The 72089-nt window shown below is 33.8% G+C and overlaps 1 long non-coding RNA gene across 1 annotated transcript; it reads right to left on the bottom strand.

The window, feature by feature from the left end:
- Window positions 1-36072: 36072 nt before the first annotated feature.
- On the bottom strand, window positions 36073-37464 carry LOC139856031 (uncharacterized). The gene is made up of 4 exons (XR_011761641.1): window positions 37307-37464; window positions 37005-37204; window positions 36745-36880; window positions 36073-36581 (listed from the first exon to the last, which is right to left on the bottom strand). It is a non-coding gene; the product is annotated as an uncharacterized lncRNA (long non-coding RNA).
- Between the last annotated feature and the right edge of the window lie 34625 nt (window positions 37465-72089).

Here is a 72089-nt window from a genome sequence, read left to right as displayed (position 1 = left end):
ACCTGAGATTTGACAGACTTTGGATAGATTATCCAAAATACCAAAGGGGTTTGCATACTCTTCATTCTAAAGTTGTTGAGGTACCTAGGGTCATAGAATGGGGACCATTAGAAGCTGTAGAATTAGCCGGGCCAATTAGGGAATTACTTGCACAGAGGTATGGTAATTCTACTTTTAACGACTGGGTAAGTTTATTCACCATGCGTAGACCTGTATATAAAGTATGGTGTGAAGAATTGTTGTGTAATATAGAATTAAATGATCGGGTAGCTAGTTTAACCGATCGATCTTTTATTAGATTTTTGTTAGGAGGTTCGATGCGCCACATGTATTTACTAGACATGGCTCAGGCTTTACGTATATATACGCCTGAGGAGTTAGCATCTGCCGATTGTAGAGGGTTGATACTAAATGGTAGAAAGATAGATGAAAATTTTGATACACATGGTGTATGGAGTCAAATGACAAGCCATCACCGATTCAAAGGGGGAAATTACTCTTATTTGGATATAGATAGAGCTGAATTAAGAGTGATTCATAGGTTTTTAGCTAATTTGATTACACAAAGAGGTAAGAACAAGGAAAAGGTAAATGAACATGATTTGTTTTACCATATGTGTATTCGAGACCCACAAAGCGGTGTAAGTATACCTTATTGTGTGGGTTATTATTTATCAGCTATGGTTAGGGGGATGAGACCGCATAGCATAATAGGAGGTGGTATTTTTATTACTTTGATTGCTGAATATCTCGGTGTGGATATAAGTCGGGGGGATTATTAGTCGAAGAACCAGAACCCCGCGATACAATACGTTTAAATGTATACCATGGTGCGAAAGTTTTGAAGAGGCGAAATAACGCCGCAGTACAATACCATGGTAGACATCCACAGGTTGAGAGAAACCAACAGCAAGGTAATGTAGGAGGAGGAAATGAAATGCAAGAAATGCAAAGGTTTATAGCTTCACAGGAGTACGAAAATGCTAGACAGAGAGCATTTGAAGATTGGCAAGTTCATCAAAACCAAATCATAGCTCATTGCCAACATATAGGTAGAAACTATATTCCTAATCCAAAACCCATATTCCCTCCCTGGTCTATAGAGATGCAACCACCGTATCCTACATATAACCTAGCCGAAGCATTCTATAGCACCTATGGTTATGCATGGAACCCCTATTGGTATCAGTATCATCCCTAGTCTACTTAGTTTTATTTATTTTGTAATTTGTAATGTTGATACGTTTAATACTTATGTTAATATTGTAATAGTTTTTATAATTTTCTAACTTTTATTCTTAGATTTTAATAATTTTTGAATGTGGGGTAATATACCAAACTTCAAAAATATGTATATATGTTTGCAGTTTATCTTATGTACACAACAGGGTAAAACAACGCATTTTCAAAGACTGGCATTAAGTTCAGCAAAAGCAACTAATTTTGACGACAAGATGCAAAATATATGTGAAATAACAACAAGACGGAATGAACAAATGATGTGCACCATTTATCATTCAGCAAACAAACGCCAATATATTTGGAAACTTTGGTAAAATTTAATCATTTTCACACAAATCACCCACAATAATTTAAATTGTTACTGATTTCTTGCAAATGAGGGCATTGCAAGATCTTAAGTGTGGGAAGGGGTTAAATTCTTTCGGATTTTAAAATTTTTATCTTAAACACTGGGTTACCATTAAAAATACTAGTAAAGCAGTAGTTGTATTAGAATCTAGTGCTCTCTGATAATAAAGAACAGCCATAGTCTTATATACTGACTACCCAAATCTAGTAAAATTTTTCAAAATTTTCAATTAAATGAACTCAAAATCATGTTTATACATATTTATGAACGATAAAACTAGGTTTTAACACCGAAATTATTGTAACCTCGGAAAGGACATAAATTGAGAAACAAACCAAAATGTTAAAATTCATTTAAAATGGAATAGAGGACAATAAAAAGGAAAATAAAAGCCAAGTGTGGGAAAATTCTCCAAGTTATTCAAAACATATATCACATATTTTTGTACAAATAACTGAAAATACTTTTGCTTTGGACTAAACTAAAAAGTTTTACCTGATTTACCGTAAGAGAGATGGATCTACACGATGAATCAATTCCATCATTAAAAGGAAGTAAAGTCTTCCGAAAAAGAAACGCGCTTCTTGATTTAAGTCAGGAAGTTGTCGTCCAGACCAGCTGTAGGTTGACGAAAAATCTAGAAAAGTCATCACTAAAATCAGCAGGAAATCCACGGACCTCAGCATTAAACAGGGTCGCCAAGTGGTCAGATTTATCCTAACCATGAGAAGGATTTATCTCGTAAAATGGGGGGCACCATGCAAATTAGCTGGATAAGACTAATGAATCAGATCCCCAGAAAGGATAATCTCCTTAAAAGATCAAAAATCAGCTTTTAAGCCTGATATTACTCAATCCTTGAGATTGACCTTAAAGATTGAGAATTACAAACTCATGGAATTCAATGATATCTAAAATCGAGCTTGAACGAGAAAATATTTTGATCAAAATTACAAACCGATTTGTTTTCTGAAAACCCTATTTTCAATGCGTTCATTACCATTGAACGTAAAATCCTAGGAATTCACCTAGAATTCATTAGGTCACCTGAACTAAATCCGGTGTCAACCATAAGAACGGTGGTTGCATAGTGGTCAAAGACAGGACCTTGTGCCAGTCCGAAAAATCATAAGGGTGAGCTTTACTATTGCTCCTACCAAGGATAGTAATTGCATCCGACACGTTATAGACCATAATTAAAAGCATGTCAGGGGACATTGCCTTAACAGTTGCTTGTTCAATGCTTTCCTTTACAACCGGACGGTAGTTTACCGAAAGGTAATATACGGGACAAGTAAACTGGACGTGTTGCTTTCCAAATACAAGGTTAGCAAATGGGTGACACAAAACCATAAGTTTTGAGCTAAAATTTTCAAATCTGAAACCCACCAAACCCACAAAAATATTTTGCAAACACCGGTGAAGGGTTATTCCGGAAAACTTATCTAGGGTAAAAACTAGATTTAATTTTCAAAAGATCAAATGTTTTCATAAAGATCCAATTTCCTTAATGGATCTAAATTTTTATAGTCATGTGGGACTGTAAACCATATCGTTACTACCATTGTTTATACCGCAGTATAGAAATCACTGATGTACAAAGTGTGAAGAATAAAGAAGTGATTCTAGTATTTCAAGACGATATTGCTTGAGGACAAGCAACGCTTAAGTGTGGGAATATTTGATAATGCTAAAAACGAACATATATTTCATAGCATTATTCCTCAAGAAAGACAAGCTTTTAGTTGCAATTGTTCTATTTAAAAGTGATATTCGTTTAAATAATAAAAGGTGAAGACAAAAGACAGATTCGACGAATTGAAGACGCAAATGACCAAAAATCTCAAAAGTACAAAATACAATCAAAGAGGTTCCAATTATTGATAAGAAACGTCTCGAAATTACAAGAGTACAAGATTCAAAACGCAAAGTACAAGATATTAAATTGTACGCAAGGACGTTCGAAAATCCGGAACCGGGACCAGAGTCAACTCTCAACGCTCGACGCAACGGACTAAAAATTACAAGTCAACTATGCACATAAATATAATATAATATTTAAATAATTCTTATAATTATTTATATATTATATAAATAATAAAAATCCGTCGGCAAGAAAGACTCCAAAGTTGGTGAGCTGTATTTTCAAACTCCGCGACTCGCGGAGTTTGAAGGCAAAAATTGTCGCGAGTCGCGGAGTATTCCTGAACTCAATTCCCTATAAAGCCAACCGAATTCTGATCATTTTTCACAACATATATATCCATCCTCTCTATATCTATACGTAAATATTTATATTTATATTTTAATTTTAATTTTAATTTTAATTTTAATCCTAATAATAAGGGTATGTTAGCGAATGTTGTAAGGGTGTAAGTCGAAATTCTGTTCGTGTAACGCTACGCTATTTTTAATCATTGTAAGTTATGTTCAACCTTTTTAATTTAATGTCTCGTAGCTAAGTTATTATTATGCTTATTTAATCCGAAGTAATCATGATGTTGAGCTAATTACTAAAATTGGGTAATTGGCCTTTGTACGATAATTGGGGTTTGGACAAAGGAACGACACATGTGGAGATTAGACTATGGGCTATTAATGGACTTTATATTTGTTTAACTAAATGATAGTTTGTTAATGTTAATATAAAGATTTACAATTGGGCGTCCCTATAAATTACCATATACACTCGATCGGACACGATGGGCGGGGTATTTATATGTACGAATAATCGTTCATTTAACCGGACACCGGAATGGATTAATAGCCACTAGAATAATTAAAACAGGGGTGAAATTATGTACAAGGACACTTGGTATAATTGATAACAAAATATTAAAACCTTGGGTTACACTCAGTCGACATCCTGGTGTAATTATTAAACAAAGTATTAAAATCTTGTTACAGTTTAAGTCCCCAATTAGTTGGAATATTTAACTTCGGGTATAAGAATAATTTGACGAGGACACTCGCACTTTATATTTATGACTGATGGACTGTTATGGACAAAAACCAGACGGACATATTAAATAATTCAGGACAAAGGACAATTAACCCATGGGCATAAAACTAAAATCAACACGTCAAACATCATGATTACGGAAGTTTAAATAAGCATAATTCTTTTATTTCATATTTAATTTCCTTTATTTTATATTTAATTGCATTTCTAATTATCGCATTTTTATTGTCATTGTATTTAATTGCACTTTTAATTATCGTACTTTTTAATTATCGCAAGTTTATTTTATCGCATTTTTATTAATCGCAATTTCATTATCGTTATTTACTTTATGCTTTAAATTAAGTCTTGTATTTATTATTTTACATTTGGTTTTAACTGCGACTAAAGTTTTAAAATCGACAAACCGGTCATTAAACTGTAAAAACCCCCTTTATAATAAGAATATTACTTATATATATATTTGTATTTTTACAAAAGCAAACTAATATAGCGTTAAGCTTTGTTTAAAGATTTTCCCTGTGGAATGAACCGGACTTACTAAAAACTACACTACTGTACGATTAGGTACACTGCCTATAAGTGTTGTAGCAAGGTTTAAGTATATCCATTCTCTAAATAAATAAATATCTTATGTAAAATTGTATCGTATTTAATAGTATTTTCTACTAAAATTTAATAGTATTATATACACTCCGCTACCACATCAAAGAATCAGACCACAGACGTAAAAGATTAGAAGATGAAAGAAAAAATGGTGAAATCGAACCAAATATGACGTGGGTTTTCTAGGGTTTGGGTTTTCAATTCAAATTTAATTGAAAGGATTCAAGATCGTTTGGATTTAGGGTTTATTTGATTTGGAAGAAAGAGCGTACTGGAGATGAGCAAAAGAGGCGTAATTTTGTGAGGCTCAAAAAACTTGATAACATAAAAAAACAGCTTTTCTAAATCACGCTTGGAGCTGGTGTGTGGTGTTTTTTTTAATAAATGAATCCAGTGAATTATTCAGTTTCCTGTACGCATTTTTTACTCCATATTTATTTTCTTTTATTTTATTATTATACTCCGTATTTATTAATTAAATTAAATTAAATTAATTACATTAATGATGTCATTTGTAGTGTTTTAAAAGTGCCACATGTCCATGAATTCATGAATTTATGAATTTATTTTAATGTATAATTTTAATTTAATTTAATTTAATTTAATTTAATTAATTTTAATTAGAAAGTGATGTCATGCAGTTAGAGATTTAAAAGCATTGTAAAATGTCGGGAATGGTTTGCATCATGATGGTGCAACTTGTGATTAATAAAATATTTTAGCTCAAATGAGCTTGAAGTCAAAGGTAGGTAATCAACTTCTACCTCCTACATTCAAATCAAAGAATTTCCATTTCCATCACCATAATACATCGTTACATGTTTGCAAACCACCTTCAAAAGAAAACAACGATATGACCAAGTATACGTTTATTATTGGATATCCCGTCTTACCGTCTTACAGTCTAAGGCCACTCGCCAGTGACGGTTCTAAAGGTTAAGGTGTGGGGTCATGGAACCCTACTACTTTAAAAAAATTTTATACTATATATACTCTTCAAAATGTATAGGACACCACTAAATTTAGTTATAGGACCCCATATATTTTTAAAATTTATGGTTTTTTTAAAGGTAAACATCCACTAAAGTAACCTTAAAAAATAATTAGCTTTGAAAAAAAAAATTTAGAACCCCATTGGAATTTCATCCTAGAATCGCCACTGCCACTCGCTATGGTTAGCCAACCACCACCGCCACCTAGCTTTAACGATTAACCACCACCACCAGCAATTAGTGAAAGCACCCGTTAGCCAAGCCTGCAACGGCTCTAACGGGCTGACATGTGGGGCCCACTCAATTTTTGTTTTTTTCCCAACGGCTAAAATTGAGTTTTTTTTTTCTCAACGGCTAATATTGCAGCTCTCTTTTTTTTTCAACGGCTATAATGCAGGTTTATTTTTTTATTTTTTGTCTTCCTTTACTTTATTTTACTATATATACATACACATACTACACAAACTCAATCACTACACTCTCAATCTCAATCTTTATTCTATATCAAACACTCTCAACCTTTAATTCATATTTCCACAAACAAAAAAAATAAATTCAAATGGCTTTGGAAGATTTATTACTTTCTGAGAGCGAAAGCGAGACGGATAGTGATAGCGCAGAGTCCGATTCCGATGAAGATTTAATTCAAGAAGGTTATAACACGCATAACTTACTTTATTCGCTTGATGCAATGGACGAAGAAGATGAGGCTCGAAATTCTCGTACAATTATTAGAAGACGCGGGTTACAAAGAGATCGTATTGATATCGGTAATCGTTTGTTTCACGACTATTTCTCGGATAATCCAACATTTCCTGGTGATTATTTTTGAAATCGATTTTGAATGAGTAAGTCATTGTTTATGCGTATTGGTCATGCTATTCTATCGTATAATTCTCAACCAAGACCCGATTATTTTAAATTTTTTGATCAACGATACGATGCAACCGGTCAACTCGGTTTCAATATTTTTCAAAAGTGTACATCGGCCATATATCAATTGGCGTATGGCATTGCGCCTGATGCACCAAACGCTTTCTTTGGTCCAGCAGGTTCGAACAATGATATTAATGTTCTTAATAAATCGGATTTGTTCGAAGATTTATTGGATGGCTGAGCTCCGGAGGTCCGTTACACTATCAACGGGCACGAATTTACAAAAGGGTATTACTTGGTAGATGGCATGTACCCAGAATGGGCAACACTTGTGATGCCCCGTACAAAACCATCGTGTACGAATCATCAACAACAGGATCATTACAAGGTTAAGTACTATATGCTGTAATTAAAGAAGTTGCATTCACGATAAAAAGGTGATGTCATAACCGACATCAAATGTTTTACATTTCAAAAGCATGCTTCACTAAGTAGAAGCAAATAATAAGTGTATGTGACCACAACGGTTGTTACAAGTCATAGTTCAAAAGTATGAATGTTTGAATGCAAAATAAAGTAGTTCATGCGATAGCAACTCTAAGCAGCGGGTGTCTACAGCACGACTAGTACACAGCGGAAGCTAACCTCAAGCACCTGAGAAAAACATGCTTAAAAATGTCAACACAAAGGTTGGTGAGCTATAGTTTAAGTATAACAGTAAGTAAGGTAGGCCACGAGATTTCAGTGCTACAAAGAGCGTTTCAAAATAGTATGATAAAGTATATGTTAACCGTGGGCACTTGGTAACTAACTTAACGTTTATACCCCCTGAAAGTACACTTGGCAAGTGCGTATGTCTACGAAGTATTAAACACTCGTTAAATGCTAGCGCGACTAGCCTGAGTGGGGATGTCAAACCCTATGGATCCATATCTAAGATTCGCGTTCACGGTTTAAAAACCAATGATTAAACGTTACCGAGCTAAAGGGAATGTTTATGCCGTTGTATAACCCACACATATATAAGTTTAAGTACTCGTTCCTAGTATGTAAAAACTAAAATCTGCATGTATTCTCAGTTCCCAAAATAAGTTAAAGTAAAAAGGGAATACTATAACTCACAATGATAATGTAGTCGTAATGTCGAGTCGAGAAAAGTGTGCAAGTAATTGGTCCGAAGGTCCTCAACCTAAGGCAAATAGTACTAAGTTAGTAAATCGTCTTAATAGGTTTAAAAGTATGTATTTAAGGTCATAAAGGTCATCATCATTCATCATCAAACAAAAGGCGTAAAGTAGGTTTCGTTTATGGAAGTAGTTTAAAACAAAGGCTGAATTCGATCAGTCACCACGGCCTCTACCCTTACTGAATTAAGGTGAGACCAGTGGCCATGGCTCCGTATATGAGTCCCTTAAGTGTGGTAAAATTTCCAGAAGCAAACTCATCTTTGTTTGACCGTGGCGACGGTCTAAGTGCGAGTAGGTCAGAAATTTCTGCACAACGTTAAAAGGACATAGTGACGATCGGAGGGCCATAAATCCTAAACCGTAACTCGGATTAAGACGAGTCCTATATGAAAATTATCTAATCGAAAAGATCTATTTGAAAATCATGGTTAGAACAGCCCAGGTCTACTGGTCTGTTACAGAAACAGCAGGTCAGTAGGTTTTGGACAGAAACAGTAAGTTTAGGTGAGTTCCGGTGGTCTTGGTGCTTGATGTTCATCATGGTTCTCGTCCTTGATGCATATAGCTTCAAGTGTACAACTCATTGATGTGTCTACATCATCTTGACCAAGGTTTGACCATCATAACCCAAGTGCAAGTCTAAGACATGAAGCACAACTCACTTAAGAGTTGTATGAAGTTTGATGAACCAAAGTTACATCAAAGTCTTAGTTCTAACACATACCTGAACTTTAAAGCTAATAACAAGTTACAAACTTGAAAGTAAACTAACTAATCAAGATCTTAAGATGTAGAACATAGTTCTTAGTTAGATCTTGAAGATCCAAGACCCAAAAGTCTAGATCAAGCATAAGTATACAAAGTTATTTTTAAAGAAAACTTATTTGTGTGTTCTTGAACTTTTCAAAGTTAACCTTTAGTTCAAGATTAATGAGATCAAGACTAACTTGCAGTACTTAACCATTTAAACTAATTACATGAAATTAAAGTGCATAAAATGAAGTGATAAACTAAGTAAACAAGTAACTTATTCATGGTTGTTCATACTTTAATGATTCAAACCAAAGTTTGATCTTTAGAAAGTAAACTTTAAAGTTTACTTCATGAACTTCAAGTATGAATTTAACAACTATGAACTTACAAACTTTGAAACAATAAAAGTAGAATCATAAACTAGTAAGTTTATGTTCTTGTGTTCTTGATAAATACAAGATATTATGAAGAATCAAACTAGTAAGTTTGATCTTGTAACTAGTAAAGAATAACTAACAATTACATGTAACAAACTAACAACATGTAATCAAACTACAAATAACAAAAGATGATGATGATTGTGGGGTGTTTGAACTCGGTTTTCATCAAGAAAGAAAAGAAGAACAAGTTGTTCAAAACACTTACAAGATAGAGAGAAAAATGAGAGAGAAAAGAGAGAAAAATGTATGCAAGTAAGTGTGTGTAGTGAATGAGAGAATGTGAGTGAAGTAGTAAGTAAAAAAAAAGATTTGAATCCTCTCCACCCATGGTAAAATCACGGCTGCAGCAGAATAAAGAGGGGGGGAGGGAGTGTTCAATGGTTACTCATGTGTTAAAGCTTCTAAAGTTGGTTAAAAGGATGGTTTACATGGGGATTAAGTGCAACTAGATTCCAATTCTTTCAAACTAACAAGTTACACTTAAAATAATACTTACAAGTATTACTTACATATCTAGATGGGCTAACTAGTTCAACTAAGGAGTGTAGGGTGGGCTTTATAAGCCCATGTTCAATTAAAAGCCCAAGTTGTGTGTAATTAACAAATGAATCCAAATAAAGCCCATGTAACTAACTAATCACCATAGTTAATTAAAATGATTAATAAAACTTATCATGAATGTAAATAATATCTAAAAATATTATTCGTGAAAGTTCCGGGTGTCACAAAGACGTTTCGGGCAATTAAAGTCAAGTTCGGGCAATCATGGCAACATGTAAATGTAATAACATACATTCATTTTATCACACGTATTAATAATAACAATTATTAATAAATAAACGTTGGAAAATTCAGGGTCGTTACATTACCCACCTGTTAAAGAAAATTTCATCCCGAAATTTTAAGCTGAAGGTGATGGAGGAGTCGGGAAAAGGTGAGGATACTTCCGCATAATTTTTTGATCCTCTCGCTCCCAAGTAAACTCAGGTCCTCGTTTGGCATTCCATCGCACTCGGACGATCAGAATCTTGTTGCATTTCAAAGTTTTGATTTCACGATCCATAATTTCAACAGGTTCTTCCACAAAGTGGAGTTTGTCATCAATTGTAAGTTCTTCAAGTGGTATGATGAGTTCAGGTGCAGCAAGACACTTCTTCAAGTTTGACACGTGGAAGGTAGGATGAACTGAGCTCAATTGTGCTGGTAAATCCAAACGATATGCAACGGGTCCAACACGTTCCAAGATTTTAAAAGGACCAATGTATCGTGGGTTCAACTTTCCACGTTTTCCAAAACGGATCACACCTTTCCAAGGTGCAACCTTCAACATTACAGGATCACCAACATTGAATTCAAAGTCCTTACATTTGAGATCGGCATAACTCTTTTGACGATCGCGGGCAATCTTAAGTCTAACTTGAATCTGAGCAATCTTCTCCGTTGTTTCGTGGACTACCTCGGGTCCGGTGATTTGCTTTTCACCTACTTCGGCCCAATAAATAGGGGATCGGCACTTACGGCCATACAATGCTTCAAAAGGCGCGGCATTAATGCTCGAGTGATAACTGTTGTTGTACGAGAATTCGGCTAGTGGCAAATGCCTTTCCCAGGCCTTTCCAAAATCAATGACGCATGCACGCAAAATGTCTTCCAACGTCTGAATCGTTCGTTTACTTTGCCCGTAAGTCTGAGGATGATAAGCAGTACTCATGTCAAGACGAGTTCCCATGGCTTCTTGCAAAGAACGCCAAAATCTAGAAGCAAAACGGGGATCGTGATCGGAGATGATCGATAAAGGTACACCGTGTCGTGATACAACCTCCTTAATGTATAATTGAGCAAGTCTTTCCATTGTATCAGTTTCCTTCATCACTAGGAAGTGTGCAGATTTGGTAAGGCGGTCAACAATAACCCAAATATTATCGTATCCGCCCACCGTCTTGGGTAGCTTGGTGATGAAATCCATTGTGATCCTTTCCCACTTCCATTGTGGGATCTTCGGTTGCTGAAGTAATCCAGAAGGTCTCTGATGCTCGGCTTTAACCTTCGAGCAAGTCAAACACTTACCAACATAAGTCGCAACGTCCTTCTTGAGATTCGGCCACCAATACTGTTCTTTAAGATCGTGGTACATCTTGCCCGCTCCAGGATGAATCGAATATCTCGATTTGTAGGCTTCATCAAGTATAAGGTTCCGTAGATCTCCATAGAGAGGTACCCAAATCCTTCTGGCATAACATCGGAGTCCAGACTCCCTAACCTCGAATCGAGAGACAAGTATGTTCAAATGTTCATGAGATATGTTCTCCTCCTTGAGAGCCTTATCTTGGGCTACTCTGATCTGGCTGTTGAGGTTCGAATGGATGGTGATGTTCAGAGCCCTAACACGAAGAGGTGCCGTCCTCTCCTTTCGGCTTAAAGCGTCAGCTACAACATTGGCCTTGCCAGGGTGATAACGGAGTTCACAATCATAGTCGTTGAGCGTCTCGATCCATCGACGCTATCTCATATTCAGTTGCTTCTGATCGAAGATGTGCTAGAGACTCTTGTGATCGGTGAAGATAGTGCTCTTAGTTCCATACAAATAATGTCTCCACAATTTGAGTGCAAAGACAACGGGTCCAAGTTCAAGATCGTGAGTAGTGTAGTTCCGCTCGTGAATCTTCAATTGGCGGGAGGCATAGGCAATAACTTTTGATCGTTGCATCAGTACACAACTAAAACCACTCTTCGATGCATCACAATAAACAACAAAGTCGTCACTGCCTTCAGGAAGTGATAGGATAGGTGCGGTGGTCAACTTCTTCTTCAAAGTTTAGAATGCTGATTCGTGTGCGGGTTCCCAAATGAACTTCTTGCCCTTGTTAGTCAGTACGGTCAAAGGACGCGCAATCAGAGAGAATCCTTCGATAAACCTTCGGTAATACCCGGCGAGACCTAGGAATTGGCGAATATGCGTTGGAGTAGTGGGGGTTTCCCACTTGCTGATAGCTTCAATCTTGGTGGGATCAACTTTGATACCCTGGTCGCTCACCACGTGACCCAGAAACTGTACTTCCTTCAACCAAAATTCTCACTTGGAGAATTTGGCGTAAAGTTGCTCTTGTCTTAAGAGTTCAAGCACTAATCGAAGGTGTTGCTCATGCTCTTCTTCGCTCTTAGAGTAGATGAGAATATCATCTATGAAGACGATAACAAACTTATCCAAGTACGGCTTGCAGACACGATTCATAAGGTCCATGAACACGGCAGGTTCATTTGTTAAACCGAATGGCATCACAAGAAACTCATAATGACCATAACGAGTTATGAACGCAGTTTTCATCACGTCACTTTCCTTCACCCTCAACTGGTGATAACCGGATCGCAAATCAATCTTTGAGTAGACACTCGATCCTTGTAGTTGATCAAAAAGATCGTCAATTCGTGGAAGAGGATACCGATTCTTGGTTGTCAATTTGTTGAGCTCACGGTAGTCGATACACATACGGAAGGATCCATCCTTCTTCTTCACAAACAGAACAGGTGCGCCCCAAGGCGAGAAACTTGGTTGGATAAATCCTCGATCAAGTAGTTCTTGTAGTTGACTTTGTAATTCTTGCATCTCGGAAGGTGCGAGTCTATAAGGTGCGCGAGCTATAGGTGCAGCTCCTGGCACTAAATCAATCTGAAACTCTACTGCTCTCTGCGGCGGCAATCCAGGCAATTCCTCCGGGAAGACATCAGAAAATTCGTTCACAATTCGAATGTCGTTCACGCTCTTCACCTCAGTTTCTACCGCTTTCACATGTGCTAGGACAGCAAAACGTCCCTTCTTCATAATCTTTTGCGCTTTCACGCAACTAATGAGGTTCAACTTCGAGGTACATCTCTCTCCGTAGATAACCAGTGGTTCGCCATCTCCTTGTGGTATGTGAAGTGCTTTATCTCCGCAGATAATATCGGCCTTTATCTCGCTCAACCAATCCATACCGACGATCACGTCAAAACTTCCCAGTTTGATTGGTATCAAATCAATTTCGAAATCTGCACCAGCTATGTTGATAATAGCTCCTCGACTAATGTGGTCAACTTTTTCAAGTTTACCGTTGGCGACCTCGACAAGCATACTCTCTTTTAACGGGACTAATGACCAATTAATCTTATCGCAAAAATGTCTACATACATAACTTCTATCCGCACCAGTATCAAACAAGACAGAAGCTAAAAGATTGTTGATTGTGAATATACCTGTTACCAAGTCGGGGTTATCGCGTGCATCCCTTGCATTAACATTAAAAGCTCTACCACGGGGTGGCCCGCCATATTTTCGCTTGTTGGGGCATGCATTTCTGAAATGGCCCGTCTGTCCACATTCGTAGCACTTCTTCGGCCCATTGGTGTTTGGCTTCCCATTCAAAGTGGTGACCTTGCAGTCTTTCCCGATATGCCCAGCCCGTTGGCACTTCTCGCAGATAACATTGCAATACCCAGTGTGGTGTTTGTAACACCTCTTGCATTGTGGTAGGGTTTCCTTGTAGTTAGGGTTGGAGTTGGTGTTATTGTTGGGATTAGGGTTTCCACCGTTGTTGTGCCTCTTGGCGGGGGTTTGATCGTAGTTTCTCCCCCTGTTGTTGTTGTTGTGGTTGTTGTCCCATTTCCTCTTTTCACTACTACCAGCCTCAAACTTATCCTTCTCCGGCTCATCAATAAGAATCTGATTCATGAGGGTATGCGCCATGCGCATTGCTTCGGGAACATTCGGTGGTTTGGACGATGTGACGTTTCCTTTGATGGACTTAGGGAGTCCCCAGAAGTATCTCTCCATTCGTTTGAATTCTGGGGTGACCATTGTCGGACACATAAGAGCTAGTTCCAAAAATCTCCTGTTGTAACCATCAAGGTCGTTCCCAACGGCCTTTAACTGCATAAATTCGATTTCCATCTTCTGGATTTCGGTTCTCGGACAATACTTGTCATAACCCGACCTTAACCATAAGGACGAATACAATAACATATGATTTCATCGCGAGGTATTGACCTCTATATGCGACATTCTTCAAAAACTGCATTCGTTTTTACAATACAAACCATAGCTTTTATTACAAATACAAGGTTTAAACAACTTAATAATGATTATCGTTTAGCGATAATCTTAGACTTACAAACTTTACATGTGATAATAACAATACGACCTCCAACATATTTTACATTAAAAATCCTCCGATATGCAGTTTTATTTTTGACACAAATATGCATACTCAAGATCTTGCTTAAATTCAACATGTTGCAGCGGAAGCTTTTAGTTATCACCTGAGAATAAACATGCTTAAAACATCAACATAAAGTTGGTGAGATATAGGTTTAATGCCGGCAGCGTTATAAATATAGACCACAAGATTTCATATATAAACGTTTTAATAAAAATATTCTAAGTTGTTGAGCACTTGATAACCATACTTAACATTTAATCAACGTCGCATATTCCCTTTATTATGAAATCTTACTACACCGTACCAAGTGTAGTCACCGAAACGAAGTACTGTGCAACCGTTAAATACTGGTCGTCCAGTCCGGTTGGGGTTGTCAGGCCCGATAGATCTATCAACAGGATTCGCGTTTACAATACCTCATGTAAATAATAGTTACCAAGCTACAGGGAAGTATGCCAGTGGTACAACTCAACGTAGAATATATATTTTTAATCACTTGTGTCCATAACGTAAATCATAAAATGCATGTATTCTCATCCCGAAATATTTAGAGTTTAAAAGTGGGACTATATACTCACTTTTGCCTTGAAGGTAATAAACACGACTTGGTCTCCGATTGATATCACAAACCTAACCATATATATAATATATCAACATATTTTCTTTTCAAGTAATCGTTACATATATATATATATATATATATATATATATATATATATATATATATATATATATATATATATATATATATATATATATATATATATATATATATATATATATATACTTTTAGTACTTTTAATATTTTCTTAGTCCGTAGTTAGCAGTCCGATGTTAGTGGTCCACAATTAGTTGCTTAAATAAAATAAATAAAGACCCCATCGTATTCGTATTGATCAGAATTAATCTCGACCCATGGTACCATGTTGTCAAGTGACGTGTTGCATACATAAAGTACCGTGTTGTCAAATGACGTGTTGCGTACAATCATGAGGTCTTATGATTAATCTTCTCGTGTTGTTTACGGGTGGTCCTGAAGTATATAAAATCAAATCATAAGTAAATATATATTAAATATTATGTTAATTAGCCAAGATATGATTAATCCGATTTTGTCATAATATGATATATTACAGGTCTTGAAGTGTTTTTAGAAATCAAATTAGAAGGATCTATCTAGTTTACGAACAAGTTTGAAATCACTCAAACTATGTTCTTGTTGTTAAAATTTTACAACACAAAATAAGATAGCTATATAAATATGAATCGAATAAGGTTACTACCTCAAGTTACTTGGACAAAGCTACTAGAAAAGGTAAGAAAAATCTTGGAATCAAAAGAGTGGTGGAGTGGGATTGAAAGATTGGAAGTAATCTCCTTGAAATCGGATGACTATATTGATACGTTCTTGAGTAGGTAAATGAAGAGAGATTAGGGAGTGAATTAACTTGAAAGAAAATTGGAAATGAAATTGTATGTGTGTGTGCAAAATAGCATGATTATGGGATGGATATATAGGAGATTTAGTTTGTTTTCTTGCACAAAAGTCACACATGAGGTTAAATGGCTGGTTCCCATATGTAACATCATGTCTAGTGGCTGATCATTGAAGTTTATTGTTGGTATATACTAATAGTAAATACGTATAGAAGCTGGGTATGATACGGTTACATATACCCTAGATATACTTGTAGAAATTTTGAGGAATCGGAACAAGAATTCAAATATGGACGGGTTTATAACTGTAAAAGAGGCTCAAAAACTGGACTTTTATTTTTGGGTCAGCTCGACCCCAGCCAGGGGCTCTGCCCCTTGGACCCCGCCAGGGGTTGCCACCCCTTGGACCCCGCTTATCGGGGGCACTGCCCCCGAACCCCCGTCATAATCAAGATAAGTTCAAACAAGTGTGCACTCCACACTTCCCCAAACTTGTTCGATATTTATCAAGATTATTTTGGTTACAAATTAATCCCATTACACTTAAATCATATTGGTCACATAGATCACCAACACATTATAGATTGTAAGTATATATGTCAAAGAACGTTACATATTGTTATCGTTTTGAAAACTTAAGTTTGTGGTCTCAAAGTATACTTATAACTCATTGTTGTTAGTTCACAATGAAATGTTAAACCATCCTTAAATCATGTTAAATATGTATAGATATGTACATATACATAATCGTATAATTATCGTGTGTTATATAGTTCGTGATATCATCGGTCAAATTGGACGGTCAAACGTTGTGTGAAACTCTTTTCAAAAACATAAGTCTCAACAGTTTGGATTGCTTATCATGTTGGTAAGGTTTATTTTATGTAAATATTAATCTCATAAGTATAAAATGATCGAAAAATCCGGGTCGTTACAATACTCATCAATCATAGCAGCCTTGAATTCCTCCCATGGCGTAGCATACGCCTCATCAATGCCTTTCGCTTGAGCTAACGTGTTCCACCACGTTAGCGCGCCGTCAGATAGCGTGCAAGATGCAAACTTGGTCTTATTATCCTCCAAACAGTTGCTAACTCGGGATACTGATTCAAGTTTCTCGAACCATCTGGTGAGACCAACCGGTCCCTTGGTTCCACTGAAGTTATGTGGTTTGCAGCTCTGGAATTCCTTGTAAGTACACCCATTTTGAACGGGTGGAATAACTGGTGGTGGTGGTGGTGGAGCTTGAAGGTTTCTTTCGGCTAGGGCTGCAACGACCCGTTCGTTGATCATGTCCTCAATCTGGGCTGCGGTAGGTGTGGTTCTTCCGTTGGCCATGGTATTCTAAACAAAAGTTTTGACTTAAGTCAAAATCCAGCATTCAATATGTAATAATATAGTATATAGTAACCAACATGGAATCAAAACATCACATGTTATTAAGTAATGCATCTAGGTACAAATACCACAGAATCATCATACAGTAATGTAAATAGAACATCGTGCAAGAATTAAATAACGCAAAGTTCCATTAATAATAATAAGTTCCATACATCTGAATAAGTCTGTACAATACATAAATAATACAAGAATCTACAACTAGATTACATCATGAAATCTAATACAAAAGTCCTACGGTGAAGGTGGGTGTAGGATGTCTAAAACCTGAGCCAACTGCTCCTCGAGCTCAGTAACCCGAGCTCGGAGGATTCCCACCTCCCTTGTCAATTCCTCGACAGTGAGAGTTGGTGGGGCAGGCGGTGCTGGCGGTGCAGGTGGGGCCGGTGGAGCGGATGGTGCTGGTGCTGAAGTAGATCGTCCAGCTCCAGATGTAGACGGTACGTCCCTAGATGGGAATGGTCCGTATCTAAATCTAGGCGGTACGGTTCCAGGAATAGTCAATACGTAACGGGGAACCTTACGTATCTGTGGGTCGGCAGGGTACGGCACAAGCCGCTTACGGGCAGTAACCCTCCGACGCCGACCAAAAGCGTCAGTGAAAGCACGACCTCCATTCACCCCTGGAATAACGGTGCCATCAGGATGGTACCGCTTCTTCGGCGGGGTGGAGGGTGCCTGTATAGGTATATCAGCAGGGTCCTCGTCGTCACTGGAGTCTGATGAAGAATCATCTGATGAAGAATCGACGGATGATGAGTCATCCGAATCATGTGGTGGTGACACGGGTGGCTCAACTGGCAGTCCGAAGGTGGCCAACATCTGTCTGTGTCTGCCTGGCGGAATCGGCACTAAACGTCCGTCGGGAGCGCGTCGGCAAGGCGTGCGCATATGGTTACAAAATGGCCCTTCTCCGAACTCCGCAGGAATCTCAATCCCACCGATGCGGGGCTGTGACCCAGAGGGTCCGGGAGCAGACGGAGCCGGAATCTCCGTACGGCCTAAGTGTCCATCGGAAGTAGCCACTGGGGCAGGTGTACTACTACTGGCTCCGGAAGTAGAAGCGCCGGGATCACTAATGGGTAGCGGGACCGGTGTATCGGCAGCAGCAGCAGGTGGGGCGACGGGGTCTGAGTCTGAACTGCCCAAAACTCTAGCAGGTGGAGCATCCGACATCTGAATAAGGAAAATAAATTTTCCATGTCAGTAAGTCATAAAGCAAGCACGTATTAGGCCAACAGTTTAAATCATGTATAACAATAAGTAGCATGGCAATAACAGCAAATCGTACGAAGGTAGCATGCAATCGAAAGCAAGTAATAGCATGCAGTAGTGAAATCATGTAGTAGCATACGTCATATAGCAGTAACAGTAAGCAGCAACATGCAGTAAGTTCAGCGGAAACACGTGTAGTGACCCGAACTTTTCCATGTTTATATATATTAATTGAGATTGATGTTTACATGATTAAATGTTTCCAACATGTTAAGCAATCAAACTTGTTAAGACTTGATTAATTGAAATAGGTTTCATATAGACAATTGACCACCCAAGTTGACCGGTGATTCACGAACGTTAAAACTTGTAAAAAAACTATATGATGACATATATATGGTTATATATATAGTTAACATGATATTATGATAAGTAAACATATCATTAAGTATATTAACAATGAACTACATATGTAAAAACAAGACTACTAACTTAATGATTTTGAAACGAGACATATATGTAACGTTTATCGTTGTAACGACATTTAATGTATATATATCATATTAAGAGATATTCGTACATCATAATATCATGATAATATAATAATTTAAAATCTCTTTTGTTATTATAAACATTGGGTTAACAACATTTAACAAGATCGTTAACCTAAAGGTTTCAAAACAACACTTACATGTAACGACTAACGATGACTTAACGACTCAGTTAAAATGTATATACATGTAGTGTTTTAATATGTATTTATACACTTTTGAAAGACTTCAATACACTTATCAAAATACTTCTACTTAACAAAAATGCTTACAATTACATTCTCGTTCAGTTTCATCAACAATTCTACTCGTATGCACCCGTATTCGTACTCGTACAATACACAGCTTTTAGATGTATGTACTATTGGTATATACACTCCAATGATCAGCTCTTAGCAGCCCATGTGAGTCACCTAACACATGTGGGAACCATCATTTGGCAACTAGCATGAAATATCTCATAAGATTACAAAAATATGAGTAATCATTCATGACTTATTTACATGAAAACAAAATTACATATCCTTTATATCTAATCCATACACCAACGACCAAAAACACCTACAAACACTTTCATTCTTCAATTTTCTTCATCTAATTGAACTCTCTCAAGTTCTATCTTCAAGTTCTAAGTGTTCTTCATAAATTCCAAAAGTTCTAGTTTCATAAAATCAAGAATACTTTCAAGTTTGCTAGCTCACTTCCAATCTTGTAAGGTGATCATCCAACCTCAAGAAATCTTTGTTTCTTATAGTAGGTTATCATTCTAATACAAGGTAATAATCATATTCAAACTTTGGTTCAATTTCTATAACTATAACAATCTTATTTCAAGTGATGATCTTACTTGAACTTGTTTTCGTGTCATGATTTTGCTTCAAGAACTTTGAGCCATCCAAGGATCCATTGAAGCTAGATCCATTTTTCTCTTTTCCAGTAGGTTCATCCAAGGAACTTAAGGTAGTAATGATGTTCATAACATCATTCGATTCATACATATAAAGCTATCTTATTCGAAGGTTTAAACTTGTAATCACTAGAACATAGTTTAGTTAATTCTAAACTTGTTCGCAAACAAAAGTTAATCCTTCTAACTTGACTTTTAAAATCAACTAAACACATGTTATATATCTATATGATATGCTAACTTAATGATTTAAAACCTGGAAACACAAAAAACACCGTAAAACCGGATTTACGCCGTCGTAGTAACACCGCGGGCTGTTTTGGGTTAGTTAATTAAAAACTATGATAAACTTTGATTTAAAAGTTGTTATTCTGAGAAAATGATTTTTATTATGAACATGAAACTATATCCAAAAATTATGGTTAAACTCAAAGTGGAAGTATGTTTTCTAAAATGGTCATCTAGACGTCGTTCTTTCGACTGAAATGACTACCTTTACAAAAACGACTTGTAACTTATTTTTCCGACTAGAAACCTATAATTTTTTTGTTTAGATTCATAAAATAGAGTTCAATATGAAACCATAGCAATTTGATTCACTCAAAACGGATTTAAAATGAAGAAGTTATGGGTAAAACAAGATTGGATAATTTTTCTCATTTTAGCTACGTGAAAATTGGTAACAAATCTATTCCAACCATAACTTAATCAACTTGTATTATATATTATGTAATCTTGAGATACCATAGACACGTATACAATGTTTCGACCTATCATGTCGACACATCTATATATATTTCGGAACAACCATAGACACTCTATATGTGAATGTTGGAGTTAGCTATACAGGGTTGAGGTTGATTCCAAAATATATATAGTTTGAGTTGTGATCAATACTGAGATACGTATACACTGGGTCGTGGATTGATTCAAGATAATATTTATCGATTTATTTCTGTACATCTAACTGTGGACAACTAGTTGTAGGTTACTAACGAGGACAGCTGACTTAATAAACTTAAAACATCAAAATATATTAAAAGTGTTGTAAATATATTTTGAACATACTTTGATATATATGTATATATTGTTATAGGTTCGTGAATCAACCAGTGGCCAAGTCTTACTTCCCGACGAAGTAAAAATCTGTGAAATTGAGTTATAGTCCCACTTTTAAAATCTAATATTTTTGGGATGAGAATACATGCAGGTTTTATAAATGATTTACAAAATAGACACAAGTACGTGAAACTACATTCTATGGTTGAATTATCGAAATCGAATATGCCCCTTTTTATTAAGTCTGGTAATCTAAGAATTAGGGAACAGACACCCTAATTGACGCGAATCCTAAAGATAGATCTATTGGGCCTAACAAACCCCATCCAAAGTACCGGATGCTTTAGTACTTTGAAATTTATATCATATCCGAAGGGTGTCCCGGAATGATGGGGCTATTCTTATATATGCATCTTGTTATTGTCGGTTACCAGGTGTTCACCATATGAATGATTTTTATCTCTATGTATGGGATGTGTATTGAAATATGAAATCTTGTGGTCTATTGTTACGATTTGATATATATAGGTTAAACCTATAACTCACCAACATTTTTGTTGACGTTTTAAGCATGTTTATTCTCAGGTGATTATTAAGAGCTTCCGCTGTCGCATACTTAAATAAGGACAAGATTTGGAGTCCATGCTTGTATGATATTGTGTAAAAACTGCATTCAAGAAACTTATTTTGTTGTAACATATTTGTATTGTAAACCATTATGTAATGGTCGTGTGTAAACAGGATATTTTAGATTATCATTATTTGATAATCTACGTAAAGCTTTTTAAACTTTTATTGATGAAATAAAGGTTATGGTTTGTTTAAAAATGAATGCAGTCTTTGAAAAAACGTCTCATATAGAGGTCAAAACCTCGCAACGAAATCAATTAATATGGAACGTTTTTAATCAATAAGAACGGGACATTTCAGTTGGTATCAGAGCGTTGGTCTTAGAGAACCAGAAAATTTGCATTAGTGTGTCTTATCGAGTTTGTTAGGATGCATTAGTGAGTCTGGACTTCGACCGTGTTTTCTTTAAAAATGATTGCTTAACATTTTTGTTGGAAACTATATATTTTTAACATATGAATATTATGTGATATATTAATCTCTTAACGTGTTTGATATTATGTGATAGATGTCTACCTCTAGAACAAGTCCCATTGACTCACCTAATAATAATGAAGAGTCAAATGTAAATTGGAATGATTTGTGGACTGATTCACAAGTTCCCGAAGAGGAACCGGAAGAAGAGTCGGAACCGGAAGAAGAATCGGAACCGGAAGAAGAATCGGAACCGGATGAAGAAATAGAACCGGTGGGGGAAATAATAAAACGGTTAAGTAAAAGAAAATCCTCAACCAACCGACCAAAGTTAATTATGGTCAATGGTGTTTCCGCCAAGGAAGCAAAATATTGGGAGGATTACCAATTCTCCGATGAATCGGATTCCGACGAGAATTCCGATGATGTTATAGAAATTACCCCAACTGAATTTAAAAAGGCAAAAGAAAATAATAAGGGAAAGGGCATAAAAATAGAGAAATCTAATTCCAACCCCGATGAACTTTATATGTATCGTCAACCCCCGAAGTCCTTAAGTTGTAACAATGACCCGGGAACCTCTAAACCACCAGGTTTTTCTAAACCAATGTGGACAACGACGGCTCGTATTAGGGGAACATCATATATCCCTAGAAACTTGGCAAAACGAACCAAAACCGAAGAAGAAGAAACGAGCGAGTCGGAATAAGATAGTTGTATTCGTGTGGTGTAATATATGGAATATAGTGTTCTTATGCTTTATGATATATGTAAAAAAAATTGCTTGTATTAATAAGTATTTTTTTTTATGAATCTAACTCTTGTCTATTTTACAGTTTAAAAACACAAAATGGATAGACAACCCAATATTTTAAGAGACCTACCCGGAGACATGATTGATGAAATCTTGTCTAGAGTCGGCCAGAATTCTTCGGCACAACTATTTAAGGCGAGATCAGTTTGTAAGACATTCGAAGAACGTTCCAAGAATGTCTTGGTTTATAAGAGACTTTCGTTTGAAAGATGGGGGATATCACATTGGGAAACCCATAAGTTACGATGTGTTTACTTTGACGCATATATTGCGGGGAACCCAAATGCTATTTTACGCAACGGGTTAAGAAATTATTTTGACTCAATATATCCGAATATTGGACTTCGTGATTTAGAAAAAGCAGCTAACATGCAACATAAAGAAGCATGTTATGCTTACGGATTAGTAATGTTCGCTTCTCACCAAAGTGAGAACAAGAACATCGGGCTACAACTATTAAACAAAACGTTTCCACAAGTGACGGAGTCGGTAATTGGGGTAAGAAATGAGGTTTTTAGATTATTACGGGACTGTTGGACATTACGTAACCCTCGTCCCTTTGATGACGTTACAACACGCTGTCTTATCAACGGCCATAACGGTTATGTTGCACAAGACCAAGGATGGGAAGTAGTCCTAGTAAAACCAGAATGCATGACTTGTTTCTGGACGTATGAATTACGTGTCTTTATTGCCTTTGCTGAATGACTTGTGTACTAGCTAGAATTGTCTTCACAACTATCTTGTATCAAAGTTATTGTGTGCTATATTTCATTCTTTATGTAAAATAAGCGGTATTGTAAGTTTGTAAAATATTGTATAAAAGTTTGAACGCGAAATATTATTATAATCAGTTTTTCATATAGAATTGTAGTAGTTGAATTGTATATTAGCTACTAAGTATGAACTTAACGGGTAGGTACTACCCGAATTTAAACTTATAAAACGCTAATATGAAGAAAAAGCTTTTATAAATGAGTTCATATTATGCTACGAAATACTATTAACTACTCTTAATATTCTGTATGATTAACTTGTTACATTTAACTATTTTGAAGGAAATGGCACCGACTACTCGACACACCATGAATATGAATGAAGAGGAATTCCGTACTTTTCTAGCTTCAAACATAGCCGCAGTACAGGCTGCGCTACATACCAACAATAACCTTGGATCTAGCAGTACAGGAAATCGTGTAGGATGCACCTACAAAGAATTCACTGCCTGCAAACCTTTGGAATTTGATGGAACCGAAGGACCGATCGGATTGAAACGGTGGACCGAGAAGGTTGAATCGGTGTTTGCCATAAGTAAGTGTACTGAAGAGGACAAAGTGAAGTACGCTACGCATACCTTCACAGGTTCTGCGTTAACATGGTGGAATACCTATCTAGAGCAAGTGGGACAAGATGATGCGTACGCACTACCGTGGTCAGCATTCAAGCACTTGATGAACGAGAAGTACCGTCCCAGAACCGAGGTCAATAAGCTCAAGACAGAACTTAGAGGGTTACGAACCCAAGGATTTGATATTACCACGTACGAAAGACGATTCACAGAATTGTGCCTATTGTGTCCGGGAGCATTCGAAGATGAGGAAGAGAAGATCGACGCGTTTGTGAAAGGATTACCGGAAAGAATCCAAGAAGATATAAGTTCACACGAGCCCGCCTCCATACAACAGGCATGTAGAATGGCTCACAAACTAGTGAACCAGATTGAAGAAAGAATTAAAGAACAGACTGCTGAAGAGGCCAATGTGAAGCAAGTCAAAAGAAAGTGGGAGGAAAACGGTGATAAGAATCACCAATACAACAACAGCAATTACAACAATAATCGCAACAATTATCCCAACAATCGTAACATCAATCGCAACTACAACAAACGGCCCAACAACAACAACAACAACAACAGCAACTACAACAATCATCCCAACAACAATAATAACCGCAACAACAACAACAATCAGAAGCAACTATGCCAAAGGTGTGAAAAGAATCACTCGGGGTTCTGCACCAAATTTTGCAACAAGTGTAAAAGAAATGGTCATAGCGCGGCGAAGTGTGAGGTCTACGGACCAGGGGTTAATAGAACGAAAGGAACAAATGGTGTCGGAACGAGTAATGGCGGAGCAAGTAGTGTCGGAGCAAGTTATGCCAATGTAGTTTGTTATAAATGTGGAAAACCAGGCCACATTATTAGAAATTGCCCGAACCAGGAGAACACGAATGGACAAGGCCGTGGAAGAGTTTTCAATATTAATGCGGTAGAGGCACTGGAAGACCCGGAGCTTGTTACGGGTACGTTTCTTATTGACAATAAATCTGCTTACGTTTTATTTGATTCGGGTGCGGATAGAAGCTATATGAGTAGAGATTTTTGTGCTAAATTAAGTTGTCCATTGACGCCTTTGGATAGTAAATTTTTACTCGAATTAGCAAATGGTAAATTAATTTCAGCAGATAATATATGTAGGAATCGAGAAATTAAACTGGTTAGCGAAACATTTAAGATTGATTTGATACCAGTAGAGTTAGGGAGTTTTGATGTGATAATCGGTATGGACTGGTTGAAAGAAGTGAAAGCGGAGATCGTTTGTTACAAAAATGCAATTCGCATTATACGAGAAAAAGGAAAACCCTTAATGGTGTACGGAGAAAAGGGCAACACGAAGCTACATCTTATTAGTAATTTGAAGGCACAAAAACTAATAAGAAAAGGTTGCTATGCTGTTCTAGCACACGTCGAGAAAGTACAAACTGAAGAAAAGAGCATCAATGATGTTCCCATTGCAAAAGAATTTCCCGATGTATTTCCGAAAGAATTACCGGGATTACCCCCACATCGATCCGTTGAATTTCAAATAGATCTTGTACCAGGAGCTGCACCAATAGCTCGTGCTCCTTACAGACTCGCACCCAGCGAGATGAAAGAACTGCAAAGCCAATTACAAGAACTTTTAGAGCGTGGTTTCATTCGACCAAGCACATCACCGTGGGGAGCTCCTGTTTTGTTTGTCAAGAAGAAAGATGGTACATTCAGGTTGTGTATCGACTACCGAGAGTTGAACAAACTTACCATCAAGAACCGCTACCCACTACCGAGAATCGACGACTTATTTGATCAACTACAAGGCTCGTCTGTTTATTCAAAGATTGACTTACGTTCCGGGTATCATCAAATGCGGGTGAAAGAAGATGATATTCCAAAGACTGCTTTCAGAACACGTTACGGTCATTACGAGTTTATGGTCATGCCGTTTGGTTTAACTAATGCACCAGCTGTGTTCATGGACCTTATGAACCGAGTGTGTGGACCATACCTTGACAAGTTTGTCATTGTTTTCATTGATGACATACTTATTTACTCAAAGAATGACCATGAACACGGTGAACATTTGAGAAAGGTGTTAGGAGTATTGAGGAAGGAAGAATTGTACGCTAAGTTTTCAAAGTGTGCATTTTGGTTGGAAGAAGTTCAATTCCTCGGTCACATAGTGAACAAAGAAGGTATTAAGGTGGATCCGGCAAAGATAGAAACTGTTGAAAAGTGGGAAACCCCGAAAACTCCGAAACACATACGCCAGTTTTTAGGACTAGCTGGTTACTACAGAAGGTTCATCCAAGACTTTTCCAGAATAGCAAAACCCTTGACTGCATTAACGCATAAAGGGAAGAAATTTGAATGGAATGATGAACAAGAGAAAGCGTTTCAGTTATTGAAGAAAAAGCTAACTACGGCACCTATATTGTCATTGCCTGAAGGGAATGATGATTTTGTGATTTATTGTGACGCATCAAAGCAAGGTCTCGGTTGTGTATTAATGCAACGAATGAAGGTGATTGCTTATGCGTCTAGACAATTGAAGATTCACGAACAAAATTATACGACGCATGATTTGGAATTAGGCGCGGTTGTTTTTGCATTAAAGACTTGGAGGCACTACTTATATGGGGTCAAAAGTATTATATATACCGACCACAAAAGTCTTCAACACATATTTAATCAGAAACAACTGAATATGAGGCAGCGTAGGTGGATTGAATTATTGAATGATTACGACTTTGAGATTCGTTACCACCCGGGGAAGGCAAATGTGGTAGCCGATGCCTTGAGCAGGAAGGACAGAGAAACCATTCGAGTAAAATCTATGAATATAATGATTCATAATAACCTTACTACTCAAATAAAGGAGGCGCAACAAGGAGTTTTAAAAGAGGGAAATTTAAAGGATGAAATACCCAAAGGATCGGAGAAGCATCTTAATATTCGGGAAGACGGAACCCGGTTTAGGGCTGAAAGGATTTGGGTACCAAAATTTGGAGATATGAGAGAAATGGTACTTAGAGAAGCTCATAAAACCAGATACTCAATACATCCTGGAACGGGGAAGATGTACAAGGATCTCAAGAAACATTTTTGGTGGCCGGGTATGAAAGCCGATGTTGCTAGATACGTGGGAGAATGTTTGACGTGTTCTAAGGTCAAAGCTGAGCATCAGAAACCATCAGGTCTACTTCAACAACCCGAAATCCCGGAATGGAAATGGGAAAACATTACCATGGATTTCATCACTAAATTGCCAAGGACTGCAAGTGGTTTTGATACTATTTGGGTAATAGTTGATCGTCTCACCAAATCAGCACACTTCCTGCCAATAAGAGAAGATGACAAGATGGAGAAGTTAGCACGACTGTATTTGAAGGAAGTCATCTCCAGACATGGAATACCAATCTCTATTATCTCTGATAGGGATGGCAGATTTATTTCAAGATTCTGGCAGACATTACAGCAAGCATTAGGAACTCGTCTAGACATGAGTACTGCCTATCATCCACAAACTGATGGGCAGAGCGAAAGGACGATACAAATGCTTGAAGACATGCTACGAGCATGTGTTATTGATTTCGGAAACAGTTGGGATCGACATCTACCGTTAGCAGAATTTTCCTACAACAACAGCTACCATTCAAGCATTGAGATGGCGCCGTTTGAAGCACTTTATGGTAGAAAGTGCAGGTCTCCGATTTGTTGGAGTGAAGTGGGGGATAGACAGATTACGGGTCCGGAGATTATACAAGAAACTACCGAGAAGATCATCCAAATTCAACAACGGTTGAAAACCGCCCAAAGTCGACAAAAGAGCTACGCTGACATTAAAAGAAAAGATATAGAATTTGAAATTGGAGAGATGGTCATGCTTAAAGTTGCACCTTGGAAAGGCGTCGTTCGATTTGGTAAACGAGGGAAATTAAATCCAAGGTATATTGGACCATTCAAGATTATTGATCGTGTCGGACCAGTAGCTTACCGACTTGAGTTACCTCAACAACTCGCGGCTGTACATAACACTTTCCACGTCTCGAATTTGAAGAAATGTTTTGCTAAAGAAGATCTCACTATTCCGTTAGATGAAATCCAAATCAACGAAAAACTTCAATTCATCGAAGAACCCGTCGAAATAATAGATCGTGAGGTTAAAAGACTTAAGCAAAACAAGATACCAATTGTTAAGGTTCGATGGAATGCTCGTAGAGGACCCGAGTTCACCTGGGAGCGTGAAGATCAGATGAAGAAGAAATACCCGCATCTATTTCCAGAAGATTCGTCAACACCTTCAACAGCTTAAAATTTCGGGACGAAATTTATTTAACGGGTAGGTACTGTAGTGACCCGAACTTTTCCATGTTTATATATATTAATTGAGATTGATGTTTACATGATTAAATGTTTCCAACATGTTAAGCAATCAAACTTGTTAAGACTTGATTAATTGAAATAGGTTTCATATAGACAATTGACCACCCAAGTTGACCGGTGATTCACGAACGTTAAAACTTGTAAAAAAACTATATGATGACATATATATGGTTATATATATAGTTAACATGATATTATGATAAGTAAACATATCATTAATTATATTAACAATGAACTACATATGTAAAAACAAGACTACTAACTTAATGATTTTGAAACGAGACATATATGTAACGTTTATCGTTGTAACGACATTTAATGTATATATATCATATTAAGGGATATTCGTACATCATAATATCATGATAATATAATAATTTAAAATCTCTTTTGTTATTATAAACATTGGGTTAACAACATTTAACAAGATCGTTAACCTAAAGGTTTCAAAACAACACTTACATGTAACGACTAACGATGACTTAACGACTCAGTTAAAATGTATATACATGTAGTGTTTTAATATGTATTTATACACTTTTGAAAGACTTCAATACACTTATCAAAATACTTCTACTTAACAAAAATGCTTACAATTACATTCTCGTTCAGTTTCATCAACAATTCTACTCGTATGCACCCGTATTCGTACTCGTACAATACACAGCTTTTAGATGTATGTACTATTGGTATATACACTCCAATGATCAGCTCTTAGCAGCCCATGTGAGTCACCTAACACATGTGGGAACCATCATTTGGCAACTAGCATGAAATATCTCATAAGATTACAAAAATATGAGTAATCATTCATGACTTATTTACATGAAAACAAAATTACATATCCTTTATATCTAATCCATACACCAACGACCAAAAACACCTACAAACACTTTCATTCTTCAATTTTCTTCATCTAATTGAACTCTCTCAAGTTCTATCTTCAAGTTCTAAGTGTTCTTCATAAATTCCAAAAGTTCTAGTTTCATAAAATCAAGAATACTTTCAAGTTTGCTAGCTCACTTCCAATCTTGTAAGGTGATCATCCAACCTCAAGAAATCTTTGTTTCTTATAGTAGGTTATCATTCTAATACAAGGTAATAATCATATTCAAACTTTGGTTCAATTTCTATAACTATAACAATCTTATTTCAAGTGATGATCTTACTTGAACTTGTTTTCGTGTCATGATTTTGCTTCAAGAACTTTGAGCCATCCAAGGATCCATTGAAGCTAGATCCATTTTTCTCTTTTCCAGTAGGTTCATCCAAGGAACTTAAGGTAGTAATGATGTTCATAACATCATTCGATTCATACATATAAAGCTATCTTATTCGAAGGTTTAAACTTGTAATCACTAGAACATAGTTTAGTTAATTCTAAACTTGTTCGCAAACAAAAGTTAATCCTTCTAACTTGACTTTTAAAATCAACTAAAAACATGTTATATATATATATGATATGCTAACTTAATGATTTAAAATCTGGAAACACGAAAAACACCGTAAAACCGGATTTACGCCGTCGTAGTAACACCGCGGGCTGTTTTGGGTTAGTTAATTAAAAACTATGATAAACTTTGATTTAAAAGTTGTTATTCTGAGAAAATGATTTTTATTATGAACATGAAACTATATCCAAAAATTATGGTTAAACTCAAAGTGGAAGTATGTTTTCTAAAATGGTCATCTAGACGTCGTTCTTTCGACTGAAATGACTACCTTTACAAAAACGACTTGTAACTTATTTTTCCGACTAGAAACCTATACTTTTTTTGTTTAGATTCATAAAATAGAGTTCAATATGAAACCATAGCAATTTGATTCACTCAAAACGGATTTAAAATGAAGAAGTTATGGGTAAAACAAGATTGGATAATTTTTCTCATTTTAGCTACGTGAAAATTGGTAACAAATCTATTCCAACCATAACTTAATCAACTTGTATTATATATTATGTAATCTTGAGATACCATAGACACGTATACAATGTTTCGACCTATCATGTCGACACATCTATATATATTTCGGAACAACCATAGACACTCTATATGTGAATGTTGGAGTTAGCTATACAGGGTTGAGGTTGATTCCAAAATATATATAGTTTGAGTTGTGATCAATACTGAGATACGTATACACTGGGTCGTGGATTGATTCAAGATAATATTTATCGATTTATTTCTGTACATCTAACTGTGGACAACTAGTTGTAGGTTACTAACGAGGACAGCTGACTTAATAAACTTAAAACATCAAAATATATTAAAAGTGTTGTAAATATATTTTGAACATACTTTGATATATATGTATATATTGTTATAGGTTCGTGAATCAACCAGTGGCCAAGTCTTACTTCCCGACGAAGTAAAAATCTGTGAAAGTGAGTTATAGTCCCACTTTTAAAATCTAATATTTTTGGGATGAGAATACATGCAGGTTTTATAAATGATTTACAAAATAGACACAAGTACGTGAAACTACATTCTATGGTTGAATTATCGAAATCGAATATGCCCCTTTTTATTAAGTCTGGTAATCTAAGAATTAGGGAACAGACACCCTAATTGACGCGAATCCTAAAGATAGATCTATTGGGCCTAACAAACCCCATCCAAAGTACCGGATGCTTTAGTACTTCGAAATTTATATCATATCCGAAGGGTGTCCCAGAATGATGGGGCTATTCTTATATATGCATCTTGTTATTGTCGGTTACCAGGTGTTCACCATATGAATGATTTTTATCTCTATGTATGGGATGTGTATTGAAATATGAAATCTTGTGGTCTATTGTTACGATTTGATATATATAGGTTAAACCTATAACTCACCAACATTTTTGTTGACGTTTTAAGCATGTTTATTCTCAGGTGATTATTAAGAGCTTCCGCTGTCGCATACTTAAATAAGGACAAGATTTGGAGTCCATGCTTGTATGATATTGTGTAAAAACTGCATTCAAGAAACTTATTTTGTTGTAACATATTTGTATTGTAAACCATTATGTAATGGTCGTGTGTAAACAGGATATTTTAGATTATCATTATTTGATAATCTACGTAAAGCTTTTTAAACTTTTATTGATGAAATAAAGGTTATGGTTTGTTTAAAAATGAATGCAGTCTTTGAAAAAACGTCTCATATAGAGGTCAAAACCTCGCAACGAAATCAATTAATATGGAACATTTTTAATCAATAAGAACGGGACATTTCAACACGTAAACTAGCAAGTTGTAGATTAGTCCTATTAGTGAATCCTACTCGTGTCGGTCTTAGACTCACTAATGCAACCTAATTCCCTACAACCAATGCTCTGATACCAAATGTGATGCCCCGTACAAAACCATCGTGTACGAATCATCAACAACAGGATCATTACAAGGTTAAGTACTATATGATGTAATTAAAGAAGTTGCATTCACGATAAAAAGGTGATGTCATAACCGACATCAAATGTTTTACATTTCAAAAGCATGCTTCACTAAGTAGAAGCAAATAATAAGTGTATGTGACCACAACGGTCGTTACAAGTCATAGTTCCAAAGTACGAATGTTTGAATGCAAAATAAAGTAGTTCATGCGATAGCAACTCTAAGCAGCGGGTGTCTACAGCACGACTAGTACACAGCGGAAGCTAACCTCAAGCACCTGAGAAAAACATGCTTAAAAACGTCAACACAAAGGTTGGTGAGCTATAGTTTAAGTATAACAGTAAGTAAGGTAGGCCACGAGATTTCAGTGCTACAAAGAGCGTTTCAAAATAGTATGATAAAGTATATGTTAACCGTGGGAACTTGGTAACTAACTTAACGTTTATACCCCCTGAAAGTACACTTGGCAAGTGTGTATGTCTACAAAGTATTAAACACTCATTAAATGCTAGCGCGACTAGCCCGAGTGGGGATGTCAAACCCTAAGGATCCATATCTAAGATTCGCGTTCACGGTTCAAAAACCAATGATTAAACGTTATCGAGCTAAAGGGAATGTTTATGCCGTTGTATAACCCACACATATATAAGTTTAAGTACTCGTGCCTAGTATGTAAAACATAAAATCCGCATGTATTCTCAGTTCCCAAAATAAGTTAAAGTAAAAAGGGAATACTATAACTCACAATGATAATGTAGTTGTAATGTCGAGTCGGGAAAAGTGTGCAAGTAATTGGTCCGAAGGTCCTCAACCTAAGGCAAATAGTGCTAAGTCATTAAATCGTCTTAATAGGTTTAAAAGTATGTATTTAAGGTCATAAAGGTCATCATCATTCATCATCAAACAAAAGGCGTAAAGTAGGTTTCGTTTATGGAAGTAGTTTAAAACAAAGGCTGACTTCGATCAGTCACCACGGCCTCAACCCTTACTGAATTAAGGTGAGACCAGTGGCCATGGCTTCGTATATGAGTCCCTTAAGTGTGGTAAAATTTTCAGAAGCAAACTCGTCTTTTTTTGACCGTGGCGACGGTCTAAGTGCGAGTAGGTCAGAAATTTCTGCACAACGTTAAAAGGACATAGTGACGATCGGAGGGCCATAAATCCTAAACCGTAACTCGGATTAAGACGAGTCCTATATGAAAAGTTATCTACTCAAAAAGATCTATTTGAAAATCATATTTAGAACAGCCCAGGTCTACTGGTATGTTACAGAAACAGCAGGTCAGTAGGTTTTGGACAGAAACAGTAAGTTTAGGTAAGTTCCGGTGGTCTTGGTGCTTGATGTTCATCATGGTTCTCGTCCTTGATGCATATAGCTTCAAGTGTACAACTCATTGATGTGTATACATCATCTTGACCAAGGTTTGACCATCATAACCCAAGTGCAAGTCTAAGACATGAAGCACAGCTCACTTAAGAGTTGTATGAAGTTTGATGAACCAAAGTTAGATCAAAGTCTTAGTTCTAACATATACATGAACTTTAAAGCTAATAACAAGTTACAAACTTGAAAGTAAACTAATTAATCAAGATCTTAAGATGTAGAACATAGTTCTTAGTTAGATCTTGAAGATCCAAGACCCAAAAGTCTAGATCAAGCATAAGTATACAAAGTTATTTTTAAAGAAAACTTATTTGTGTGTTCTTGAACTTTTCAAAGTTAACCTTTAGTTCAAGATTAATGAGATCAAGACTAACTTGTAGTACTTGACCATTTAAACTAATTACATGAAATTAAAGTGCATAAAATGAAGTGATAAACTAAGTAAACAAGTAACTTATTCATGGTTGTTCATACTTTAAAGATTCAAACCAAAGTTTGATCTTTAGAAAGTAAACTTTAAAGTTTACTTCATGAACTTCAAGTATGAATTTAACAACTATGAACTTACGAACTTTGAAACAATAAAAGTAGAATCATAAACTAGTAAGTTTATGTTCTTGTGTTCTTGATAAATACAAGATATTATGAAGAATCAAACTAGTAAGTTTGATCTTGTAACTAGTAAAGAATAACTAACAATTACATGTAACAAACTAACAACAAGTAATCAAACTACAAATAACAAAAGATGATGATGATTGTGGGGTGTTTGAATTCGGTTTTCATCAAGAAAGAAAAGAAGAACAAGTTGTTCAAAACACTTACAAGATAGAGAGAAAAATGAGAGAGAAAAGAGAGAAAAATGTGTGCAAGTAAGTGTGTGTAGTTAATGAGAGAATGTGAGTGAAGTAGTAAGTAAAAAAAAAAAGATTTGAATCCTCTCCACCCATGGTAAAATCACAGCTGGCTGCAGCAGAATAAAGAGGGGGGAGGGAGTGTTCAATGGTTACTCATGTGTTAAAGCTTCTAAAGTTGGTTAAAAGGATGGTTTACATGGGGATTAAGTGCAACTAGATTCCAATTCTTTCAAACTAACAAGTTACACTTAAAATGATACTTACAAGTATTACTTACATATCTAGATGGGCTAACTAGTTCAACTAAGGAGTGTAGGGTGAGCTTTATAAGCCCGTGTTCAATTAAAAGCTCAAGTTGTGTGTAATTAACAAATGAATCCAAATAAAGCCCATGTAACTAACTAATCACCATAGTTAATTAAAATGATTAATAAAATTAATCATGAATGTAAATAATATCTAAAAATATTATTCGTGAAAGTTTCGGGTGTCACAAAGACGTTTCGGGCAATTAAAGTCAAGTTCGGGCAATCATGGCAACATGTAAATGTAATAACATACATTCGTTTTATCACACGTATTAATAATAACAATTATTAATAAATAAACGTTGGAAAATTCAGGGTCGTTACAACACTTGTCAAGTCGTTTAAATGTCCAATTGAGCCAAAAAAATGTAAAGTTTAAACGTTTTCAAGAAGCCGCGAGAAAAGACGTTGAACGAGCTTTCGGTGTTCTTCAAGATCGTTGGGCAATACTAAAACACCCAGCAAGACATTTTAGTATCAATAAAATACGTCGAATCATGTACATTTGTGTTATATTGCACAACATGATCACCGAAGACAACGAGCGCAACATATGCGTCCTCGAAGTGGATTATCTCCGCGTACGAGAAAACATGGACGTACTTGGACAGAGAGAGTTGCGCTCCAAGATAGGGTGGATCGAGAGATGCGAGATAAAAGAGCGCATCATGTCTTTCGCAACAATTTGATCGAACACATTTGGACACTCCCGAATGATTATATTGTTCGAAACAATTAGCGTTATTTATTGTAGTTTTTTATTTATGTATTGTCTTTTATTTTTTAATTATGTAATGTTTTTAATTTTTAATAATGTAATGTTTTTATTTTATTTAATAAAATGTTATTTGTATTTATTTATTGTATTTAAATAATAATTTAAAATTAGTTAAAGTTTGGAATTGAGTGTATGATAGTGAGTATTTAGTGAAAGGAATGTGAAAGGAATGTTAAAGGGTTTGTGCTGATGTGACAGGGAAAATGATAGTGAGAGAATTGAATGACAGTAAGTAGCCTAATATTGGAGTGCCTAAAACATAACATGCTACACTTATCAAGGCCTTTTATGTAAAATATGTAGCATATATATAATAGCTTAAATATAAAATTGGACTCTTCATTGACATTTCATCAAATACCTAATAATGTTTAAAACAATAACCAATAAACCATCTTTTTACCTGTGCAAAATTAGTGGTCAATTCAGACCTAGAAATCCTCTAAAAGTGCTTGTTAACCAACCTCTTTGAATCATATACTCAGGTCTGACAAGACAAACCATAAGAGAAGGATTAAACTCATAGTTGACATTTGCATAACGCGACGTGACCAAACAACATCCCTGTAGCTAAATTCATCAAGGTTAAACTCATATGTGAAAATAAAAGAGGTTCGTTCATATGCGAAACAAAGATGTTGTCATAGATGATGTAACTCATTCATTGTTTTAGCATTCATAACTATGAAATGTACTATTATCATAATACAGAGTAGTTTTTTTGGATTAAGATGGGATACAACAACAAAATTACTAACAGGTATTTGGCGTAAGGGTAGCGAATGTGAATGTTAGGCAATCACCAAACATGTGGTTGAGTTTCTGACACATTGATGACAAAGATGCTTACTTGTAAGGTCTCTAACCTAACTCATAGCAACTCCTATTTAATTAGAACTTGTTACAACCCAAATCTTAGACCCATCCTGCCCCGTTTCCCAACCTACCCGACCCGTTCATGTCGACACCTCTGATACAACATTTTTGAAGTTATATCGTGAAGTACTCAAATGAATAATGTATATTATACTCACAACTCTACTAAAATACAGTCATGAGCTTGAAGGAGTATTTTTAAGGTGAGTTTTACTAACTTGTAGCAAGACAACTGAACTCAAAAATTAATATGAAATCCATACTTGATGACTCCGTTTCCTACAATACAGTAAAGAAAAGTCAATAAGATTAATGTTGGATGATGGAACACCATAATTAACAATTTATGCAAAAGAGGTTTTCTTTGAACTATAGTTAACAATTAATTTCGAAGAGATTATGCAACTAAAAAGATTCAAATGGGCAAAGATAACAATCTTACCACAACAAAGAACCTTAAAACTAAACTCCTTCGGTCAACACTAACTGTCTGACTGCTCTTTCAATTCTGGTCCACCAATCATATTTTTTACAACTAAGGTAGCAAGCAGTGATACAATTGATATCAAAGTGAAAGTCTGGATTAAAGGTAGCATAATTACAATTTTAGTACAAACTTATAACCTTAATTATTATCAGATTTTTACATAAACATATATTATGATACTACAAAATGATAGAAAAATATGGTGAAATAGTTACCTATTTCGACAAGTCACTAATCATCGTTATCCAAGTCAAACAGTTAGTGTTGTTAAAAACATTAAAGCCCTCACCGCACTTTATTCGAACACCAAACAGAATCCAAATAACATCACAAATCGAACCTTGTTTTGTCCACATGTTGTATGTTCTTTAGCTGGGAATATTGCCAATACGTTTTCTCCTCTAGACTCGATTACCTGTATTATAATTAATCAATGAAATGAAATAATTTGATGCAGATGATAATATGGTGAACAATCATGTTATACATCGATAATTAGAAGGACACTTCAACCTACCCATGTTCTGAACCATTAATCAGCATGGCTTCAACCTCTAACATTATTTAGCATATTAATATATAATTCAGTAATACATCTTTCGCACTTCAGCCGTATGCTCTAGCAACGCCTTCACAGTTAAAATGTTCCCAGCCGCTAGATACTGAGAAACAGAAAGATGCTATGAAGTCAAGTCATTCTGCAAACGAAAAAGATAAAGGTTATTATTATTATTATTATTATTGTTGTTATTATTATTATTATTATTATTATTATTATTATTATTATTATTATTATTATTATTATTATTATTATTATTATTATTATTGATCATATACATACTTATGTATATGTATATATTTAGTGCGAAAGGCCATTTAAAGGCGAAAGCACAAGACAACTGAACCGCAGTGTGAATGCGGTGGGATTGCGCAGAACATTTAAGAGTGCGAAGGCTTCTCGCAGTGTTTATGCGGAATGCCTAAGTGCCCGCACAACTTACTTCCGCGTAACTCCTAGACCTATAAATAGGGAGTTTGGCATCTCATTTTAGGTTGTTGATTCTGGAAGGGTTGCCCTAGCCATATTGATTTCTCTCGTGACTTTGCCCGAGACTAAATCATTATTTGATTAAGGTAATTTACGAAGACCGGGACATGGTTGTTGATCGTTTAGCACTTAACGAAATATGACAATAAGGTCCCAAAACCATAATCGACATTCATTATACCCCCTTATTGCACTCAATCCTTGATTAACCGTAATTGGATAAGCTAGGATTGATCAATTGGCGCCATCCGTGGAACACGAATAGAATTGAAATGAGAAATTCGCGTTCGTTTTAATCGAGCTATTCAACTCATTTTTTAATTCTAATCGTGTTGTTTTCTGTCTTATATTGCAGGAATAAGTAATTTGTGCAACAGCAGTTGCGAGCAAAGCGAAATGACGAAGCAACAAAAGCTTTCGTTTACTAAGAAAGTTGTAAATGAGAATTTGAAAGTGCGTAAAGCGCACAAAGCTTGTGTAAGCGAAAGCTCGCCAGCAAAACTGAACAAAGAACAAGATGCGAGAATAATAAGCACAATACATAAGAAAAATGGATTTAAAAAGCGAAAAGCAGTAGAAATGTTTGAAAAATGGAAATTCGCGCCTATTACATTTCCATTTGAACAAAGTCGCGAAATGAAGGACATGCCGTTGGTCATATCGTGTAAAATTGCGAATACAGGGATCACAATCATGAAAATTCATGTTGATACTGTGATGACCCGGAAATTTCCGACCAAATTTAAACTTAATCTTTATATGATTTCGATACGATAAGCAAAGTCTATAATGTTGAGTGTCGAAAATTTTGAAACTATGTTTATATATTCAATTGACCTTCGACTGTTCCCAACGATTCAAGAACAACCGTTTGTAAATAAATATGTAATATATATATATATATATATATATATATATATATATATATATATATATATATATATATATATATATATATATATATAAGAATACTATACATAAGTAATATTATAAATAACAAATATATAAATATTCAATATTCAATATATGTTAATATTAGTAACTAAATTTAATTACAAATTTAAAATATAAAAATTATATTATTAACCTTACTTTTATTATGAATGATAATATTAATATTTATATAAAAACATATAAAATTTGAGATGTACAAGTATCACTATAATATTATTGACATTATTAATTCTATTATTATTAGTTACATCTATTATTAATAAAATTAATATTAAATATTAATGTTTATATAATAATCATTATTATGTTTTTTTATTATAATTAATACACACACACACACACACACACACACACATATATATATATATATATATATATATATATATATACATACATGTTCGATATATAGGATACATGTACAGATAAATGGATATCACGTATACAGAATATATATATATATATATATATATATATATATATATATATATATATATATATATATATATATATATATATATATATATATATATATATATGTATATTATATACATATATACTGTGATATACATATATACAGCCACATTATATCAGTATTTTTATTATTAGATTTTGATCGATTAAATTTTGGGTTATACAAAAACACTGAGTCAATTCCAGATTCATATCACAATCACACTGTTTTGATATTTGTTTTCTTGTCTTTAATCTTATTACAAATCGAATTCAAGTACAGAACTAAAACAAAATTAGTTACAAATCATAATCATCTTTTTATTTTGTTATTATTTTTCCTTCCTGTACTCGTTTGTCTGAGAGTTAAAGTGTCGACATTCATCCCCTCTATATGGCAATCAAATATCTCGAGAGTGAAAGGAACCAATCAATTTTTTTTTACCATCTTTCTCTTTTCTCTTTCTGCGAATGCAAGCATTCATATCTGAGATATTACATAGTACTCTCTATCTATCACTCTCTCTCACTCGTTATTTCATGTTTCAGCTTCTTGTCTTCTGATTGCAGACAAACCCCACGAACCACCATTAATTGCAGCTGAGATTTTCTGTTTCTATTTGGACCAAACAAGGACCGGCAACCACCCTATGATCACCATTAACAAACCCGCTTATGTTTCTATTCCATCAACCCATGACAACCATCTAATCAACTACCACCATTACACCATCAAACCTACTGCTTCTTTTGTATTTTTTACTGTCTTGCTCGATAATCACAAGCTGCTGTCCAGCTTCTGTTTCGTTTCTTTTGGCAGTCGGGGAAAACACCCAAAACCGCCACTCCAAGAACCCACCCTACATATACATATATATATATATATATATATATATATATATATATATATATATATATATATATATATATTTGTTTTGTTCTCTTTTCTCTTCTTCTCCAACTATCACAACCGGTCACCACTACAAAACCGACAACGTTCCTACCACTTAATTGTTTCTGTTTCAGTTTAAGACAAAATGATAAACCCATCGAATATTGCTGCACTTCTGTCTTCGATATCTTTCTCAATCTCCTGCCCAAACACCATACAAACCTTTATCAAATTAACAAGTTGCTTGTGTATCTTAATGAAATGATTAATATTGATAATTGCTACAAATGGGCATGCCTTCTCTTTCTTTAATCTCTTCTTATGGCCGACAACTTGGTTATATAAAAAAGTGGCGTTCCATTTTTTATGTTAAAGCAATATGGATGATGATGGTGACAGGAGAATCCCATGTACAAATTGAAAACTATTAACAAGTAAACCACTTGTTTTATTATATTAGATTATACTCGTTAGATGTTCCCATTTCCTGTTTTAAATAAACAAAAACCATATCCTAAAAGCCAGTGAACTAATTGGGATGTGAGAACATGGACCGAAGTGATATTTTTTTATTTATTTGAGCTGTTATATATTTTTTTTTGTTGCTGGGCTTTTCGCATGATAAGTAACTCCATGGATTAATAGTTGGGTCGTGTTTTTTTTTTTTAAGTTGTTGGGCCGAGTACTAGCTTTCTTGATGGGCCGAGAGGATTGGTTATGATGATGACGATTTAGAAGAAGAAATAGCAGCCGGAGTAATTGAGGTTAAATAGATTTAACATATAAAAAAAAGAAGGAAAGTAACAGTGGAGGAATGGATTGGGAGTGTTTTGGTTAAGCAAGAGGTCGCAGGTTCAATCCTCGGCCATGTCAATTCTTTTTAGAAAAAGAGGAGGGAAAGAAATAGACGAATACGGGGTTAAAAATAAATGATATGGGAGTTTAAGCACAAAAACGAAATGGTCCAATGGTTGGGTATGATGAGGATGAGCAAGAGGTCACGGGTTCGAGTCCAGTTTCGGGCATTTATTTTTACAAGCTAGTTTTAAGGTAGTTTTCATTTTTTTCAAATTTGTTATTGTCATTTTTATTATTGTTATTATTATTATTATTATTATTATTATTATTATTATTATTATTATTATCATTATTATTATTATTATTATTATTATTATGATTATGATTATAATTATTATTGTTATTATTGGTATTATAAGTATTATTATTAGTATTATCATAAACATAAGTATTATAACCATTATTATTATTATTATTAGTCTCATAAGTATTATTAATATATTTATTATTATTAATCTTGTCATTTAAGTATTATTATTATTATTATTATTATGATTATTATTATTGTTATTATAACCCTAGTTACAATTATAATTATTATTATTAATATTGTTATTACTAATGTTATTATCAATATAAGTATTATTATTAAGTAATATGATTATTAATATTACCATTATTAATCTCAAAAACTACCTTTTAAACAGATAAATATTTTGTACATAAAATATATTTGTTACATATACTAAAATTATATTAAAAATTTCACATAACTATATATATCAAACCTATTAATATTCATTATATATAAATACATATAAATAACAAAGTATCGATTTTTAATTATAACATTAAACAATTATGTATATAAATAAGAATATATATTAATATAACTATATAAATATTAACCATTATATATATATATATATATATATATATATATATATATATATATATATATATATATATATATATATATATATATATATATATATAATTAAACATACATAATATATAAATTAAAGATATAATAAATAAATTTGTTCAGTTACGATTATATGTTTTAATATATATATGAATGATATAGGTTCGTGAATCCGAGGCCAACCTTATACTTGTTCAATGACGTCATATGTATTTTTACGACAAAATACAGTATGGTGAGTTTCATTTACCCCTTTTTACTCTTTACATTTTTTGGCTGAGAATACATGCAAATGCTTTATTAAATGTTTTACAATATTTATATGCGTGAGTTTCATTAATCCCTTTTTAAATACTTTTGCAATATATATTTTTGGGACTGAGAATACATGCGCTGCTTTTATAAATGTTTTACGGAATAGACACAAGTAATTGAAACTACATTATATGGTTGAATGATCAAAATCGAATATGCCCATTTTTATTAAGTCTGGTAATCTAAGAATTAGGGAACAGACACCCTAATTGACGCGAAATCTAAAGATAGATCTATCGGGCCCAACAAGCCCCATCCAAAGTACCGGATGCTTTAGTACTTCGAAAATTATATCATGTCCGAAGGAGGATCCCAGAATGATGGGGATATTCTTATATACAAATTGTGAATGTCGGTTACCAGGTGTTCAATCCATATGAATGATATTTTTGTCTCTATGCATGGAACGTATGTTTATGAGAAATGGAAATATGAAATCTTGTGGTCTATTAAAATTATGAAATGATTATTTATGTTAAACTAATGAAATCACCAACCTTTTGGTTGACACTTGAAAGCATGTTTATTCTCAGGTACGAAAGAAATCTTCCGCTGTGCATTTGATCATTTTAAAGATATTGCTTGGAGTCATTCACGACATATTTCAAAAAACGTTGCATTCGAGTCGTTGAGTTTATCAAGATCATTATTAAGTCAATTATAGTTGGATATATTATGAAATTGTATGCATGTCTGTCAACTTTAGATGTAATGAAAGATTGTCATTTCAAAACGAATGCAATATTTGTAAAATGTATCATATAGAGGTCAAGTACCTCGCGATGTAATCAACTGTTGTGAATCGTTTATAATCGATATGGACTTCGACCGGATGGATTAGGACGGGTCCTTTCAGTTGGTATCAGAGCGGTGGTCTTAATGAACCGGGTCTGCATTAGTGTGTCTAACTGATAAGTCGTTAGGATGCATTAGTGAGTCTGGACTTCGACCGTGTCTGCATGTCAAAAGTTTTGCTTATCATTTTTGTCAGAAATCATTTGTCTATCATCCTTAGTAAATTACCTGCTTATTATTCTTAGTCTAGACACATCTTATTGCATTGACTGCATGAATAGTGTATAGACAAAATTCATATCTTAGCGTATCTGCTAATTCATATCTTAGCGTATCTGTTATTGTTATCTTTACCTGACAGTTTCCGTAGATTCCTCCGTAATTTATGAGATTTTAGTATTACATATGCATATGTAAATTATGTATTACATGATACTAATCTACATCCTATAATCTATTTCTTATCGAAAATCCTTCATCTGATCGTGCGAGATGAATCCTTCAACTAGTTCGAGTCCCTTAGATTCCGACAGCTATTCCGATAGTTATCCCGACAGTTATTCCGAATGGATAGTTATCTAAGCTCCGAAAGCCACGTCAGCAGAATGAATCAACCAATCAGTCATCCTCAATTCATCTGATGGATTCGTAGTCGACTTAATCAATGGAGACGCGCAGAAGGCGATCCCTTCCACTAACCGAATTTACCTTTTGGCGAAGAACCTGTTCGTAACACCATTTTCACCCTCATTTCTCGAATATCTCGCCACGACTATATCATAACCCAGATTCTAAACCTTATTCATCCACTCGTTCCGACCGACAATCATCCCGGAGTAATACAAGAAGTCAATGAACTTCGCGCTCTAGTAATCAATTTGGAAAATATGGTGCAAACCGTACCAGCTTCAGCAACATCACCAGCACCAACATCAATACCAGTACCACCAACAACTCAAGTTCACATCATACACCTCAACATCTAATTATGTACCTCGAGCATAATCATCAATCTGCAAATCGTTCTACATCATTTATCTTCGTTCGACATGACGATTATGTAATCTTCAATGTTTTAGAGATTATATATTCTAGTTCTACCGATAAATCAAATGAGATTAATATCATATTAACTCATTAAATCCATGATTGCATCCGAAGAAAATATATATACAAGTATATTTTCATAAAGATTGTAATTAAAAATTCTTTCGTACAAACTGTTAATGGTGAAAATATTTTAACGGGTAGGTAATACCAGAATAATATTTAAATTTCACTTTAATAAGTTACACTGTACATTCGACGAAGCTGATTCAACAGTCATTTACTATCCTACTTACATCCACAGATATATAAATCCGTTCACCACAGAATAACCATTTCCATTTCATATTTGGACTTTGACCTATCAGAATCCAACAAGTGGCATAATGAAGAAAACATTTGACAAAATAAAATTTGTTAGAAACAAACAAATTAACTATGAGGAAATTTGTTAAGAATCCACGCTAACTGTTCCTAGCTAATTGTTCCCAGCTAACTGATTACGCTTTATTTATCGCAATTTACATTCTCGCAATTTTATTTATCGTCATTTAATTTCTGTTATTTACTTTACGCATTTTATTTATTGGCATTTAATTTCTGTATTTATTTTTCGCACTTTAAATATCGGGACACGTATACAAGGTTTTGACATATCATATCGACGCATCTATATATATTATTTGGAATCACCATAGACACTCTATATGCAGTAATGATCGAGTTCTCTATACAGGGTTGAGGTTGATTCTACAATAATATATATACTTTGAGTTGTGATCGAGTCTGAGACGAATACGGGTCACGATACGTATTAATTAATTCGAATATTGTATATTAAACTATATATGTATTATTGAATTGTTAACTATGGACTATCAACTGTGGACTACCAACATTGGACAATTAAAATGAATTAAAATATTGATTATAACATATGAAACTAAACAATTCTGCAAGTTTGCCACTTGATTTCATCTTAAACCTCATTCGTATCTTGACGATTCCAATCTGCGTTCAAACATTTCATAATTCTTGAAAATACCCCAATCGAGAGAATGAACCAACCTCCCTTCACCTACGGAAGAAAAGATCGATGCCGATAGTTAGGCACCTGAAAACTCTAGAAAACTGAGTAAACGTTTAACGCGTAGCTGTGCTAATTCCTTTAGCATTATTATTATCGAAAATAACTTTGCAATCTCTTTCCAAATTAGCCAATTTTGTCACAGCTCCAACAAATCAATTTCGAATTTTGAAAGGACCCATTCATATACATTATAAACGATTCACAATAGTTGATTACATCGCGAGGTATTTGACCTCTATATGATACGTTTTACAAACATTGCATTCGTTTTTAAAATACAAACTTTCTTTACATCTAAAATTGATGGCATGCATACCATTTCATATTACATCCAACTATAATTGACTTAATATTAATCTTGATAAACTCAATGACTCGAATGCAACGTCTTTCAAAGTATGTCATGAATGACTCCAAGTAATATCCTTAAAATGAGCTAATGCACAGCGGAAGATTTCTTTAATACCTGAGAATAAACATGCTTTAAAGTGTCAACCAAAAGGTTGGTGAGTTCATAGGTTTATCATAACAATCATTTCAATATATTAATAGACCACAAGATTTCCGTTTATAAATATATGTACACTCGCAAGTGTATAAAAGTATTCTATAAGTTGTAGGCACCCGGTAACAAGCCTTAACGCTCATGTTTTACCCTCTGAAGTACACCAGATCAGGTGTGTTTATAATAACCTCGAAGTACTAAAGCATCCGATAGTCAGGATGGGGTTTGTCAGGCCCAATAGATCTATCTTTAGAATTCGCGCCTACCGTACATAGACAAGTAGTTTAATGTTACCAAGCTAAGGGTATATTTCTGGTTTAAAACCCACGTAGAATTAGTTTTAGTACTTGTGCCTATTTCGTAAAACATTTATAAAAACAGCGCATGTATTCTCAGTCCCAAAAATATATATAAAAGGGAGCAAATGAAACTCACAATACTGTATTTTATAGTAAAAATACATATGACGTCATTGAACAAGTGCAATGTTGGCCTTGGATTCACGAACGTATCAATATTGAGATTCAATATTGCAGGAAAAGTACGTAGACACAACAGAGATGATAAACACTAGTTTGACTCACGAGCAATACTCCCGAACCATACCCATAACCTCCATAGCTTTAACCCATAATTTCCTTAGCTCTATCCCGCTCGAAAAAAACAATTTTGAAATCACTCGGACAGCACTCTGTCGTAATATTTTATGTATACTGATAATATCTTGAAATAATACGAAGTAAATATATATATGTAAATCGATTGAGAGAGTTTAGAGAAAATATTTTCAAGTTTCTATCAAATAATGAAACCTATTGAATTCTATTTATAATAGATTTTTGAATTATTAAAGTGAATTATTAAAGTATGAATTATTAAATTAAATTATTAAAGTATGAATTATTAAAGTGAATTATTAAAGTATGAATTATTAAAGTGAATTATTAAAGTATGAATTATTAAAGTGAATTATTAAAGTATGAATTATTAAAGTGAATTATTAAAGTATGAATTATTAAAGTTAAAGTAAAGTAAAAGTAAAGTTAAAGTATAGTAAAAGTATAAAACTATATACGTGTAATACGTGTATAAATATATATAATATTAATTTAAATCATTATATATATTTAATAAAATAAAATATAAATATCGTTATATTTATTATACTGGTTAAGTAATGAGTTGTCAAAAGTGATTCTAGATATTTATAAAAGTTATATACGTTTTAATAATAAAGTTCTTTTTAAACTGAAAACATCTTTGTACGTTTGAAAATAGATTAATAGAATATTATGGAAACCAATTCTCCACTAACTTTTGTCTAACTTTCGTAAATGACACTTTTTTTTTATTTATAAATAGCTTTACAAATTATTCTGAATATCATTAAGAGGAATAGATTTTCTCAAATTATAGTGGACCTCTCAACAGAGACTTGTAATCATAATTCAATGTTTCTGATAATTCAATCATTTAATATATATTTTTTTAATTTCGTCGAAAATCATATTGAAACAAATACGTTCGTGTAAAGTATTATACGTTTAATACTTTATTAATATTCTCAAGTTATAATATATATATATATATATATATATATATATATATATATATATATACATATACATATCTATTTATATAACGGTTCGTGAATCGTCGGAATTTGGTCGAGGTTATAATGAATGTATGAACGCAGTTTAAAATTCTTGAGATTTAACTTAACAAACTTTGCTTATCGTATCGGAATAATATAAAGATTAAAGTTTAAATTTGGTCGGAAATTTTCGGGTCGTCACAGTACCTACCCGTTAAAGAAATTTCGTCCCCGAAATTTGATAGAGGTCGTCATGACTAACAATGAGAATGTTATTATAACGATTATAGAGTTTTATCATGTTCAAGAAGAATGGATAAAATAATTTGATTACTCGAAGCGTGTGAGTGAAGTTATCATGAATGAAATAAGATAATAGTGATTCGTCGTATCTTTTGACGTCATCACGATTGATCTCCGAAATGAAAATCTTTGTAATCTATATTGGATTTGATTATTCGGCGATTAAGGAAATTATGATCCTCTTCGAATTAATGCGATAATCCATTTTGATTTCTCTGTCGGATATTTCACTATAAATCTACCTCATTTGTTTTCTTACAACTCACACCTTCTATTCTTTCTCCCTCAACTCATATTTTAAAGTATTTGTCAATATGCTTCATCCAGTACTGATTCTCGATATACTCCTCACTTTCATATCTGTCGTTCTTCTTTTTCATCTGCCTTCGGAAGAATCTATTTACTTCTACTATACTCTCGATTTTATAGTGTTTTTAGTTCTTCCGTGTCTTTATATTGCTATATGCATCGATATATACGGTTTATAATTTTTGGGTGGTTGTTGGGTTTTATATCTTCCCTTATATTTCAAAGCCCCTGCTTTTGTCTTCTATAATCATTGACATCCAAGTTAATGCTCCCTTCTATTTGCTGCGATTTATACTCCAATTTCTATTTTGGAGTTTTGTCCTTTCGTTTCTTCTACTTGCGATTAAGCAACGTTTGTAATGGTCCAGTATTCGTAGATATGAATTTCAGAATGAACATAGTTAATGTTCTAAGAAGGAAATGGTAATGGCACGATCTTGATTTGTTAATTTACCAGAATACCCTGAAAAGACCGAATCATCAAGAAAATATATTCTTGATATTTTTAGAGATTAAATAGAATACAATAGTCGTGTAACATGGAACATGATGACGGCATGGTCTGTGAATCGTCATGTCCCATTAGAAACTCAGCATGACTTACTCTAATATAATCACGTTGATCAAGTGTCATTATATTATACTAACTCATGCTTCAGTTCCCAACACTACTTCAAAACATTCATAATTTAAACTCGAAAGTTTATAGAATATAGAAACTAATAGTTTCTTATATGATGTAACACTGATAGCGCAAAGAGATAAATGACTTCAGATAAGATTAGTTGTGAAAATATCTTTAGAAATATCACGGATATTTATAATGAAAGATATGATAATATCTTAGAATTTCTAATATTGATGGATGATGATGAAGATTTGTCTATAAAGGTTTAGAATAAAGAGTAAGGTATTCGTTAATGACTTTAGCAGGCACTGAATCATTTGGATTCTTTGAAGGTAGATTTAGTCTTTGTAATTTGTCCATAGCCTCCTTCATAGTCTGTTCAATCCGTTTTCCAGTCCCAAACCTTCTCTTTTTCTCAGCTTTACCACCTTACTATTCTTTGTCATCAAACTTTTTACTGTTAAGATCGTTTACAGTTTTTGATGCTTCATCAGTATTTCAAGAAGTAGTTTGCAGTTCAAAATATTTTTCAGAACTTCACATTCAAAGTATGTAAGTCCAGGAGATAGACGTTTTACGTAGACATATAATTGTTGGCGTAGACATGCTGCGAGATTTCAAAATACTGGTTACTGTTTTTCGATGATTCGTATGACAATTCTCATTACAAGATGCGAATGAGTAAATGATGTGATTTCAATAAATATAATGATTTTTCGAAAAGTCAAAGATAATTGAAGTTGTTGGTAAGTTTATTGCTAAGGTGGCGAGATATGAAAGGTCCCCAGTAACGATGACGAAAGGGCAACGTATCTATCGAGGTTATAATAAGACTAGTCCGACTGAAAAGTCGAAGTTGACTTGCTGGAGCTGTGACAAAACTGTCTACTTTGAAAAGGAATTGAAAAGTCATTTTAGCTAATAAATGCCAAAGGGTCTGACACGGATACGCGTCGAACTATGACTTTGGCTTCGAGAGCTTTTTAGGTACATAAATGTGGGTAATATGTGGTTGGATCATCATCTCGATTGTTCATTGTTTGAAGTGTCTTCGAAAACTTCGGAGAGTTTGAACACAGTTTGTAATCGTTAATATACATATGATGTTCTAACACGGTTTTGAAGTCAAAGTATAGCTTTGAAAGATGTAGGAATCTAAGAGTGATGTCTTCTGTTAAATCATGACTTGGATTTTGATTTGTCAAAATCAGAATGCGTAATCAAATTTGGGTGAGAATGGTTGTTTTGATTTCTATACAAGAATGTATATTGTTGTGAGGTTTTGGGAGTATAGTTGATGATTTGCTTAATCAGATTCGAAAAATGTAATATATTAATTGTGAATTTATATATCTCTCGGGTATTACCTACCCGTTAAAAAAAATTTCACAATTAATATTTTGTACAACATAATTTTATTACAGTCTTTATGAAAATATATATGTGCATATTTTCTTTAGATGTAACATAGATTTAATGAGTTAATATTAAATTAAACTCATTTGATTTACGGTTGAAACTAGAACTGAATAATCCCTAAAGACTTTAGAAATTACATAACTTTTACAGAGTATTTATTCAATAAAATTGAAATTATGAATTAATACTTCGCTATTTGTTGGTGTTTGTAACCCTTGCACCATATTCTCTAAAGCCACTACTCGAGCGCGAAGCTCGTTGACTTCTTCTATTACACCGGGGTGATTGTCGGTTCGGACGAGCGGATAAATAAAATCTAGAATTTGATGTAGTATATAATCGTGACGAGATACTCTGAAAATAAGAGAGAAAATGGTGTTTCGGACCGGTTCGCCGGTAAGTGCTTCAGGTTCATCGCCAAGAGGGCAATGTGGTGGATGGAAGGGATCACCTTCTTCTTGTCTCCAATTATTGAGGAGGCTACGAACCTATCCCCAATTCATTCATAATAGATGATGGCTAATTGGTTGATCCATTCCGGTCACACTGCTTTCGGAGCTTGAGTGGGATTCCGTATCGGAATTCGAGGGACTTGAACTAATGACGAATTCCATTTCGTTCGATTGAATAAAGAATTTTTCGATATGAAATGATTTTTCGGCTATCGGGTGGTATTCTAATTACATAGAATATCTATATATATAGCGCAAAAGATTTCGTAGATTACGGAGGAAATTACGGGATATGTCAGGCAAAGTTTACAGTAACAGATACGCTAAGATATGGATTAGCAGATACGCTAAGATATGAATTTTGTCTATACACTATTCATGCAATCAATGCAGTAAGACGTGTCTAGACTAAGAATGATAAGCAGGCAATTTCCGACAAAAATGATAAGTAAAACTTTTGACATGCAGACACGGTCGAAGTCCAGGCTCATTAATGCATCCTAACGACTATCAGTTAGACACACTAATGCAGACCTGGTTCGCTAAGACCACCGCTCTGATACCAACTGAAAGGACCCGTTCATATACATTATAAACGATTCACAATAGTTGATTTCATCGCGAGGTATTTGACCTCTATATGATACATTTTACAAACATTGCATTCGTTTTTAAAAGACAAACTTTCTTTACAACAAAAGTTGACGGCATGCACACCATTTCATAATACATCCAACTATAATTGACATAATAATAATCTTGATGAACTCAATGACTCGAATGCAACGTCTTTCAAAATATACCATGAATGACTCCAAGTAATATCCTTAAAATGAGCTAATGCACAGCGGAAGATTTCTTTAATACCTGAGAATAAACATGCTTTAAAGTGTCAACCAAAAGGTTGGTGAGTTCATAGGTTTATCATAACAATCATTTCAATATATTAATAGACTACAAGATTTCCGTTTATAAATATATGTACACTCGCAAGTGTATAAAAGTATTCTATAAGTTGTAGGCACCTGGTAACAAGCCTTAACGTTCATGTTTTACCCTCTGAAGTACACCAGATCAGGTGTGTTTAAAATAACCTCGAAGTACTAAAGCATCCCATAGTCAGGATAGGGTTTGTCAGGCCCAATAGATCTATCTTTAGGATTCGCGCCTACCGTACATAGACAAGTAGTTTAATGTTACCAAGCTAAGGGTATATTTCTGGTTTAAACCCACGTAGAATTAGTTTTAGTACTTGTGCCTATTTCGTAAAACATTTATAAAAAATAGCGCATGTATTCTCAGTCCCAAAAATATATATAAAAGGGAGCAAATGAAACTCACCATACTGTATTTCGTAGTAAAAATACATATAACGTCATTTAACAAGTGCAAGGTTGGCCTCGGATTCACGAACCTATATTAATTATATATATTTATATGTTGGTCAATATTGGTCTAACAATTTTTGGTCAAGTCATAGTGTACCACAATCCTAATGCTCGAGACTAATATGCAAAAGTCAACAAAAGTCAACGTGACCCAAAATGACTTCTAAAATTTATACGTGTTTATTATATAACTTAACTATAGTCGTTTTATATGTTTAAATATATTTATTAGATTTTATAATAATAAAAGTCATTTATTAATAAAAATTTATATTAACGTTTATATATGATAAAATATACTTTTATATATCTTAAGTAGTAAAATTTATAAAGTTCACTTAATATCTTAAAACTATAGTGGTAAGTATTATTAATGTAATTATATTACGCGTGGTGAAAAATATCTTTGTATCCCCTATTTATTTGATAAAATAATATTGATCATAATAATAATAAGTAAAAGTTGTATTATTTTATAATAATAATTATTATTATTCTATAAAAAAATAACAATATTTATATTTACTAAAAATGTTATTATGATAAAATGATAATACTAACATAATAGTAATAATGATATTTTATAATAACAATGATATTTCTATTAAAATAAAAACGACGATAGTAATAATAAACATTTTAACAATAATATTAAAATTCAGTTGACTATAACTTCAAATCCGTTCATCGAAACCATTCGATATCTAAATGAAAAGTTCTTAATTTTTTGCTAGTTTTCCAATGACATGCATATCATATACCCTATCTCAGTAGCATATGTATCTAATTCAGGATTCAACAAACCTATCTAAGGACAAAATCGAATGTACAAGCATGCATAATCCTATATACTCGAGCACTAATCAGGGATACACTATTGATATATAAAAGTTAAGTTATGAGTGCTCACGTATCAATATTGAGATTCAATATTGCAGGAAAGTACGTAGACACAACGGAGATAATAAACACTAGATTGACCTCACGAGCATACCCATGAACCATACCCATCACCTCCATAGCTATAACCCATAATTTCCTTAGCTTCGACTCATTCAAAAAACTATTTTGAAATCACTCGGACATCACTCCATCGTAATATTTTATGTATACTAATAATATCTTGAAATAATATAGAGCAAATATGTATATATATGTAAATCGATTGAGAGAGTTTAGAGAAATATATTTTCAAGTTTCTATGAAATAATGAAACCTATTGAATTCTATTTATAATAGATTTTTGAATTATTAAAGTGAATTATTAAAGTATGAATTATTAAAGTGAATTATTAAAGTATAAATTATTAAAGTGAATTATTAAAGTATGAATTATTAAAGTGAATTATTAAAGTATGAATTATTAAAGTGAATTATTAAAGTATGAATTATTAAAGTGAATTATTAAAGTTAAAGTAAAGTAAAAGTAAAGTAAGGGTAAAGTTAAAGTATAGTAAAAGTATAAAAACTATGTATGTATAATACGTGTATAAATATATATAATATTAATTTAAATCGTTATATATATTTAATGAAATAAAATATAAATATCGTTATATTTATTATACTGGTTAAGTAATGAGTTGTCAAAAGTGATTCTAGATATTTATAAAAGTTATATACGTTTTAATAATAAAGTTCTTTTTAAACTGAAAACGTTTTTGTACGTTTGAAAATAGATTAATAGAATATTATGGAAACCAATTCTCCACTAGCTTTTGTCTAACTTTCGTAAATGACACTTTTTATTTTTATTTATAAATAGCTTTACAAATTATTCCGAATATCGTTAAGAGGAATAGATTTCTCAAATCATAGTGGACCTTTCAACAGAGACTTGTAATCATAATTCAGTGTTTCTGATAATTCAATCATTTAATATATTTTTTTTAATTTCGTCGATAATCATATTGAAACAAATACGTTCATATAAAGCATTATACTTTTAAATACTTTGTTGACATTTTCAATTTATAGCATATACACATATACATACATATTCATATATGTTCATTTAATGGTTCGTGAATCATTGGAATTTGGTCGAGGTTTAAATGAATGTATAAACATAGTTTAAAATCCTTGAGATTTAACTTAACAAACATTGCTTATCGTGTCAGAATAATATAAAGATAAAGTTTAAATTTAGTCGGAAATTTCTGGGTCGTCACGTATACAGAATATATATATATATATATATATATATATATATATATATATATATATATATATATATATATATATATATATATATATATATATATATATATATATATATATATTATATACATATATACTGCGATATACATATATACAGCCACATTATATCAGTATTTTTATTATTAGATTTTGATCGATTAAATTTTGGGTTATACAAAAACACTGAGTCAATTCCAGATTCATATCACAATCACACTCTTTTGATATTTGTTTTCTTGTCTTTAATCTTATTACAAATCGAATTCAAGTACAGAACCAAAACAAAATTAGTTACAAATCATAATCATCTTTTTATTTTGTTATTATTTTTCCTTCCTGTACTCGTTTGTCTGAGAGTTAAAGTGTCGACATTCATCCCCTCTATATGGCAATCAAATATCTCGAGAGTGAAAGGAACCAATCAATTTTTTTTTCACCATCTTTCTCTTTTCTCTTTCTGCGAATGCAAGCATTCATATCTGAGATATTACATAGTACTCTCTATCTATCACTCTCGCTCACCTATTATTTCATGTTTCAGCTTCTTGTCTTCTGATCGCAGACAAACCCCACGAACCACCATTAATTGCAGCTGAGATTTTCTGTTTCTATTTGGACCAAACAAGGACCGGTAACCACCCTATGATCACCATTAACAAACCCGCTTATGTTTCTATTCCATCAACCCATGACAACCATCTAATCAACTACCACCATTACACCATCAAACCTACTGCTTCTTTTGTATTTTTTACTGTCTTGCTCGATAATCACAAGCTGCTGTCCAGCTTCTGTTTCGTTTCTTTTGGCAGTCGGGGAAAACACCCAAAACCGCCACTCCAAGAACCCACCCTATATATATATATATATATATATATATATATATATATATATATATATATATATATATATATATATATATATATATATATATATATATATATATATATATATATATATATTTGTTTTGTTCTCTTTTCTCTTCTTCTCCAACTATCACAACCGGTCACCACTACAAAACCCACAACGTTCCTACCACTTAATTGTTTCTATTTCAGTTTAAGACAAAACGATAAACCCATCGAATGTTGCTGCACTTCTGTCTTCGATATCTTTCTCAATCTCCTGACCAAACACCACACAAACCTTTATCAAATTAACAAGTTGCTTGTGTATCATAATGAAATGATTAATATTGATAATTGCTACAACTGGGCATGCCTTTTCTTTCTTTAATCTCTTCTTATGGCCGACAACTTGGTTATATAAAAAAGTGGCGTTCCATTTTTTTATGTTAAAGTAATATGGATGATGATGGTGACAGGAGAATCCCATGTACAAATTGAAAACTATTAACAAGTAAACCACTTGTTTTATTATATTAGATTATACTCGATAGATGTTCCCATTTCCTGTTTTAAATAAACAAAAACCATATCCTAAAAGCCAGTGAACTAATTGGGATGTGAGAACATGGACCGAAGTGATATTTTTTTTTATTTGAGCTGTTATATATATATATATATATATATATATATATATATATATATATATATATATATATATATATATATATATATATATATATATATATATATATATATATATTTTTTTTTTTTTTTTTTTTTTGCTGGGCTTTTTGCATGATAAGTAACTCCATGGCTTAATAGTTGGGTCGTGTTTTTTTTTTAAGTTGTTGGGCCGAGTACTAGCTTTCTTGATGGGCCGAGAGGATTGGTTATGATGATGACGATTTAGAAGAAGAAATAGCAGCCGGAGTAATTGAGGTTAAATAGATTTAACATATAAAAAAAACAGGAAAGTAACAGTGGAGGAATGGATTGAGAGTGTTTTGGTTAAGCAAGAGGTCGCAGGTTCAATCCTCGGCCATGTCAATTCTTTTTAGAAAAAGAGGAGGGAAAGAAATAGACGAATACGGGGTTAAAAATAAATGATATGGGAGTTTAAGCACAAAAACGAAATGGTCCAATGGTTGGGTATGATGAGGATGAGCAAGAGGTCACGGGTTCGAGTCCCGGTTCGGGCATTTATTTTTACAAGCTAGTTTTAAGGTAGTTTTCATTTTTTTCAAATTTGTTATTATCATTTTTATTATTATTATTATTATTATTATTATTATTATTATTATTATTATTATTATTATTATTATTATTATTATTATTATTATTATTGTTATTGTTATTATTATTATTATTATTATTATTATTATTATTATTATTATTATTATTATTATTATTATTATTATTATTATTATTATTATTATTATTATTATTATTATTATTATGATTATGATTATGATTACAATTATTATTGTTATTATTGGTATTATAAGTATTATTATTAGTATTATCATAAACATAAGTATTATAACCATTATTATTATTAGTAGTCTCATAAGTATTATTAATATATTTATTATTATTAATCTTGTCATTTAAGTATTATTATTATTATTATTATGATTATTATTATTGTTATTATAACCCTAGTTACAATTATAATTATTATTATTAATATTGTTATTACTAATGTTATTATCAATATAAGTATTATTATTAAGTAATATGATTATTAATATTACCATTATTAATCTCAAAAACTATCTTTTAAACAGATAAATATTTTGTACATAAAATATATTTGTTACATATACTAAAATTATATTAAAAATTTCACATAACTATATATATCAGACCTATTAATATTCATTATATATAAATACATATAAATAACAAAGTATCGATTTTTAATTATAACATTAAACAATTATGTATATAAATAAGAATATATTAATATAACTATATAAATATTAACCATTATGAATATATATATATATATATATATATATATATATATATATATATATATATATATATATATATATATATATATATATATATATATATATATATATAAATTAAACATACATAATATATAAATTAAAGATATAATAAATAAATTTGTTCAGTTACGATTATATGTTTTAATATATATATGAATGATATAGGTTCGTGAATCCGAGGCCAACCTTATACTTGTTCAATGACGTCATATGTATTTTTACTACAAAATACAGTATGGTGAGTTTCATTTACCCCTTTTTACTCTTTACATTTTTGGACTGAGAATACATGCAAATGCTTTATTAAATGTTTTACAATATTTATATGCGTGAGTTTCATTAATCCCTTTTTAAATACTTTTGCAATATATATTTTTGGGACTGAGAATACATGCGCTGCTTTTATAACTGTTTTACGGAATAGACACAAGTAATTGAAACTACATTATATGGTTGAATGATCAAAATTGAATATGCCCATTTTTATTAAGTCTGGTAATCTAAGAATTAGGGAATAGACACCCTAATTGACGCGAACTCTAAAGATAGATCTATCGGGCCCAACAAGCCCCATCCAAAGTACCGGATGCTTTAGTACTTTGTAATTTATATCATGTCCGAAGGAGGATCCCGGAATGATGGGGATATTCTTATATACAAATTGTGAATGTCGGTTACCAGGTGTTCAATCCATATGAATGATATTTTTGTCTCTATGCATGGGACGTATGTTTATGAGAAATGGAAATATGAAATCTTGTGGTCTATTAAAATTATGAAATGATTATTTATGTTAAACTAATAAAATCACCAACCTTTTAGTTGACACTTGAAAGCATGTTTATTCTCAGGTACGAAAGAAATCTTCCGCTGTGCATTTGATCATTTTAAAGATATTACTTGGAGTCATTCATGACATATTTCAAAAGACGTTGCATTCGAGTCGTTGAGTTTATCAAGATCATTATTAAGTCAATTATAGTTGGATATATTATGAAATGGTATGCATGTCTGTCAACTTTAGATGTAATGAAAGATTGTCATTTCAAAACGAATGCAATGTTTGTAATGAAATGTCCCGTTCTTATTGATTAAAAACGTTCCATATTAATTGATTTCGTTGCGAGGTTTTGACCTCTATATGAGACGTTTTTCAAAGACTGCATTCATTTTTAAAACAAACCATAACCTTTATTTCATAAATAAAGGTTTAAAAAGCTTTACGTAGATTATCAAATAATGATAATCTAAAATATCCTGTTTACACACGACCATTACATAATGGTTTACAATACAAATATGTTACATCGAAATCAGTTTCTTGAATGCAGTTTTTACACAATATCATACAAACATGGACTCCAAATCTTGTCCTTATTTTAGTATGCAACAGCGGAAGCTCTTAATATTCACCTGAGAATAAACATGCTTTAAACGTCAACAAAAATGTTGGTGAGTTATAGGTTTAACCTATATATATCAAATCGTAACAATAGACCACAAGATTTCATATTTCAATACACATCCCATACATAGAGATAAAAATCATTCATATGGTGAACACCTGGTAACCGACAATAACAAGATGCATATATAAGAATATCCCCATCATTCCGGGACACCCTTCGGATATGATATAAATTTTGAAGTACTAAAGCATCCTGTACTTTGGATGGGGTTTGTTAGGCCCAATAGATCTATCTTTAGGATTCGCGTTAATTAGGGTGTCTGTTCCCTAATTCTTAGATTACCAGACTTAATAAAAAGGGGCATATTCGATTTCGATAATTCAACCATAGAATGTAGTTTCACGTACTTGTGTCTATTTTGTAAATCATTTATAAAACCTGCATGTATTCTCATCCCAAAAATATTAGATTTTAAAAGTGGGACTATAACTCACTTTCACAGATTTTTACTTCGTCGGGAAGTAAGACTTGGCCACTGTTGATTCACGAACCTATAACAATATATACATATATATTAAAGTATGTTAAAATATATTTACAACACTTTTAATATATTTTGATGTTTTAAGTTTATTAAGTCAGCTGTCCTCGTTAGTAACCTACAACTAGTTGTCCACAGTTAGATGTACAGAAATAAATCGATAAATATTATCTTGAATCAATCCACGACCCAGTGTATACGTATCTCAGTATTGATCACAACTCAAACTATATATATTTTGGAATCAACCTCAACCCTGTATAGCTAACTCCAACATTCACATATAGAGTGTCTATGGTTGTTCCGAAATATATATAGATGTGTCGACATGATAGGTCGAAACATTGTATACGTGTCTATGGTATCTCAAGATTACATAATATACAATACAAGTTGATTAAGTTATGGTTGGAATAGATTTGTTACCAATTTTCACGTAGCTAAAATGAGAAAAATTATCCAATCTTGTTTTACCCATAACTTCTTCATTTTAAATCCGTTTTGAGTGAATCAAATTGCTATGGTTTCATATTGAACTCTATTTTATGAATCTAAACAGAAAAAGTATAGGTTTATAGTCGGAAAAATAAGTTACAAGTCGTTTTTGTAAAGGTAGTCATTTCAGTCGAAAGAACGACGTCTAGATGACCATTTTAGAAAACATACTTCCACTTTGAGTTTAACCATAATTTTTGGATATAGTTTCATGTTCATAATAAAAATCATTTTCTCAGAATAACAACTTTTAAATCAAAGTTTATCATAGTTTTTAATTAACTAACCCAAAACAGCCCGCGGTGTTACTACGACGGCGTAAATCCGGTTTTACGGTGTTTTTCGTGTTTCCAGGTTTTAAATCATTAAGTTAGAATATCATATAGATATAGAACATGTGTTTAGTTGATTTTAAAAGTCAAGTTAGAAGGATTAACTTTTGTTTGCGAACAAGTTTAGAATTAACTAAACTATGTTCTAGTGATTACAAGTTTAAACCTTCGAATAAGATAGCTTTATATGTATGAATCTAATGATGTTATGAACTTCATTACTACCTTAATTTCCTTGGATAAACCTACTGGAAAAGAGAAAAATGGATCTAGCTTCAATGGATCCTTGGATGGCTCGAAGTTCTTGAAGCAGAATCATGACACGAAAACAAGTTCAAGTAAGATCATCACTTGAAATAAGATTGTTATAGTTATAGAAATTGAATCAAAGTTTGAATATGATTATTACCTTGTATTAGAATGATAACCTACTGTAAGAAACAAAGATTTCTTGAGGTTGGATGATCACCTTACAAGATTGGAAGTGAGCTAGCAAACTTGAAAGTATTCTTGATTTTATGAAACTAGAACTTTTGGAATTTATGAAGAACACTTAGAACTTGAAGATAGAACTTGAGAGAGATCAATTAGATGAAGAAAATTGAAGAATGAAAGTGTTTGTAGGTGTTTTTGGTCGTTGGTGTATGGATTAGATATAAAGGATATGTAATTTTGTTTTCATGTAAATAAGTCATGAATGATTACTCATATTTTTGTAATTTTATGAGATATTTCAGGCTAGTTGCCAAATGATGTTTCCCACATGTGTTAGGTGACTCACATGGGCTGCTAAGAGCTGATAATTGGAGTGTATATACCAATAGTATATACATCTAAAAGCTGTGTATTGTACGAGTACGAATACGGGTGCATACGAGTAGAATTGTTGATGAAACTGAACGAGAATGTAATTGTAAGCATTTTTGTTAAGTAGAAGTATTTTGATAAGTGTATTGAAGTCTTTCAAAAGTGTATAAATACATATTAAAACACTACATGTATATACATTTTAACTGAGTCGTTAAGTCATCGTTAGTCGTTACATGTAAGTGTTGTTTTGAAACCTTTAGGTTAACGATCTTGTTAAATGTTGTTAACCCAATGTTTATAATATCAAAAGAGATTTTAAATTATTATATTATCATGATATTATGATGTACAAATATCTCTTAATATGATATATATACATTAAATGTCGTTACAACGATAAACGTTACATATATGTCTCGTTTCAAAATCATTAAGTTAGTAGTCTTGTTTTTACATATGTAGTTCATTGTTAATATAATTAATGATATGTTTACTTATCATAATATCATGTTAACTATATATATAACCATATATATGTCATCATATAGTTTTTTTTACAAGTTTTAACGTTCGTGAATCACCGGTCAACTTGGGTGGTCAATTGTCTATATGAAACATATTTCAATTAATCAAGTCTTAACAAGTTTGATTGCTTAACATGTTGGAAACATTTAATCATGTAAATATCAATCTCAATTAATATATATAAACATGGAAAAGTTCGGGTCACTACAGTACCTACCCGTTAAATAAATTTCGTCCCGAAATTTTAAGCTGTTGAAGGTGTTGACGAATCTTCTGGAAATAGATGCGGGTATTTCTTCTTCATCTGATCTTCACGCTCCCAGGTGAACTCGGGTCCTCTACGAGCATTCCATCGAACCTTAACAATTGGTATCTTGTTTTGCTTAAGTCTTTTAACCTCACGATCCATTATTTCGACGGGTTCTTCGATGAATTGAAGTTTTTCGTTGATTTGGATTTCATCTAACGGAATAGTGAGATCTTCTTTAGCAAAACATTTCTTTAAATTCGAGACGTGGAAAGTGTTATGTACAGCCGCGAGTTGTTGAGGTAACTCTAGTCGGTAAGCTACTGGTCCGACACGATCAATAATCTTGAATGGTCCAATATACCTTGGATTTAATTTCCCTCGTTTACCAAATCGAACAACGCCTTTCCAAGGTGCAACTTTAAGCATGACCATCTCTCCAATTTCAAATTCTATATCTTTTCTTTTAATGTCAGCGTAGCTCTTTTGTCGACTTTGGGCGGTTTTCAACCGTTGGTGAATTTGGATGATCTTCTCGGTAGTTTCTTGTATAATCTCCGGACCCGTAATCTGTCTATCCCCCACTTCACTCCAACAAATCGGAGACCTGCACTTTCTACCATAAAGTGCTTCAAACGGCGCCATCTCAATGCTTGAATGGTAGCTGTTGTTGTAGGAAAATTCTGCTAACGGTAGATGTCGATCCCAACTGTTTCCGAAATCAATAACACATGCTCGTAGCATGTCTTCAAGCGTTTGTATCGTCCTTTCGCTCTGCCCATCAGTTTGTGGATGATAGGCAGTACTCATGTCTAGACGAGTTCCTAATGCTTGCTGTAATGTCTACCAGAATCTTGAAATAAATCTGCCATCCCTATCAGAGATAATAGAGATTGGTATTCCATGTCTGGAGACGACTTCCTTCAAATACAGTCGTGCTAACTTCTCCATCTTGTCATCTTCTCTTATTGGTAGGAAGTGTGCTGATTTGGTGAGACGATCAACTATTACCCAAATAGTATCAAAACCACTTGCAGTTCTTGGCAATTTAGTGATGAAATCCATGGTAATGTTTTCCCATTTCCATTCCGGGATTTCGGGTTGTTGAAGTAGACCTGATGGTTTCTGATGCTCAGCTTTGACCTTAGAACACGTCAAACAATCTCCTACGTATTTAGCAACATCGGCTTTCATACCCGGCCACCAAAAATGTTTCTTGAGATCCTTGTACATCTTCCCCGTTCCAGGATGTATTGAGTATCTGGTTTTATGAGCTTCTCTAAGTACCATTTCTCTCATATCTCCAAATTTTGGTACCCAAATCCTTTCAGCCCTATACCGGGTTCCGTCTTCCCGAATATTATGATGCTTCTCCGATCCTTTGGGTATTTCATCCTTTAAATTTCCCTCTTTTAAAACTCCTTGTTGCGCCTCCTTTATTTGAGTAGTAATGTTATTATGAATCATTATATTCATAGATTTTACTCGAATGGGTTCTCTGTCCTTCCTGCTCAAGGCATCAGCTACCACATTTGCCTTCCCCGGGTGGTAACGAATCTCAAAGTCGTAATCATTCAATAATTCAATCCACCTACGCTGCCTCATATTCAGTTGTTTCTGATTAAATATGTGTTGAAGACTTTTGTGGTCGGTATATATAATACTTTTGACCCCATATAAGTAGTGCCTCCAAGTCTTTAATGCAAAAACAACCGCGCCTAATTCCAAATCATGCGTCGTATAATTTTGTTCGTGAATCTTCAATTGTCTAGACGCATAAGCAATCACCTTCGTTCGTTGCATTAATACACAACCGAGACCTTGCTTTGATGCATCACAATAAATCACAAAATCATCATTCCCTTCAGGCAATGACAATATAGGTGCCGTAGTTAGCTTTTTCTTCAATAACTGAAACGCTTTCTCTTGTTCATCATTCCATTCAAATTTCTTCCCTTTATGCGTTAATGCAGTCAAGGGTTTTGCTATTCTGGAAAAGTCTTGGATGAACCTTCTGTAGTAACCAGCTAGTCCTAAAAACTGGCGTATGTGTTTCGGAGTTTTCGGGGTTTCCCACTTTTCAACAGTTTCTATCTTTGCCGGATCCACCTTAATACCTTCTTTGTTCACTATGTGACCGAGGAATTGAACTTCTTCCAACCAAAATGCACACTTTGAAAACTTAGCGTACAATTCTTCCTTCCTCAATACTTCTAACACCTTTCTCAAATGTTCACCGTGTTCTTGGTCATTCTTTGAGTAAATAAGTATGTCATCAATGAAAACAATGACAAACTTGTCAAGGTATGGTCCACACACTCGGTTCATAAGGTCCATGAACACAGCTGGTGCATTAGTTAAACCAAACGGCATGACCATAAACTCGTAATGACCGTAACGTGTTCTGAAAGCAGTCTTTGGAATATCATCTTCTTTCACCCGCATTTGATGATACCCGGAACGTAAGTCAATCTTTGAATAAACAGACGAGCCTTGTAGTTGATCAAATAAGTCATCGATTCTCGGTAGTGGGTAGCGGTTCTTGATGGTAAGTTTGTTCAACTCTCGGTAGTCGATACACAACCTGAATGTACCATCTTTCTTCTTGACAAACAAAACAGGAGCTCCCCACGGTGATGTGCTTGGTCGAATGAAACCACGCTCTAAAAGTTCTTGTAATTGGCTTTGCAGTTCTTTCATCTCGCTGGGTGCGAGTCTGTAAGGAGCACGAGCTATTGGTGCAGCTCCTGGTACCAGATCTATTTGAAATTCAACGGATCGATGTGGGGGTAATCCCGGTAATTCTTTCGGAAATACATCGGGAAATTCTTTTGCAATGGGAACATCATTGATGCTCTTTTCTTCAGTTTGTACTTTCTCGACGTGTGCTAGAACAGCATAGCAACCTTTTCTTATTAGTTTTTGTGCCTTCAAATTACTAATAAGATGTAGCTTCGTGTTGCCCTTTTCTCCGTACACCATTAAGGGTTTTCCTTTTTCTCGTATAATGCGAATTGCATTTTTGTAACAAACGATCTCCGCTTTCACTTCTTTCAACCAGTCCATACCAATTATCACATCAAAACTCCCTAACTCTACTGGTATCAAATCAATCTTAAATGTTTCGCTAACCAGTTTAATTTCTCGATTCCGACATATATTATCTGCTGAAATTAATTTACCATTTGCTAATTCGAGTAAAAATTTACTATCCAAAGGCGTCAATGGACAACTTAATTTAGCACAAAAATCTCTACTCATATAGCTTCTATCCGCACCCGAATCAAATAAAACGTAAGCAGATTTATTGTCAATAAGAAACGTACCCGTAACAAGATCCGGGTCTTCCTGTGCCTCTACCGCATTAATATTGAAAACTCTTCCACGGCCTTGTCCATTCGTGTTCTCCTGGTTCGGGCAATTTCTAATAATGTGGCCTGGTTTTCCACATTTATAACAAACTACATTGGCATAACTTGCTCCGACACTACTTGCTCCGCCATTACTCGTTCCGACACCATTTGTTCCTTTCGTTCTATTAACCCCTGGTCCGTAGACCTCACACTTCGCCGCGCTATGACCATTTCTTTTACACTTGTTGCAAAATTTGGTGCAGAACCCCGAGTGATTCTTTTCACACCTTTGGCATAGCTGCTTCTGATTGTTGTTGTTGTTGCGGTTATTATTGTTGTTGGGATGATTGTTGTAGTTGTTGTTGTTGTTGTTGTTGTTGTTGGGCCGTTTGTTGTAGTTGCGATTGATGTTGCGATTGTTGGGATAATTGTTGCGATTATTGTTGTAATTGCTGTTGTTGTTGTATTGGTGATTCTTATCACCGTTTTCCTCCCACTTTCTTTTGACTTGCTTCACATTGGCCTCTTCAGCAGTCTGTTCTTTAATTCTTTCTTCAATCTGGTTCACTAGTTTGTGAGCCATTCTACATGCCTGTTGTATGGAGGCGGGCTCGTGTGAACTTATATCTTCTTGGATTCTTTCTGGTAATCCTTTCACAAACGCGTCGATCTTCTCTTCCTCATCTTCGAATGCTCCCGGACACAATAGGCACAATTCTGTGAATCGTCTTTCGTACGTGGTAATATCAAATCCTTGGGTTCGTAACCCTCTAAGTTCTGTCTTGAGCTTATTGACCTCGGTTCTGGGACGGTACTTCTCGTTCATCAAGTGCTTGAATGCTGACCACGGTAGTGCGTACGCATCGTCTTGTCCCACTTGCTCTAGATACGTATTCCACCATGTTAACGCAGAACCTGTGAAGGTATGCGTAGCGTACTTCACTTTGTCCTCTTCAGTACACTTACTTATGGCAAACACCGATTCAACCTTCTCGGTCCACCGTTTCAATCCGATCGGTCCTTCGGTTCCATCAAATTCCAAAGGTTTGCAGGCAGTGAATTCTTTGTAGGTGCATCCTACACGATTTCCTGTACTACTAGATCCAAGGTTATTGTTGGTATGTAGCGCAGCCTGTACTGCGGCTATGTTTGAAGCTAGAAAAGTACGAAATTCCTCTTCATTCATATTCACGGTGTGTCGAGTAGTCGGTGCCATTTCCTTCAAAATAGTTAAATGGAACAAGTTAATCATACAGAATATTAAGAGTAGTTAATAGTATTTCGTAGCATAATATGAACTCATTTATAAAAGCTTTTTCTTCATATTAGCGTTTTATAAGTTTAAATTCGGGTAGTATCTACCCGTTAAGTTCATACTTAGTAGCTAATATACAATTCAACTACTACAATTCTATATGAAAAACTGATTATAATAATATTTCGCGTTCAAACTTTTATACAATATTTTACAAACTTACAATACCGCTTATTTTACATAAAGCATGAAATATAGCACACAATAACTTTGATACAAGATAGTTGTGAAGATAATTCTAGCTAGTACACAAGTCGTTCAGCAAAGGCAATAAAGACACGTAATTCATACGTCCAGAAACAAGTCATGCATTCTGGTTTTACTAGGACTACTTCCCATCCTTGGTCTTGTGCAACATAACCATTATGGCCGTTGATAAGACAGCGTGTTGTAACGTCGTCAAAGGGACGAGGGTTACGTAATGTCCAACAGTCCCGTAACAATCTAAAAACTTCATTTCTTACCCCAATTACCGACTCCGTCACTTGTGGGAACGTTTTGTTTAATAGTTGTAGCCCGATGTTCTTGTTCTCACTTTGGTGAGAAGCGAACATTACTAATCCGTAAGCATAACATGCTTCTTTATGTTGCATGTTAGCCGCTTTTTCTAAATCACGAAGTCCAATATTCGGATATATTGAGTCAAAATAATTTCTTAACCCGTTGCGTAAAATAGCATTTGGGTTCCCCGCAATATATGCGTCAAAGTAAACACATCGTAACTTATGGGTTTCCCAATGTGATATCCCCCATCTTTCAAACGAAAGTCTCTTATAAACCAAGACATTCTTGGAACGTTCTTCGAATGTCTTACAAACTGATCTCGCCTTAAATAGTTGTGCCGAAGAATTCTGGCCGACTCTAGACAAGATTTCATCAATCATGTCTCCGGGTAGGTCTCTTAAAATATTGGGTTGTCTATCCATTTTGTGTTTTTAAACTGTAAAATAGACAAGAGTTAGTTTCATAAAAAAATACTTATTAATACAAGCAATTTTTACATATATCATAAAGCATAAGAACACTATATTACATATATTACACCACACGAATACAACTATCTTATTCCGACTCGCTCGTTTCTTCTTCTTCGGTTTTGGTTCGTTTTACCAAGTTTCTAGGGATATATGATGTTCCCCTAATACGAGCCGTCGTTGTCCACATTGGTTTAGAAAAACCTGGTGGTTTAGAGGTTCCCAGGTCATTGTTACAACTTAAGGACTTCGGGGGTTGACGATACATATAAAGTTCATCGGGGTTGGAATTAGATTTCTCTATTTTTATGCCCTTTCCCTTATTATTTTCTTTTGCCTTTTTAAATTCAGTTGGGGTAATTTCTATAACATCATCGGAATTCTCATCGGAATCCGATTCATCGGAGAATTGGTAATCCTCCCAATATTTTGCTTCCTTGGCGGAAACACCATTGACCATAATTAACCTTGGTCGGTTGGTTGAGGATTTTCTTTTACTTAACCGTTTTATTATTTCCCCCACCGGTTCTATTTCTTCTTCCGGTTCCGATTCTTCTTCCGGTTCTGATTCTTCTTCCGGTTCCGACTCTTCTTCCGGTTCCTCTTCGGGAACTTGTGAATCAGTCCACGAATCATTCCAATTTACATTTGACTCTTCATTATTATTAGGTGAGTCAATGGGACTTGTTCTAGAGGTAGACATCTATCACATAATATCAAACACGCTAAGAGATTAATATATCACATAATATTCATATGTTAAAAATATATAGTTTCCAACAAAAATGTTAAGCAATCATTTTTAAAGAAAACACGGTCGAAGTCCAGACTCACTAATGCATCCTAACAAACTCGATAAGACACACTAATGCAAATTTTCTGGTTCTCTAAGACCAACGCTCTGATACCAACTGAAATGTCCCGTTCTTATTGATTAAAAACGTTCCATATTAATTGATTTCGTTGCGAGGTTTTGACCTCTATATGAGACGTTTTTCAAAGACTGCATTCATTTTTAAAACAAACCATAACCTTTATTTCATAAATAAAGGTTTAAAAAGCTTTACGTAGATTATCAAATAATGATAATCTAAAATATCCTGTTTACACACGACCATTACATAATGGTTTACAATACAAATATGTTACATCGAAATCAGTTTCTTGAATGCAGTTTTTACACAATATCATACAAACATGGACTTCAAATCTTGTCCTTATTTTAGTATGCAACAGCGGAAGCTCTTAATATTCACCTGAGAATAAACATGCTTTAAACGTCAACAAAAATGTTGGTGAGTTATAGGTTTAACCTATATATATCAAATCGTAACAATAGACCACAAGATTTCATATTTCAATACACATCCCATACATAGAGATAAAAATCATTCATATGGTGAACACCTGGTAACCGACAATAACAAGATGCATATATAAGAATATCCCCATCATTCCGGGACACCCTTCGGATATGATATAAATTTCGAAGTACTAAAGCATCCGGTACTTTGGATGGGGTTTGTTAGGCCCAATAGATCTATCTTTAGGATTCGCGTCAATTAGGGTGTCTGTTCCCTAATTCTTAGATTACCAGACTTAATAAAAAGGGGCATATTCGATTTCGATAATTCAACCATAGAATGTAGTTTCACGTACTTGTGTCTATTTTGTAAATCATTTATAAAACCTGCATGTATTCTCATCCCAAAAATATTAGATTTTAAAAGTGGGACTATAACTCACTTTCACAGATTTTTACTTCGTCGGGAAGTAAGACTTGGCCACTGTTGATTCACGAACCTATAACAATATATACATATATATTAAAGTATGTTCAAAATATATTTACAACACTTTTAATATATTTTGATGTTTTAAGTTTATTAAGTCAGCTGTCCTCGTTAGTAACCTACAACTAGTTGTCCACAGTTAGATGTACAGAAATAAATCGATAAATATTATCTTGAATCAATCCACGACCCAGTGTATACGTATCTCAGTATTGATCACAACTCAAACTATATATATTTTGGAATCAACCTCAACCCTGTATAGCTAACTCCAACATTCACATATAGAGTGTCTATGGTTGTTCCGAAATATATATAGATGTGTCGACATGATAGGTCGAAACATTGTATACGTGTCTATGGTATCTCAAGATTACATAATATACAATACAAGTTGATTAAGTTATGGTTGGAATAGATTTGTTACCAATTTTCACGTAGCTAAAATGAGAAAAATTATCCAATCTTGTTTTACCCATAACTTCTTCATTTTAAATCCGTTTTGAGTGAATCAAATTGCTATGGTTTCATATTGAACTCTATTTTATGAATCTAAACAGAAAAAGTATAGGTTTATAGTCGGAAAAATAAGTTACAAGTCGTTTTTGTAAAGGTAGTCATTTCAGTCGAAAGAACGACGTCTAGATGACCATTTTAGAAAACATACTTCCACTTTGAGTTTAACCATAATTTTTGGATATAGTTTCATGTTCATAATAAAAATCATTTTCTCAGAATAACAACTTTTAAATCAAAGTTTATCATAGTTTTTAATTAACTAACCCAAAACAGCCGCGGTGTTACTACGACGGCGTAAATCCGGTTTTACGGTGTTTTTCGTGTTTCCAGGTTTTAAATCATTAAGTTAGCATATCATATAGATATAGAACATGTGTTTAGTTGATTTTAAAAGTCAAGTTAGAAGGATTAACTTTTGTTTGCGAACAAGTTTAGAATTAACTAAACTATGTTCTAGTGATTACAAGTTTAAACCTTCGAATACGATAGCTTTATATGTGTGAATCGAATGATGTTATGAACTTCATTACTACCTTAATTTCCTTGGATAAACCTACTAGAAAAGAGAAAAATGGATCTAGCTTCAATGGATCCTTGGATGGCTCGAAGTTCTTGAAGCAGAATCATGACACGAAAACAAGTTCAAGTAAGATCATCACTTGAAATAAGATTGTTATAGTTATAGAAATTGAATCAAAGTTTGAATATGATTATTACCTTGTATTAGAATGATAACCTACTGTAAGAAACAAAGATTTCTTGAGGTTGGATGATCACCTTACAAGATTGGAAGTGAGCTAGCAAACTTGAAAGTATTCTTGATTTTATGAAACTAGAACTTTTGGAATTTATGAAGAACACTTAGAACTTGAAGATAGAACTTGAGAGAGATCAATTAGATGAAGAAAATTAAAGAATGAAAGTGTTTGTAGGTGTTTTTGGTCGTTGGTGTATGGATTAGATATAAAGGATATGTAATTTTGTTTTCATGTAAATAAGTCATGAATGATTACTCATATTTTTGTAATTTTATGAGATATTTCATGCTAGTTGCCAAATGATGGTTCCCACATGTGTTAGGTGACTCACATGGGCTGCTAAGAGCTGATCATTGGAGTGTATATACCAATAGTACATACATCTAAAAGCTGTGTATTGTACGAGTACGAATACGGGTGCATACGAGTAGAATTGTTGATGAAACTGAACGAGAATGTAATTGTAAGCATTTTTGTTAAGTAGAAGTATTTTGATAAGTGTATTGAAGTCTTTCAAAAGTGTATAAATACATATTAAAACACTACATGTATATACATTTTAACTGAGTCGTTAAGTCATCGTTAGTCGTTACATGTAAGTGTTGTTTTGAAACCTTTAGGTTAACGATCTTGTTAAATGTTGTTAACCCAATGTTTATAATATCAAAAGAGATTTTAAATTATTATATTATCATGATATTATGATGTACAAATATCTCTTAATATGATATATATACATTAAATGTCGTTACAACGATAAACGTTACATATATGTCTCGTTTCAAAATCATTAAGTTAGTAGTCTTGTTTTTACATATGTAGTTCATTGTTAATATAATTAATGATATGTTTACTTATCATAATATCATGTTAACTATATATATAACCATATATATGTCATCATATAGTTTTTTTTACAAGTTTTAACGTTCGTGAATCACCGGTCAACTTGGGTGGTCAATTGTCTATATGAAACATATTTCAATTAATCAAGTCTTAACAAGTTTGATTGCTTAACATGTTGGAAACATTTAATCATGTAAATATCAATCTCAATTAATATATATAAACATGGAAAAGTTCGGGTCACTACATGTAAAATGTATCATATAGAGGTCAAGTACCTCGCGATGTAATCAACTGTTGTGAATCGTTTATAATCGATATTGACTTCGTCCGGATGGATTAGGACGGGTCCTTTCAGATACTGGCAGTAGTATTGATTTGATATACGAGCAATGTTTTCGCCAATTGCCAGAATGCATCAAGGTAGAACTAAAACCGACCGCGATATCCTTATCTGGTTTCGCGGGAGAATCTGCTTGGCCTATGGGGCAATTATCCTTAGAAATTGAATTGTGTGATGAAACAGAGGAAAAATTGACAAGGCAAGCGAGTTTAGATTTTTATGTTATATGCGCTGCTTCGCGTTATAACATGTTATTGGGAAGATCTGCGTTGCGGAGGCTTGGCATAGTGCCATCTACAATACACGGAATGGTCAAATTCACTACCTGCAAGGGTGTGGCAACGATAAATTCTATGGCTATGCCATCGATTTGTGCGGCTATAAGCACGAAAGATGCAATTGTTCCGCATAAAATTGAAGATGATAATATGGTTGTTATAAATCCTAAGTATGTTGATCAAAAAATTAAAATTAGGACCGAGTTGAATGCAGAAATAAGAAAGAAGATTGTGCAGTTGTTGGTCGCGTATATGGATGTATTTGCTTGGAGTGAGCAAGATATGATCAGAGTTCCGCGTAATGTTGCAGAGCATAGATTAAATGCCAATCCTGCGTTAAAACCTATTGTACAAAAGCGCAGAGGAATGGCTCTAGACCGCATGAAGTGGTTGTCTGTGGAAGTTGCTAAATTGGTCAATGCGGGAATATTGCGCGAAGTAAAATATCAAACATGGGTTGCAAATCCTGTTTTGGTAAAAAAACCAGATGGTTCGTGGAGGATGTGTATAGATTTCAAGGACATAAATAAAGCTTGTCCGAAGGACAACTATCCACTTCCTGAAATTGATCTTAAAGTGGAATCTTTGCATGATTATCCCTACAAATACTTTTTGAATGCTGCAAAAAGATACCATCAAATACCAATGGCGTTGGAAGATGAAGATAAAACCGCATTCCATACTGGAAAAGGCATTTATTGTTATATCAAAATGCCTTTTGGTTTAAAGAATGCGGGAGCCACTTATCAGCGGTTAATTGATAAAGCATTTGAAGGTCAGATAGGCCG

The sequence above is a fragment of the Rutidosis leptorrhynchoides genome, chromosome 6 (genome assembly GCF_046630445.1).
Source record: "Rutidosis leptorrhynchoides isolate AG116_Rl617_1_P2 chromosome 6, CSIRO_AGI_Rlap_v1, whole genome shotgun sequence".
NCBI classification, from domain to species: domain Eukaryota; kingdom Viridiplantae; phylum Streptophyta; class Magnoliopsida; order Asterales; family Asteraceae; genus Rutidosis; species Rutidosis leptorrhynchoides.
This window is presented reverse-complemented; position numbering and strand designations above follow the sequence as displayed.